General features: G+C 49.1%; 2 protein-coding genes across 2 annotated transcripts; both read left to right on the top strand.

Annotated features, from left to right (window-relative positions):
* Window positions 1-19,125: 19,125 nt before the first annotated feature.
* On the top strand, window positions 19,126-21,442 carry LOC131517694 (pyruvate kinase PKM-like). Its single transcript, XM_058740181.1, has one exon. It carries the CDS (start codon window positions 19,227-19,229, stop codon window positions 20,817-20,819), a length of 1,593 nt encoding a protein of 530 aa, XP_058596164.1. The 5' UTR covers window positions 19,126-19,226; the 3' UTR covers window positions 20,820-21,442.
* A 15,827-nt stretch (window positions 21,443-37,269) lies between these two features.
* On the top strand, window positions 37,270-46,519 carry LOC131517693 (alpha-1-antitrypsin-like). The gene is made up of 5 exons (XM_058740180.1): window positions 37,270-37,388; window positions 41,808-42,466; window positions 43,847-44,117; window positions 45,451-45,598; window positions 46,266-46,519. The coding sequence occupies exons 2-5, from the start codon at window positions 41,809-41,811 to the stop codon at window positions 46,500-46,502; spliced, it is 1,314 nt and encodes a 437-aa protein (XP_058596163.1). The 5' UTR covers window positions 37,270-37,388; window position 41,808; the 3' UTR covers window positions 46,503-46,519.
* The last annotated feature ends 25,259 nt before the right edge of the window (window positions 46,520-71,778 follow it).

Here is a 71,778-nt window from a genome sequence, read left to right as displayed (position 1 = left end):
GCGCTGATTGAATTGGGCTTTATGTTGGCACCATTCTTTCTGTTCTGATTTTAAAAGACACAGAAGTATTGTTCAAGTGAGTGACACCTTCAATGGCTCCAAAAAGATCAAGGGTACGCCACGGATGTCTGACTTAGCGTGATGAGATAAGACCGTCCGAACAATGGGGCTTTGAATTTGAAGTTCAGGTTTCAGGTGATCGGGACAAATAGGAAGCTAAATCGGGGTGCAGATTTTTCAGTGTCCACTAAGACACTTCCGCTCCCCCAGAGGGCTCTTCCTGAGGACTAACGTGCCCTGTAGCTAGATGAGTAAGACACTTAATGTCATCAATTGTACGGTTTAGCAAAGGAGAAGACAGACAGAGCTGCTCTGCCAACAATAGGCTTTTCAAGCCCCTCTACAAAAGCTGCCTTTATTAATGTTTAGTTCCATGAATCATACATGCCCATTATACACACTTCATAAAAGCCATAAAAGCAATATGAAAACTAAAATGTAGTCCCTCAAAAACCCACCACCCAGACTGAGTCCCATTAGCCTTTTATTATATGTTTTTCTTATGTAAATACATTCAGGCTGAAATAGATACACACACACACACACACACACACACACACACACACTGAAATGGACCCCTTCTAGATAGACACACTGCTCCTTAAACATTTTTTAGACATAATAATGTATTGTTTTAATAACTGTATAATCTTCCAAATTTTAGGTGTGCCATAAGTTTTTAGTTTGAAAATTCTCTTTTAATGGGCTTCTCCATTGTTTCCAAATTTTATTTTATTTTTTTATATTTTTTTTAACGTTTATTTATTTTTGAGACAGAGAGAGACAGAGCATGAATGGGGGAAGGTCAGAGAGAGAGGGAGACATAGAATCGGAAACAGGCTCCAGGCTCCGAGCCATCAGCCCAGAGCCCGACGCGGGGCTCGAACCCACGGACCGCGAGATCGTGACCTGAGCCGAAGTCGGACGCGTAACCGCCCGAGCCACCCAGGCACCCCAATTGTTTCCAAATTTTAAAAACACCAAGATGCATACCCTTTAACTCTAGAGGTAGAATTCAAGTTGCTCACTTAAAGGACATGCAGATTACAGGATGCCGAAGCATCTTCGTTCAGATTACCTTCCCCAAAAGTTGTTACCAGATCAACTGGAAAGCCACAGGCTGTTTGAGCCGTGATCTTTTGTAAATCGAACTCTCATGTACACATGGATCTGTTTCCTGAATCTCTTGGCTAGAATGAAGCGTCTGTGTTTTTGAGCCCTGGTACCTTACGTGCTAATACGGTGGTTTTACTTCATGGAGCAAAGTGTCCTGTGTTATTTTTCTAGGATTTCTTAAAAACAAAATGAGCCTTCTAGATGAATTTTAGAATCCTTTTGTCAGAACCCAGGAAGAGTTCTGCTGGAATGTGGATAGGAATTATATGGAATCCATAAATCAATCTCGAAGAAATGTATACCCTATAACATGTAGAGTCTTCCCATCTAAGAACAAGAAGCTCTTCTTACCCTTATCTTTATGCTGAGGTTTTCTTTATGCTGATTCTTTTTTTCCTAAAACTCCTGCACATTTCTTATTCTTATTATCCATGGGCATACTGTACGTTTTGTTGCTTTTGTGCATAAGACCTTTTCTTCCATCCGATGACCGCCTTTTATGCCATATACAGGAAAACTACAGGCTCACATCTCAACTGACCACCTCCATGAACATTTTGAACATGATGATTGCATCCAACAACTTTCCAGGCTTTCTCTTGGCTTTGCCATCACGATAAGGCACGGCGTCTGCATATAATGAGTATTCTGTTGCCTCGCCCAGGGTATTCTGCTCAGGGCCGGAGATGGAAGGAAGAATCTTGAAGTTTGGATTTGCAAACGGGCTGGGGGCAGAGTTGAGCAGCTGTCTCAGCAAAAGGTAACCTTGGCTGGAATGTTCTAATTGGATTTTTTACTGTCCTGGCCCAAAGCCTCCAAGTCTTCTAGATTCATCTGCACCTGTAGACATGTGTGATTTTTGTGCACGAAAGAGCTCCTGATTAACAGTTTCCTTTTCTCCCCCATCACATGAACTCTGGTAGCCTCTGAGCCCCCTTGCCCCTTGTCCTGAGAGAGCCACCCTCCCTTCCAGATGGAGGATGCCCAGCTGCGCTCCGCTGAGCTCCCCGGCCCCTCCTGCCCCTAGGGTGTGTCTCGGGACAGCTGACTGTTGTTTCCACCATGTGCTCTGTCAATGTGAAGCTTTGCTTTCTTTAAGCGGTCTGTGGGGTCTCGGACAGAGCGGGAAGAGATTCAAGACCAGGAGGCTTTCCCAAATTTTCTCTTGGGTCTTGTTCTACCTGAACGCAATGGTGAGATTTCAGGCGGCAGTAAGTATCTTGGAAGAATCACGCTCGGGGGGGTGGGTGTTGAGAGCTGGCATGACTGATGTTTTAAATACTGTCTCCCCACCTGCTTCTTTCTGTTGGTTCCCAATTCTATAGCCAGGGCCTCTTACTCACTTTGCTTTTCATTGTCCGTTCCTTCTACTCTCAACGAGAGGAGCTCCAGAGAATCCCTTACAAAAAGAATCATCATTTCCATTATCCTGGAGTGGAAAAAGGAAAAGAAAAGCAGCATGCAGATTGTGCAAATTGTCTAGAGAACAAAAACGCATGGCTTTTTTCTCCAGTTCTAAGAATTGGGCAAGTCGTTAAAAATAACTGAAAACCATCAAAATTTCTGAGAAGTACGCTGCTTCAACTCTTTCAGTTTCTGCCATGTGGATGGCAGTCCCGAACAATAGTTCTCTTTTGCTGCCGCGATTTACCGTCCTTTCTGTTCAACCCCGTAGAAGCCTTTATCACAGATCTACTGTATTTCCAGGCCTTCTCCACCTCTTTGAAGCTGACTGTCACACATTTATCGTAAGCTCAAAAACAAGGTTCTCTCTGCCCTTCCCACATTCCTCCACAAACTTTTTAGTCTAACCAAACTTCTACCCAAACTTCTATGTTGGCTCTAAAGAACAGCAGGTGACATAAAATAGTAGAAGAAAAAAAGTAACCACATAGGTATATATACTCATATATATGTGTGTGTATATGTATATGTATGGGTATGTGTATGTGTATATATATATAACCACACACACATATACACACATATATATAACCGCACATATATATATAACCACACACACATATACACACACATATACACATATATATAACCGCACATATATATAACCACACACACACATATACACACATAGATATAACTGCACATATACATATAACCACACACACATATACACACACACATATACACATATATATAACCGCACATATATATAACCACACACACACATATACACACATATATATAACTGCACATATATATATAACCACACACACATATACACACATATATATAACCGCACATATATATATAACCACACACACATATACACACACATATATACACATATATATAACTGCACATATATATAACCACACACACACATATACACACATATATATAACTGCACATATATATATAACCACACACACATATACACACATATATATAACCGCACATATATATATAACCACACACACATATACACACACATATATACACATATATATAACCGCACATATATATAACCACACACACACATATACACACATATATATAACTGCACATATATATATAACCACATACACATATACACACACATATACACACTATATATAACCGCACATATATATATAACCACACACATATATACACACACATATATAACCACACACACACACACACACACATATAAATGCACATGTGTATATACATACACACACACACACACACACACACACACACACAGTAAAAGCTTGGATTGCGAGTAACTTGTTCTGCAAGTGTTCCGCAAGACGATCAAACATTTCTAATAAACTTCAGCTTGATAAATGAGCGATGTCTTGCCATACAAGTAGGACATGACGCCGAATGTCACATGATCCCCACTGAGCCAAAGGTTCTCCGTCTCTCTCACCGCAGCATTGTGGGTGATCATCTCCCATGCTCGGTTGCTTGGTCTCAGGCCGCGGTGCTTGGCAGAAATCAGTGATCAGAAATCAGTTTTTCAGAACGCTGGAAGGTGCCCACAATAGGCACTAGTGTATTTTTTGTCACTTCAAAGCACCTGTGGACAGTCCTTTGCTTTTCCATCCAAGAGTGAGCTTAGGGATGCTTTGCTTCATTCTAGGTCAGGCTGCCTGCGGATAGAGACCCTTTCCTCTGCTGCCTTATTGCCAGTTACGTTAAATACAGTATATGACAAGAGTTTATTAGCACTGTCCTGTTGTCAACACCCATGCAAGCGTATACAACGGCCCCCACACAGAAGATTCCATTGATAGATAGCAGATTCCTATCTATCCAGATAGAAAGATTCCACTGATAGGTGGCAGTGATTCCGTTAGTGATCATGAAAGTCGTCCTACACAATAACCCTCCTCTCTCTCGTCTCCCTCACACCAGCCATGAAGGTTTTCCAAGGTAAGTGCAGGTTCATTTGTTTATTTTTCTTTTTATTTTATATTTTCTTTATTATTTATTATTATTATTTATTCTTTATATTTCTTTATTATTATATTTATTATTGATATTATTTATTATTTATATTACAGTATTCTATCATTTTCTATGAGTATTTTTGGGTTGTAGAAACGAATCATCTGAGTTTCCATTATTTCTTATGGGGAAATTCACTCTGATATACAAGAGCTTTGGATTGCAAGCATGTTTCCAGAACAAATTATGTTTGCAAAATATATAGGTGTGTGTGTTATATATACATATATAACCGTACACACTCATATATAACACTTAAATCCCAGCTCCTCTCTTTACTATGTAACTTTGCAAAATTACTTAAACTTTCCTTTTTGCTTTTTAATGTTCACTTATTTTTGAGAAAGAGAGAGAGAGCGTAAGCAGGGGAGGAGCAGACAGAGGGGGACAGAGGATCCGAAGCAGACTCTGTGCTGACAGCAGAAGACCCAACGTGGGGCTCGAACTCACAAACCCTGAGATCATGATCTGAGCTGAAGTTGGACACTTAACTGACTAAGCCACCCAGGCACCCCTGGAAAGTTAAACTTTCTAAAATGTTTTAATGTTTATTATTTTTGAGAAAGAGAGAGACAGACAGAGGGTTAGTGGCAGAGGGGCAGAGAGGGGCAACACAGAATCCAAAGCAGGCTCCAGGCTCTGAGCTGTCAGCACAGAGCCCGATGAGGGGCTCAAACCCATGAACCGTGAGATCATGACCTCAGCTGAAGTCAGATACTTAACCACCTGAGCCACCCAGGTGCCCCAGGTACTTAAACTTTCTGAGCCTCAGTTTTCCTCATGTGTAAAATGGGTATAATAATGTCTCTGTTTTATTAACGGTCCTAATAACGGAATCCTTTGAGCGCTAAGTGTGTCCGGCACTTTCCCAGGCACTTTGCATGCAGTATCTCACTTAATCCCCACAATAATTTCGGACATAGCTGCGATTAGCACCTCCCCTTTACAGGTAAAAGAACAGAAGCTCAAGACAGTTCCATAACTTACCACTGCAGCTCAGGGCTCTAGCAAACACACTCGGAGATTTGCGTGCAGGAAGCGTATTGGCCAACGCTCTCGGGAACAATCCCCGCAAAGAAGATGGGTACCAAAGACCATCCTGCAGACCGCGGAGAGAATCACATCGTAGAAGCAGAAAGCATCTGGGCTTACTCCAGGGCAGCTCACTGGCATCATGACAGGAGAAAGGCATTTTTCTCTGTGGATATTTGGAGGTTGTGTGGTATTTCACAAGCAGATTTGTCTGCGGAAGAACCGGTTGTAGACGAGGGATACGTTACATGACAGGAGCCCCGAGCACAAATTCATCTAATTCATCCGAGGTCTTCCCACAACAGTGTTCTTATAAAAGCAGCCCATTGTCTGTTCCTCAGGCAGTTGCTTGAGAAGATTATTTAGAGCGTTTAATTGATGTATTTTGATGCTTTTCACCTGAGATGGTAACTGATGATATGGTCGTCCCATCTTTACTACGTGTTCAATCTGGGCGGATAATACTAAAATAATTTCATAGCACTGAAAAAGACGGGAGAGAAAGTTAAGGGAATTGGAAAATAGGTCAGAAGAAAGTCTCCCGGGTACAGAACGGAGAGATAAAGCTAAAAATACAAACAGGGGTCAATGGATATAAACAGTGCCATCAGAAAGGCTAAGATACACATAACTGAAGTCAGAAAGACAGAAAAGACAAAATGGACAGAAGCACGTCTTAATAATGGCTAAGAATTGGGGCGCCTGGGTGGCTCAGTTGGTTAAGCAGCGGAATTTGGCTCAGGTCACGAACTCACGGTCTGTGAGTTCAAGCCCAGTGCTGACAGCTCGGAGCCCGGAGCCTGCTTCAGATTCTGTGTCTCCCTCTCTCTCTGCCCCTCCCCCACTAGCACTCTGTCTCTATCAAAAATAAACATTAAAAATTTTTTAAAAATAATAATAATGGCTAAGAATCTTTCAGAACTGATGCGAGACATCACTTGCAAAATTGAAGATACCTAATAAATCCCCAGGAGAATTAAATTCAAAACCAAGAAGAAGAAAAGAAATCCAAACGCAAGTGCAGCATCGTTTTCAATTGCAGGCAATAAACACAAAGATAACTTTTTCAAGCAGCCCAGGTGGTGTGGTCACATTATTTTCAAGAGGACACCGGCCTCGCGTGTTTCAAGGACCCCTGTGCACACCAGAAGGCAATGGGAACAGTTAGAGGATGTCATGAAAATAACTGCTGATGAAGAAAGGAGAATCCTCTCAACCAGTCACAATATCCTTCCAGGATGAAGGTGAAATCAAATGGCTTCCGAGGAGGAAAAGCAGAGAGAATTTGCCAACAGCAAACCCCACTAAGAGCAGGGATAAGCAAGGGGGAAGGTCAAATGCGGGAAGGACTGGAGAAGGCGAACCAGCAAATATGTGGGCTTACCTAAGTAAACGTGGCTGTGTGCAATAATAATAATAATATAACTGAATAATGCTTATATGGATTTGCAAATATACAATGACAACCACAGCCGGTATGTTAGGACAGAGGTCTGTGAAATTCAGGCGTTCTAAGTCCCTTGTATTATCCAGGAGGAGGGTCAAAGTACTACTTAGTGCTTTACCTCGGTAAATCAAGGAACATGCTCCAGTTTTAGGACGAGCGCTAATAAGTAGTCCAAGTGTTTGTCTTCCAATTTGGCAAGGAAAAATAACATAATAAAAATATCAACCCTGGGGAGCCTGGGTGGTTCCGTCGGTTGGACATCCGACTCTTTGATTTTGGCGCAGGTCGTGATCTCACAGTCGTGAGACTAAGCCTTGCATCAGGCTCCACATTGAGCGTGGAGACTCCTTAACATTCGCTCTCTCCCTCACCCTCTGCCCCTCCCCCACTCGCAGCACTCTTAATAAATAAATAAATAAATAAATAAATAATCCTAACCAGAGCAAGAAAGGAGAGTAAAAGGACTATTAAATAGAAAAATTATGGGAATGCAAGCTGGTGCGGCCATTCTGGAAAACAGTACGGAGTTTCCTCAAAAAACTAAAAATAGAACTACCCTACGACCCAGCGATTACACTACTAAGCATTTATCCACGGGATACAGGGGTGCTGTTTCGAAGGGACACAGGCACCCCCAAGTTTATAACAGCACTGTCGACAATAACCAAAGTATGGCAAGAGCCCAAACGTCCATCAACAGATGAATGGATAAAGAAGATGTGATTTATATATACAATGGAATACACTCAACGATGAAAAAGAATGAAATCTTGCCATTTGCAACAACGTGGATGGAACTGGAGGGTATTATGCTGAGTGAAATTAGTCAGTCAGAGAAAGACAAATATCATATGACTTCACTCATATGAGGACTTTAAGAGACAAAACCGATGAACACAAGGGAAGGGAAATAAAAATAATATAAAAACAGGGAGGGGGACACAACAGAAGAGACTCATAAGTATGGAGAACAGACTGAGGGTTTCTGGAGGGGTTGTGGGAGGGGGGATGGGCTAACTGGGGAAGGGGCACTAAGGAATCTACTCCTGAAATCATTGTTGCACTAGATGCTGACGGATTTGGATGTGAATTTAAAAAAATTAAAAAGAAAATTTAAAAAAAAGAAAAATTAGCACATGACAATGTAAATGTAAACCCTAAAATGGCAGGCATTCATTAAATATAAATAGAATATATCAGGCTGGGTTTTGGCACATCTAGGATCTGACACCTGAGTCCAGGAAGTGATAGAGAGAGTGAAATGAGAACGGTTTTGCCAGATCTTTTAAAGTCACGGCCAGGAGCCGGTTGGTTTCAGATTCACAGCTGTCACAGGCTGAGACATGCATGGAGAAAGAACCCACGGGCCCCAGAGACAGGTGCTAGGATCTGGCCAGGGCTTGGTCACAGGCGATGGCCAGGACCGTTGTTCCAAGACCCCCTGGTCCCAGCAGCCAGTGAGTGACACAAAACCCAGGGTGATGAGAGAGTAAGTGTTGGAGTTAGCCCAAGTGACCCCTGGAAACGACACACGAGGTACGTAAAAGAAAGAGAAAGACAGAAACCATAGTCCACAGGGCCAGCCAGAAAATTGGCGGCATGTAGAAGGAAATTGTCAGACTTGAAAAACAGCGAGCCTTTTAAACGGGAGGAGATGATGTGAACGCCATTTAACGGACATCAGATTGGAGTGATCACAAGACAAGGGTGATGCTGTCTCCATGAGCATGTGGAGCCTCACCTGGAAGGCTTAACGCTGGGTGATGGTGATGTTCACTGTGATTATAATGAAGAGGAGAAAGAGAACATAATTTGTATCCAAATAGCGCCACTCTCTCTCTCTCTCGGACATTTATTTTGGCAAACCCACCAGGTGCATAATAATAACAGTCAGCGCGTGAAAAGCTCGTTGTTATCCCTGGAACACTGTCAGCTTCTCTATCATTATCTGGCTTGATCTCACAGAGCCTATTCTCCCCTCAATTATAGAAGAGGAGACAGAGGCTCAGAGTGGGGAAGTGACATGCTCAAGGCCACTGGGGAAACCCATACTCAGACTTCGTCCCTTGGTGTCATTCTATTTCTTTTTTTTCACAGAAGCAGCTACATGTATCAGAAGACTCGATACTGCTCAGATGTCAGTGCTCCCAAATAGATCTAAGATTCAATGCATGGCAATAAAAATCCCACTGTGTGCTAATGGATACATTGAAAAGCTGCCTCTAAAATCCATGTGGAAAGGCATAGGACTTTGAATAGAGAAAACAACTTGGAAAGAAAAGAACCAAGTTGGAGGATTTATGCTACCTGATTTCAAGATTTATTATAAAGCTACAGTGTGAAGCTACAACATACAGCTATACTAACAATGTGGTAGGAGCCCAAATATAAATAAATAGATCAAAGGAACAGAACAGAAAGCGTAGAAATAAACCCACAAATGCATGCTCAATTGATTTTTGACAAAGTTGCATGGGCAATTCAATAGACCAAAGGATATTCTTTTTAACTAATGGTGCTAAGACGACCTGATACCAAGAACGAACGAAAAACAAAACAAAACCCTTCGATCCATATCTTACAGTTTATACAAAAACGAACTCAAAATCTATTGTAGCAGTAAATCTAAATCTTGAAACCACCAACTTCTAAAAGAAAACAAAGAAGAAAATTTTTGTAAGCTTGGATTGGACAAAATTTTCTTCGGCATGACCCCAAAAGCACAATCCATAAAAGAATAAATCAATTCGGGGGCGCCTAGGTGGCTCAGTCTGTTAAGGGTCCAACTTCGGCTCAGGTCATGATCTCATAGTTTGTGGGTTCGAGCCCTGCATCAGGCTCTGTGCTGACAGCTCAGGCTATCCAGGCTCCATGGCCTGGAGCCTGCTTCCAATTCTGTGTCTCCCTCTCTCTCTCCCCCTTGTCCGCTCACATTCTCTCTCTCTCTCTCTCTCAAAAGTGAACTTTAAAACAATTTAAAATAAAGAATAAATCAATTCAATCAAAGTTCATCAAAATTAAGAACTTTCTCTCTTTGAAAGTCACTGTTAATAGAATGAAAAGACAGGACAATGTGTGGAAGAAAATATTTGCAAATCACATATCTGTGAAAGGGCTTTCCTGAATATATAACAACGCTCAACACCGAATAATGAGAAAACCAAAAAAAAAAAAAAAAAATCCCAATTTAAAAAAAATAAGCGAAAAATATTTCAAGTCATGTCACCAAAGTAGATACACAGGTGCCAAGTGAAAGGAACCACAGCAAAAAAGAGTAGATTACATAAAATGCCATTTGTAAAAGTCCTAGAAGGTACAAAGTGATCCATAGTGACAAAGAGCCCATCAGTTGTCACCGGACATGTGGCAGGCGGGGCTGAGAGGGAATTTCACTGGAACACTTAAGGGAGAGTGTTATGTATATATCCATTACACTGATTATTGTTATGATTTCAGAGGTGTATACATACGTCAAAACTTACCAAATTTTATGCTTTAAAACGTACAGTTATTGTATGTCAATTATACTTCCATAAAGTTGTTTAAAAAGAAACAGAATATGACCAGAAGCCCCCAACCACCCCACTGTGCTCCATTTAAATCACTAATGCTCCCTCAAAGGTTACCAGGATCCTGACTCTAAGAGCATAGATCACATAGGCTAGTTTTGAGCTTTACATAAACAGAATAACACAATACGTAACCTTTTGTGTCCAGCTTCTTTTATTCACGGTTATGTGTCTGAGGTTCATCTACGTTGTTATAAATCTGATCAAGGTAATTGCTTGCTAAAACAAACCCACCAGCACTTCTCAGAGAAATACACCAAAATCCAAACTCTTCATGCCGTAATATTCACAATGTCCAGAATACAATCCAAAGTCACTCACAACACAGAGAGCCAATGACTCTAAAACAGTGAACCTAATAATGCTCAACAAGGAAAATGATAATTTACCTACAATGAATGAAAAACAGGAAGTTTCTGGAAAAAGAGAATGCAAAAAATAACCACATGGAAATTTTAATATTGAAAAAAATATTGCTAAAATAAAAATAGGGACACCTGGGTGGCTCAGTTGGTGAAGCATCTGACTTGATTTCAGCTCAGGTCATGATCTCACAGTTCATGAGATCGAGCCCCACATCGCGCTCTGCGCTGACAGTGTGGAGCCTGCTTGGGATTCTCTCTCTCTGCCCCTTCCCTGCTTACGCACTCATGCTCTCTCTCTTTCTCTCAAAATAAATAAATAAACATTAAAAAGATAATAGGAGGGGCACCTGGGTGGCTCAGTCGGTTAAGCGTCCGACTTCGGCTCAGGTCACGATCTCACAGTTCGTGAGTTCAAGCCCCACATCGGGCTCTGTGCTGACAGCTCAGAGCCTGGAGCCTGCTTCACATTCTGTGTCTCCCTCTCTCTCTCTGCCCCTTCCCTGCTCATGCTGTGTCTCTCTCTGTCTCAAAAATAAATAAACATTAAAAAAAATAAAAAATAAAATAATAAAAAGATAATAAGAGCGCCTGGTGGCTCAGTCGGTTAAGCATCCAACTGCGGCTCAGGTCATGATCTCACAGTCCATGAGTTCGAGCCCTGCGTCGGGCTCTGTGCTGACAGCTCAGAGCCTGGAGCCTGCTTTGGATTCTGCATCTCCTTCTCTATCTGCCCCTCCCCCACTCACGCTCTGTTTCTATCTCTCTCAAAAATAAATAAACATTAAAAAAACTGTAATAAAAAATAAAAATTAATTAGTTAATTAAAATTAAATTAAATTAAATTAAATTAAATTAAATTAAATTAAAATTCAAGAAATGACCCTGTAGCAGAATGGAAATGATAGAGGAACAAGCCAGTGAACTTGAACATATATCAATAGAAAGTATCCAATCTGATGGCGAGAAAGAAAAGAATAGGTGGAAAAATGATCGGAATTCAGGTTTTCGTAAGAGCAAAAGATTTAAGAGATCAGCAGTCGAAGTACCAAAGGTAGGGAAGAGTGGGAGAGAGTGAGAGAAAGAGAACGCAAACACGAGCAGAGCAAAAAATATGTCACGGTCAAAACTTGGTCAAAGACGTGAATGTATCGATTCAGGAAGTTCAGTAAACTTTAAATGGGATAAGTAAGAATAAAAAAGAAGTCCTTGTAGACACATGACAGTCCCACTGCTGAAAATCAAAACTCAGAGACAGCCTTGAAAATGGCCTGAGACAACATGATACACCACAGTTCCCACAGACATCTCATCGGAAGCACGAAGGCCAGAAGACTGTGGAATGGTATCTTTAAACTGCTGTCGGAAAATTTTCCACCCAGAATTGGAGTCAAAGAAAATACCCTTCAAGAGTACAGAGGTCTTCACAGGGGGAAAAGGGAGGCATGGATGTAGTGACATTCGGAAGAATAAGGGTGGGGAGATGAGATCCATCCTGTCCCATCTATGCAAATCTGTCATGGAGATAGCAGGTGACCCTGACTGCTAAGACCAAGCACACAGGATGAGGACAGCCTCAGAGGGCACGGAGAGCTTGAACGAGCTGCTTCAGAGCACAGGAAAGGAAGGTCAGCTGGAAGGACTGAATGGCAGCTCGGAGGCTGGGGACTGAATGTTTGTCCTGTGAATATACAGCAGTTTTACCAGCATTTTAATGGAGGACAGGGTTTCACAGTCAATTTCTTTTTTGGGAAAAACTGCAAACCCGGCAGTTTGGGAAGACGGTCCCTATTCCTCTCTATCCCATTAATTGTCTGCGGAAGTAACCAAGGATTCTCTGGAAAAAGAAAGGGAACTGGAGACGGGGCATGGATTGCACGCTGACAAAAAAATCAGTGTGCTTGGTTTATGGCCCACAGTGTGTACCAAGTCCTAAACCATCTTTGAGATAACCAGAGCCTCAGCCTCAATAGCAATTGATTAAAAACATTGTTTTCATGTCAAAACAAACATGACTTATTATAGAGCAAAAGGTAAAATTTGCCAAATTTTCTTTTTTTTTATTTATTTTTTTTAACGTTTATTTATTTTTGAGACAGAGAGAGACAGAGCATGAACGGGGGAGGGTCAGAGAGAGGGAGACACAGAATCCGAAACAGGCTCCAGGCTCCGAGCTGTCAGCACAGAACCCGATGCGGGGCTCGAACTCACGGACCGCGAGATCGTGACCTGAACCGAAGTCGGCCGCTCAACCGACTGAGCCACCCAGGCGCCCCAAAATTTGCCAAATTTTCAAAGGAACTCATGCTTTTGGAGCCGCCCCCCCCCCAATCCCAGATCCCAGGGAAATATACCCACTTTCCCCTGCGGCTTGGGGGGATTTGATGACAAAGCATCCATGGTTAATCTGCTGGATGAGGCGGGTGTCAGGTCAACATTTCTGTTCCTCTTTTTTAGATCTAGAGCAATCCATAGCAACCTGATGCCATTAATACTTGGTGGACCCTCATTGATGTGTTCTTCCCAAAGACCTCACTACCTCAAAGCAGTAAGCGATAGACACCAAATCTGACCAGCTAGGCAGGTGGCACGATTTCCGGCCATTCTTAGCGAGGTATTAAAGACCTTTTAAACATTTATTTAAAACTTGCTACCCAAGGGAAGTCATCACCAAAGCCAAGATGATCAATATGGTGGAGACACATTAGCTCACAGACTCTTGAGTGTCTCCTCTGGACCCTTGGCTGACCATTGGGCTGCAACACCCCCCTTGGACTCACTCCACACACTGTAATCCTGTGTGACCAACTGTCTTGTACACCCCCTTCCAGTTTCTGGCACAGATTCTATTCTTTTCTCCAGAACGTTTCAATCTTCTGCTCCCAGTTATAAATCTATCCTCCCATACAACCTAGATGAGAAGAAACGGGCAGGGAACGCGTAAGCGAGCGCACTCTTAACAGAACGGGCAGAACAGATGGCCTCCAAAGGGAAGGGCTTATAATCTTACAGAGCTGCTCCGAAGGAGACCACAGTTTCCAACGACACACAAAACGAAGCCGACAGCTGCCGTGGGACGGGGTGTGGCGTGGGCTCAATACCCAACCTCCCTTTCAGCCAAACCACTAACTGAGAGACCATACGGAGGGGACCTGGGTGCCCTCCTTGAGAAAGTGGGATGATTTCCTGACTGCTTCTAGCTGCTTCACAGTGAAGCCATGAACAAACACTACCAGAAACGGGCGTTTCGGGGTTCTCTTTATAACAAAGGGACACAGCGAGAAAAGAACGGCTGGATTGGTACATAATAGTTTTTTTTTTTTTTAATTTTTTTTTTCAACGTTTTTTATTGATTTTTGGGACAGAGAGAGACAGAGCATGAACGGGGGAGGGGCAGAGAGAGAGGGAGACACAGAATCGGAAACAGGCTCCAGGCTCCGAGCCATCAGCCCAGAGCCTGACGCGGGGCTCGAACTCACGGACCGCGAGATCGTGACCTGGCTGAAGTCGGACGCTTAACCGACTGCGCCACCCAGGCGCCCCGGTACATAATAGTTTAAATTCGGCCGACGGTGTCTTCTTTGCTCCCCGATATGCATCTTTCTCTGCCTTGCGTCCAGCTTATGAGCAGGTCGGTAAGAGTCCAAATAGACTCTTTGGAAATCTTTTAGCCTCGGCTGGGTCTTGAGCCCAGAAGGTATGAATGACGCCCAGTGTGCAGAAGCGGGGGGATGAAGCCCAACAAGGAAGCTAGGCTGGTGTGAATCTCCTTCGGCGGTGTCCACACCGCCCGGGGAAGCTGTGTCTCCAATAACAGAGAAGCAATAGGGCGACACCCATCTCTGTCCAGCGGGCGGGGGTCACGCTGTGCAGAATGGAGGACATTTGGGGTGAGAGCAAGCCTGCTGTGCCTGTGCGCAGGCCTGACCTTCCTGGTGCGCGACCAGCTCCTACAGCTGCCATCTGTGACCCAGGAGGGTCTTGCGAGAGGCCGGGGTGCCACTGAACATTCTTTCAGCTCAGAGGCTTGCCACCCCGCAGCAGGAAAAGGATCCACGGCCAGGTGGAGGGAGTGGGACGTTTGAGGTGCCCCACAAACTCTACCAACAATTATTCTAGTCTCCCTACTCTCCCACATCCTAGCCCCTCGGCCACGAGGGAGATGCCCCAGGGAGAGGGTCGTCTCACTACTGGGGATCAGATGAGGTGGTTGATGCGAGCCTGCTTCAGATCTATGAAGGGCTGGGTTTATAAACCGTGAAGGGCTGCCTGAGACGGTTGCCAAAAAGCAGACGTTCTGAAATCAAATGTCTACGGAGCTCTGGAAAGAAATGCAAAAGAATAAAAAAGTCCGATGGGGTGCAATCGTCCAAAAGGGCCAGGGAGGCCGTACCTGGCAGTGGCAAGGAACACGGGACCCCAGCTCATCCACATCACAGCTGGGTGACTTCGCGCACTCTCCCTCATCACGCAGTGCCTCAGCTTCCCCTTCTGTAAAAACAGATGACCCTAGTAATCACCTAAAGACTTCTAATGAGGTGAAATGCATTAATGCATGTAAATCTCTTAGGAGAGAACTCGGCACCTAGTAAGTGCTCAGTAAATGTTTGCCATAGTTATAGTTATTATCATTATTAATTTGGCTCAGACGATCGTTGTCAGATAGGATACACTCGTGTTGCCCGTTCTTCTCATTTTCTTTTTCTTTTTTTTTAACGTTTTTTATTTCTTTTTGAGATGGGGGGAGGGGCAGAGAGCCAGGGGAACAGAGGATCTGAAGCGGGCTCCGCACGGACAGCAGAGAGCCCAAGGCGGGGCTCGAACTCACGAACCATGAGATCACGACCCGAGCTAAAGTCAAACACTTGACCGACTGAGCTACCCGGGCGCCCCTCTTCTAATTTCCTTTCTTTTTTTTTTTTTTTAATTTTTTTTCAACGTTTTTTATTATTTTTTTTTATTTTTGGGACAGAGAGAGACAGAGCATGAACGGGGGAGGGGCAGAGAGAGAGGGAGACACAGAATCGGAAACAGGCTCCAGGCTCCGAGCCATCGGCCCAGAGCCCGACGCGGGGCTCGAACTCACGGACCGCGAGATCGTGACCTGGCTGAAGTCGGACGCTTAACCGACTGCGCCACCCAGGCGCCCCTCCTCTTCTAATTTTCTAAACAAAAATGAAAAATCTCGCGTGTTGTAAATATCGATGATTAGTTTCTTTAAAGAAACCTGTGGAAGTTGGAATAAAGTCCGGGATTTAGTTAATAGCGATACAATAATTCTGGTTGTTCAGTTTGACAAAGATACCAGGCTCATGTGAGAATTTAACCATAGGAGAAGGGGGTGGGGAATATAGGAATTCAGCCTCTGTAGCTTTTTCGGTAAGTCTAAAACTATTCAAAAATTAAAAGGTTATTTAAAAATCTGCATGGAGTGAATTTATGGGCCAGGCTTTGCTTTAGGACCGGCTGGGAGCGAGCTTTGGCATAAAGCTTTTTGCTGGGTACACAGATGGGACTAAGAGATACAACAGGAGTGAGGCACCTGCTTCCACGCAGCTGGTGACTAAGGGGAAACACAAGCATTCGCTGGTGAAAAGGCAACTGATAAAATAAATATCCATTGCCAGGTGCTGGTCAGCTTGTTTATGTGAATCAACCCTGCCGTTAAGGACAGCTAGGAAGCCTGGTTTTTTTTTTGTTTTGTTTTTTAATTTTTTTTTTTTCAACGTTTTTTTTAATTTATTTTTGGGACAGAGAGAGACAGAGCATGAACGGGGGAGGGGCAGAGAGAGAGGGAGACACAGAATCGGAAACAGGCTCCAGGCTCCGAGCCATCAGCCCAGAGCCTGACGCGGGGCTTGAACTCACGGACCGCGAGATCGTGACCTGGCTGAAGTCGGACGCTTAACCGACTGCGCCACCCAGGCGCCCCGGAAGCCTGGTTTTAAACGACATTCTTAAAAGTATCAAATAGGTGATAATTCTTAAAAGTATCAAATAGATGATAAATTAATTGCCAGGACAAAAGGGTAAGAAACCAAAAACCCAGAGGAATCAGCAAACCCAAAAGCTTCTTTGACTCTGAAGATGTGAGCCAACCTCCCAAGATTCAAACCTTGCTTTTGACGGCTGTCCCCAGCTCCCGGCGGGGGGGGGATTAAGAAGATTTGGTCTGCGAAGACACCTACTGCTCAAAACCTTCCTCCTGTCTTGTCACTAAGGCCTGACATCCCACCACCAGGGAAGTGGGACCCAGCTCTTCGGATTTTGCAGCCTTTCCTACTGTAGGCACCGTGGTCAGATCTTCTCCAGCCAACAGCCCGTGACATGAGAAGGCAAAGAATCTCGAAGGTGTGGAGGGGGCCCAGGGGTGAGGGATGACCCTGGAAAAGAAGAGCTTCCTGGTAAAGGACAGAATTCAGGAAACGGCGACCAGGGGTGGGTGTGGGCACTTTTTTTTTTTTTTTTTTGTCTTATTAGAATCCAGGTACCGTGGTCCTTACCCAGCCGGTTTCCTGCGATGTTTACCTTCTGCTTCCCTCATCCTTCCAGCAGGGGACGCTGTTCCATGCAAACAGACTTGGACGTAACCACTAAAGCCGCACCCAGTTCTACCTTGACGTCCGGTGTGGGGAAGCATCCCGCTTACGGTTATCCACAGAACTAGGGTCAGAGCTAAACCGGGACCCTTGCCTTGTGACTCCAGGCCCGGTCCCTCACCTGCCCGGCCTGTGCAAAAGTCACGTCGATGTTGGACGATGACTCTGGACTATCGGAAACATAATCGCGCAGGTCCACAACACTGATGACATTATGCACATTGGATCCGAGGAGCAGGAAACGGCAGGTATGGCAGCCCCCTTAGGAGGACGTATGCAGAGCAGAGGTATTCACAGGCCTGCCGCCCCTCTGGTGTTTCTGAGGATTCGGTGGTCTGGAAGCGAGCGGGGTTATTATTTTGATTTGCAGCAAACCAAACATGGGTATAAACATCCCCGATGTTTGATGTAAGATGAGACCGTAAGCCTCATGTGTCCGTTCAAGGACAGATGAATTCAGCTTTTACCTTTTTAGGTAAGACATTATTATATCTGAAGGTGAGATATTTCAACTTTCCTGCGTGCTGGCTTATTAATTTATTTTTTTCCCCTCCAAAATCTCAAGTATATCGGACTTGAGGTTAGGTGGCTTCTGGAAAAGTCACAGAGGATCTATTTAGCAACTCTCCAGCTGAGGCCGGTTGCCATACACCTGAACCAGCAGCAAATGTTTAGGAATCACTAATGTCGGCAGGGTGAGTGGCCAAAGTTAAGAGGGCTGGCTTAAATGCCGTGTTGTTGATTCCTGATTTGCACTGCAGTCTGTTGACCTTACCTCTCCCTCCCTGACAACTGCTTTTCCCTATTTCTGTGAACAATGCCAGTGGGTATTCACCGGCTCGCCCCCTACACGGTTCTTACGTGCGCGTCGTAGGACGTTAATCATGAGCCAAGTTGATTAACCCCGTAAGATGTATAGTTGATATTTCCCTATCAGTTTGCTCAATTATTTTACAAGTAACAGTTCAGGGGCTACAAACCAACATCTCCAACTGGCCATCTGCTTAGAAGCTGGCCCTCCAGCAGTGCTAGCCTTTGACCAAATCCGTCTTCAGGTACCAGCCACCCAGTTGCAGTCTGAACCATGGGGGCAAAGTATCTCCATTCTTAGACGCGCACAGAAAACACATCACGCCCGGAACTGAGTTGCCCTCATCAAAAAATAACCACGACAGGTTTCTCAACACCCATCAGCAAAATCTATGTCTCAAACACAAGCGTGGCCCAAGGAGTGTTGCAGTGATCAGATCCCTGGGTGAGCACGTCTCTCCCCAAGATTGGTTCCCTGGTTAGCTGAGCAGGCCCCTTGCCTTATGAGAGGCTTCCAGTTACTGAGGGAACCACAGTCAGGAGATGCCAGAGGGATTGAAATTGCTCACATTTTCAGCCATGTCATCTGTAACTAGCACGCAGGAAAGTTGAAATATCTCACCTTCAGATATAAGAACGTTGAGTCTTATCTAAAAAGGTAAAAGCTGGGCACATCAGCGTCGCGTCGCGAGCGTCCAGGCCTTTCTGCAGCCGCACTGCAGCTCGAGCGGGACCGCGCCGGAGTTCCCCTGGACCCAGGACCTCAGAAGCCATGTCAAAGCCCCATAGTGATGTCGGCACTGCCTTCATTCAGACCCAGCAGCTGCACGCAGCCATGGCTGACACGTTCTTGGAGCACATGTGCCGCCTGGACATTGACTCGCCACCCATCACGGCCCGTAACACGGGCATCATCTGTCCCATCGGTCCGGCTTCCCGATCTGTGGAGATATTGAAAGAGATGATTAAATCTGGAATGAATGTGGCTCGTCTGAACTTCTCTCATGGAACTCATGAGTACCGTGCTGAGACCATCAAGACTGTGCGTGCAGCCACGGAAAGCTTTGCTTCTGACCCCATTCGTTACCGGCCGGTTGCTGTGGCCCTGGACACCAAAGGACCTGAGATCCGAACTGGGCTCATCAAGGGCAGCGGCACTGCAGAGGTAGAGCTGAAGAAAGGAGCCACTGTCAAGATCACCTTGGACGATGCCTACATGGAAAAATGTGATGAGAACGTCCTGCGGCTGGACTACAAGAACATTTGCAAGGTGGTGGAAGTGGGCAGCAAGGTCTACATGGACGATGGGCTTATCTCTCTGTTGGTGAAAGAGAAGGGTGCTGACTTCCTGGCGACAGAGGTGGAGAATGGTGGCTCCCTGGGGAGCAAGAAGGGCGTGAACCTTCCTGGGGCCGCTGTGGACTTGCCTGCTGTGTCAGAAAAGGACATCCAGGATCTGAAATTTGGGGTAGAGCAGGATGTAGATATGGTGTTTGCATCTTTCATCCGCAAGGCATCTGATGTCCATGAAGTTAGAAAGGTCCTGGGAGAAACAGGAAAGAACATCAAGATAATCAGCAAAATCGAGACTCATGAGGGAGTTCGGAGGTTTGATGAAATCCTGGAAGCCAGCGATGGGATCGTGGTGGCTCGTGGTGGTCTAGGCGTTGAGATTCCCGCAGAGAAGGTCTTCTTTGCTCGGAAGATGATGATTGGGAGGTGCAGCCGAGCTGGGAAACCTGTCATCTGTGCGACGCAGATGCTGGCACGCATGATCAAGAAGCCCCGTCCCACCAGGGCTGAGGGCAGTGATGTGGCCAGTGCAGTCTTGGATGGAGCCGACTGCATCATGCTTTCTGGAGAGACCGCCAAAGGGGACTACCCCCTGGAGGCTGTTCGCATGCAGCACCTGATTGCCCGTGAGGCAGAGGCTGCCATTTACCACTTGCAATTATCTGAGGAACGCCGCTGCCTGGCGCCCATTACCAGCGACCCCACCGAAGCCACCGCCGTGGGCGCCGTGGAGGCCTCGTTCAAGTGCTGCAGTGGGGCCATAATCCTCACCGAGTCTGGCAGTTCTGCTCACCAGGTGGCCAGACACCGCCCCCGCGCCCCCATCATTGCTGTGACTCGGAATCACCAGACTGCCCGCCAGGCCCACCTGTACCGCGGCATCTTCCCCGTGGTGTGTAAGGACCCCGTGCAGGAGGCCTGGGCTGAGGATGTGGACCTTCGGGTGAACTTGGCCATGAATGTCGGCAAGGCCCGAGGCTTCTTCAAGAAGGGAGATGTGGTCATTGTGCTGACCGGGTGGCGCCCTGGCTCCGGCTTCACCAATACCGTGCGTGTCGTGCCCGTGCCGTGACAGGCCCCAAGAGCCCCTTCTCCAGCCCCGTCCCATCCCCTTCCCCCAACCCATCCATTAGGCCAGCAATGCTTGTAGTGCTCACTTGGGGGTTGTAACGTGGCACTGGTGGGCTGGGATGCTAGGGAAGAAGATTAACGCCTCTGAAACATGACTTTTTTTTAAGACCCTGTTCGGGTGAGGTAACCCAGAGCTGGGTTGCACATCATGTGACCCCACCCAAGCCAGAGATGAAGGGAGTTTGCAGGACTGGAAGCCCCAGAGCTTAACAGAGGGCAACCGCTCCTGCATCTCCTTTTTGTGTATTCCATCCAGTTCCTATAGAAAATGGATACCCAGACAACTCCCACCCCTGGCCTGGCATCGAGAGACCGCCAGCAAGGGTTGTGGCATAGGGCAGTGGTTCCAGTTTAAGGAGGCTGGCCCAGGCCCTTCCTTGCTCCCCCATCCCCCTCAGGCTCCCCTTGTCGTGCACTGTGCACTTGTGTTCCTACACTCCACTCAGCTGTTTGCAGGCAAACACGCCCCCCACCCTCCATTTTCCCCACTACTGCAGCCACCTCCCAGCCTATTGCTATAGAGCCTACCTGTGTCAATAAACAACGGCTGAAGTAAAAAATAAAAAAAAATTAAAAAATTAAAAAAATGTTTTTAAAAATAAAAAGGTAAAAGCTGACTTCATACGTCCACGAACGGACCGATGAGGCTTACAATCTCACTTTACATCAAACATACGGGATTCTCGTACCCACTTTTGGTTTGCTGCAACCCAAAGTAATAACCCCACTCACTTCCGGGCGAAGAAGGGATTTACTATTTTAATGTGGCCCTTTCTATAACAGGAATTCTCTGGTCACAAGAAGAACCAGGCTGTAGCATGAAGTGGCATCAGCAAAGTATCTGTGTCTTACTGTAGGAGTCAGGACAGATTAAGTTACGCTTCAGCAACAAACAACCTCTACAACTGTAGTGGCTTACGGACCACATTTCTCTCGGTGTAAGGAACTCCACAGAGCGTCTGTCCTTCACGAAGTGATCCAGCCATCCAGGCTGCCGTGGCTTCCCATCTCAGCGTGAGGCCCCCACGTTGACCACTGTGAGGAGAAAACAGACTCCAGAATCACTCAGAGGCTTTGCCCTCCCCCAGTCCAGAAGGGATGCTCAGCATTTCTTCTACATTTCTTGGGCCAGAACACGGACCCACTGAACTTCAAGTTGACTGAAAAGTGTTGCCTCCCAGAAGAAAAGGAGACCAGACCTCTAGTAGGGTCTCCACGCCCAACTTAGTCCTCCCTCTTCTGGAAACTTCCATTCAGTCATCTGTGGACTGCCGTTGGGATTCTGGAGCACCCCAAGGAAAAGGCGCTGGTCCTCTGTGAATAATCAATTAGCTTCTTTGTTAGGGTCGGTTTATAGTCTGTGCAGGACATAAGACTCACTGAAATGGCCTAGTCTTTCTTAAAATGTACTTTTCCAGCTTTACTGATGTGTAATTGGCGAACAAAAATGGCGTGTGTTTAAGGTATACCACAGGACGCTGGGATGGACCCATACATTGTGAAATGATCACCACAGCCGTCACCTCACAGAGTTACAGTTATCTTTTTGTTGGGGGGTCGGAGGACGGTGAGCACGTTTGAGATCTGCTCTCTCAGCAAATTCCAAGTGCCCAATACAGTGTCATTAATTCTAGTCACCATGTGGTGCACCGCAGCCCCGAACTTACTCATCTTATAACTGGAAGTGTGTACTCTGTGACATCTCCCCATTTCCTGCACCCCCCAGACCCTCGTAACTACAGTCCTACTCTCCAGATCTAGGAGTTCGCCTTTTTAGGATTCTACGCATAAGTGACATCGTACGGTATTTGTCTTTCCCCGTCTGGATTATTTCACTTAACGTAATGCGACTGCTAATGTTCTTGACATGAAACCCAGAGGTAGGGAATTTGGGAGAAAAATAAGTCACTTCTCTTCTTCTTCCATCATACCCTTCCCCACTGTCCCTACTGGGAAGCAGGCCCGTTTTCCCTGGTTACAAAGGCAGAGTGGCTGTGAATTCCACGGCCCTCAGAATGTCAGGTGCCAACCCCACGTGCGTGTTCGTGCGGATATATGTGCGAACTCACACGCTGAGTATGTGAAACCTTCCTGAATGTCTCACATCCCATGAAAGGGTGGGATAACCCACAGAGATAAGGGTGAGCGAATATTTCAAATTGTCACGTACGCACCACAGATATAACAAAACCCATCAGTACACTTCAAAAGGGTAAAATAATTTTTGAAAAGTTTATGCCAATCACAGGGTCAAGGCGGTGCTCCTGGCATCCGAGGGGGAAAGCCATCCGGAAAGATATGCTGAGACGCTTTCTGCACATTTCTAGACAAATGATCAAGAATATAAACTGGCTTCCTTCAGGGGCTCTTACTAACCCCAATTTTAAGCGAAAGAAGAAAGAAATTGGGGCAAGACATAGAAAATCTTAAGTTGTAGATGGAAGGCATTTTATTCAGCACCTTCCTCAGATCAAGACCACCTAATCCCGGGGCTCCGGGAAGCCCAATCTGGTAGAGTCTTAGGGGCTCACAGACAGGTAGTTCCTTCCCAATGCGATGTTTTTTTAATACCTTGTGCTTGAAGTTGCAGGGGGAAAATACAAAAAGCCTTTTTTTGGTGATTCATTTCCATGTTCAGACATGCAGAGGCTTACACTTCAGTCTGGAATCATGACTTAGAAAATCATGCCTGGACACTGGTTTCCAAACTGCCCTGAGCTCAGGAGAATTGAAAATGCTCAAGAATCAGGGTACCTGGGTGGCTCAGTCAATTAAGTGTCCGGCTCTTGACTTCGGCTCAGGTCATGATGTCATGGTCCGTGAGACGGAGCCTGGCACTGGGTTCCGCACTGATAGGGCGGAGCCTGCTTGGGACTCTCTCTCTCCCTCTCTCTCTGCCCCCCCCCCCCCACTTAGGCATGCATAGGCATGTGCACTCTCTCTCTCTCTCTCAAAATAAATACGCCTTTTAAAAAAGCCATTACACAAAAGGGAAATCCTCAAGGATCACCAAACCTGTATGTTTATTGCAGCATTATTTACAATAGCCGAGACACGGAAGCAACCTAAGTGTCCATCACTAGACGGTTGGGTAAGAAAGATGTGCTATATATACGCGCTGGAATGTGATGCAGCCACAAAAAGGAGGAGATCTTGCCATTGGTGAAAACATGGATGGACCTAGAAGGTATTAGGCTAAGCGACCTAAGTCAGACTGAGAAAGATGAATTCCCTATGATTCCACTTATAAGTGCCATCTGGAAAGATGAAGGCACACACACAAAGCAGAAACAGACCTATAAACACAGAGAACAAATTGATGGTTGCCGGAGGGAAGGTGACGGAGGGATAGGCAAAATGGGTGAAGGGGAGTGGGAGGCACAGGCTTCCGGTTCTGGAACGAAGAAGTCCCGGGAAGGAAAGGCACAGCGCGAAGTATGTAGTCAATGGCATCCTAGTAGCAATGTGGTGGCCAGTCTCGTGGTGAACACACCATATAATGTACAAACTTGTCCAATCACCAGGTTGTACACCTGAAACTAATGTAACATTATGTGTCAACTATACTCAGAGGAAGAATAACCTGGGGCGCCTGGGCGGCTCAGTAGGTTGAGCCTCCTACTTCAGCTCAGGTCATGATCTCACAGTTTGTGAGCTCAAGCCCCGCTCTGGGCTCCTCTCTCTCTCTCTCTCTCTCTCCCTCTCTTCCTGCATCTTGTGGGATTCTCTCTCTCTCTGCCCCTTGCGCACTCGCACTCTCTCTCAAAAATAAAAATTAATTAACTAATTAAAAATTTTTAAAAAAGAAAAGGATAAACTACAATTCAAAAAAGGAATTACCAAACTATTTGGTAGAAAATAAGTCATCATTTCAGAAGGGTTTAGGCATGAAATGTATGAAATTTAGAGATTTTAAATGCGCTCATCAAATATCTATTCAGTGGCTGTTATATATGTGTGTGTGCCAAGCACTGTGCCAGAAGCTGGGTGTGGCTGGGACAGTAAGCACTCACGAGTACCTACCTGCTTCCCTTAACCTCCCAGCTTCCCTTGCAGTTAGGTGAGGGTCATGTCCAGGATGGGGGCCAATGGACAGGGAGCAAGGTGAAGTGTGTGGCTTCCAGGCCAATGCTGTTAAGAACCAGTGTGTCCTCTCCAATTCTTTCTTTCCCTGCCCCCTTGGAAGCCACGTGTTCCAGAAGCTGTAGCTATGAGATGGAGAAAGACCCCCCAATCCTCTTGTAATACGCCCCTGGGATTTGGAGGTGGTCACAACAGCTAGTGATTTTGGCTGGAGACTCGGCATAGAACAGTCAGACGTGGCTGGGGCCTCATCAAAATAAAAGGCTTCTGCATAGCAAAGGAAATAATCAGCAAAACTAAAAGGCAACCGACAGAATGGGAGGAGATATTTGCAAATGACATCTCAGATAAAGGGTTAGTATCCAAAATCTATAAAGAACTTCTCAAACTCAACACCCAAAAAACAAATAATTCAGTGAAGAAATGGGCGAAAGACATGAATAGACACTTCTCCAAAGAAGACATCCACATGGCCAACTGACACTTGAAAAAATGCGCAACATCACTCATCATCGGGGAAATACAAATCAAAACCACCACGAGATACCACCTCACCCCTGTCAGAATGGCTAACATTAACAACTCGGGCAACAACAGATGTTGGCGAGGATGCGGAGAAAGAGGATCTCTTTTGCATTGTTGGTGGGAATGCAAGCTGGTGCAGCCGCTCTGGAAAACAGCATGGAGGTTCCTCAAAAAACTAAAAATAGAACTACCCAACGACCCAGCAATTGCACTACGAGGCATTTATCCACGGGATACAGGTGTGCTGTTTCGAAGGGACACGCGCACCCCCATGTTTATAGCAGCACTATCAACAATAGCCAAAGTATGGAAAGAGCCCACATGTCCACCGATGGATGAATGGATAAAGAAGAAGTGATATATATATAATGGAGTATTACTCGGCAATCAAAAAGAAGGAAATCTTGCCATTTGCAACTACGTGGATGGAACTGGGGGGTATTATGCTAAGTGAAATTAGAGAAAGACAAAAACCATATGACTTCACTCATATGAGGACTTTAAGAGACAAAACAGATGAACATAAGGGAAGGGAAACAAAAATAATATAAAAACAGGGAGGGGGACAAAACAGAAGAGACTCATAAAAATGGAGAACAAACCAAGGGTTACGGGAGGGGTTGTGGGAGGGGGGATGGGCTAGATGGGGAAGGGGAATTAAGGAATCTACTCCTGAAATCATCGTCTCACTATATGCTAACTAATTTGGATATAACTTTTAAGAAATAAAAAATAAAATTAAAAAAAAAAGAACAATCAGACATGGTTCTTGCTCTCAGGGGGGCTACACTCTGGCAAGAAAGATGTTCTAAGTGTTTGCAACTGTCTTTAGAGTTCAGACCTCAGATTTCACCCAAATTATAAAACTCAGTTTTAAGGGGGAAACATGGTACTGAAAACAAATTATTCCTGACTTCATTGCACTCAGACAGTCATGCAAGGAGTATTTTTTGAGCTCCTACTGTATACCAGTTACTGTTCCAGGACCTGGGGATACAGCAATGGGCAAAATAATGTTCATGCCCACATAGTCTAGTGGGAGAGACAGATATAAACAAATTAGCAAGTGGACGAATAGTACAATTAACAAATAGTAATATACAATGTAACTATAGATATATAACATCATGTCGGGTAGTGATAAGTGTCATGAGGAAGAAAGCAGATCGAGGACATTGTGTCACAGTGTAGGAGGGCAGATCCATGAGATTTCCCCGGGGGGCGGGGGGGGGGGGGAGAGAATGTTCCAGGCAAAGGGGCCAACACAGGTGAGTACCAGAGCTGTCCTGATAGGCTGGGCTCTGTGCCCAAACTCTGAGAAATGGCTAGATCCTCCAACAACAAGGGAAGCTTGTGGTCAGGCTGAGGTGGGTCCTGACAAGCTCACATTTCTGGAAAATAATTTAGGCTCTCAAATCTGTTACCATTGATTTGACCAATCTTACACCCCGGCTTTAGCTTAGTAAAGTCACCTTTTGTATCTTTCATGTTAAAGTCAATGTGGATTTCCAGGGAATTTCCTATACTCTGTGATGCCTTGGACATCTACAGCCTTGCACGACTTTCCCTGCCTAATCCAGGGGTGCCCGGATGGATCCAATGGGTTTATTGGCATACAGGAGAAAATAGTGTAAAATTTACTAATATTTTTCTCTACTTTTTAAAATGTCTATTTTTATTTGTTTTATCGAGGCCAATAATGCATCAGGACAGTTGCACATGTGTATAACTTATAAATAACTATAAGTTGGAAGTACTATTTTTTTAATTTTCCTAACAGGATGCATCAGCCCATTAGGGTAATTAAAGCCTTTATTACCCATGTCATTGTGAGTTATGGCTGCCCTCGATTCAAGAGAACAGCTCCAACCTGCCCTAGTTGACCGGATGGCCGACACACAATTAAGAATTTTGAGAAAAGATCTGAACGAGGGTTTTGGTGGGTGATGGCTTTGCATCTGGAAAATGTTCTTTAGATGCCAAAATAGTGGATTTTCCAGGGTCTCTCCTGGTTAATGAGGCTAACAGGAAAATCTTGAAAGCCAGCCATGGAGATGCCTATCCCCGGGGGGCCTCCAATCTCCAGTTAGAGGGTGCTCGCATAGTATAAACTGAACGAGGACACGTATGTGACAAACACAGACCTCAAAACATGTCCAGGCACCAGAGTCAAAGCCAAAATAGGACATGGCGGTAAGGTACATCACGTTCTCGTTGTCGTATCCAGGGGAGAAGGAGCACTGCTGGTTTTCCAGGGCAAACCTAGACAAGTCACTTAAATTCTCAGAGTTTCGGTTGCTCATCTGCAGACGAGATGATAGCAGGCAGTGACTATTGCACAGGCTTGCTGTGGGATCGCCAGGGGCCATATCCATGAGGACTGTGACCTAACACATGGCACAGGAGGAAAGCTGCCACCCTCTGCCTTGAGAAGCTTCTGTGTGCTCGGACCTACACAGCCATCTCATCCAGACCTCCCCAAAGCGCGGTAAGGTAGATACGATCTCTATTTTATTGCTGGGCTCGCAGAGACATTAAGTCATCTTCACAAGGTCCCACAGCTAGTAAACAACTGACTAAGATCTGAGCCCCGTGCTGTCTGACTTCACCGCGGAAGCTTTTCCACTCTGTCAGGCTGACATCTGGAGGCAAGGGCATTGGGAGGAAAGCCAAAGAGGGAAAAGAGAAATTCTGGGGAAGTCACATGAAAAAAAAAAAAAAAAAAGACTCTGCCAGAAACTGTCACGTATATAAAGATAGCATCTTTCTGTGTGGCTGTTAAATCAAAAGGCATTTTTAACTGTTTCATGAATGCAAACCATTCTCGCGAAAACATAAATACAGAAGAATATACAGAAGGAAGCAAAAGTCACGCCAGCTGGGAAGTGTGTGATCCCAAATAATCATTGGTTTCCCTCCTTCCAGAACCTTCTATGCATATACTTTCGTTTCTACATATGTAATCTCTTACTCTATCCAGTACACTCTGAATGACTTTGTTCTCTTACTTCTTTGTGATCAAAACAAACCAAAGACCAAGACAGAAGAGGGAAAGACGAAGACAGGAGGAATCTCTTTTTACTGAGTGTTCACTATTTGCCTATCTTTTCCAATTATTCACTTATTTGACCCTAACAACCACCCTGAGACCCTGGAGTCCCAATCTCCATTTACAGATAAGATCAGCGAAGCCTCGAGGGGTTGAGGAACTTGTTTGCGGTGAGTGGAGGCTGGCTCCAACTGTCCCCAAATCCCATGGGCCTTTCCTACCAAAGTCCACACTGTCCCAGACTCTGTCAGGGCCGTCCTCTTTTCCAAGGGTCTGCATACTAGAAAGGGGAGCCCCAGCGTCTCCTGGGATGGTGGTAATGTGTGTGTGTGCGTGTGTGTGCAAAAACATTTGCTTTCAACCCCCTGCATGAGCCTAGGCTCCAGCCACGACAGGAGGGCACTGGTCCCTTAATCCCATCTCCCCACCTTCCAGCACCTGAGCCAAGTGGCTTAGCAGACCCTTCCCCACCTGCTTCCCCCTTTAGCCCAGTGAAGGCCACAGGTGGAGGGAAGAGGGCAGAGCAAGGCTGAAAATACATGTCCTCATTGTTTGCTCTGCACAGACCTTCTTCACAGAAGGCAGTGTTGACCTAGCTTTGTTTATCTTAATTGCCCAACGCTCTGCAAAGTGGAAAGTTGAATACAGGGCCCTGAGAACCCGGGTAAGTGGGATGGCAATCATTGACTTCTCACTGCGTTTCTGGAGCCGGTTTGTAGAGAATGAATTTAAAATTTTGCATGTCTTGCCTATTGTTCGATGTGAGCACCGTTAAATTTTTCTAGACTTAGTTTGCTACACCCTAAGATTACGGAAATACTTACTAACCAGCATTTTCTCGCTTCTGTAATCTTGCTTGCTTAACACATTCTTCCCCTTCCCCCTTCCCCCTTTCTCTCCCGCCACAAGTAACGGACAAAGACTTCCCGCCAAAGGACAGACAAAGGACGCCCAATCAGAGAACAACAAATGTCTTTACTTTAAAATCAACCAATCAGGCCCCTCATAACCTGAAACCTCCCCGATGCTAATTGTCTCTGTCTATAAAAACGCTGTACCAACCCTGATCGGGGCCTCTTAGCGTCACTGGCAACGAGTGCGCGGAGGTCCAGGTTCGAACCTACAATAAACGACCCTTGCCGCTTGGCTTTGACTTACGACTCTGGTGGTCTCTTGTGGGGGGGTTTCGCAACCTCGGGCATTACAGGTTTGTTTTTGGTTCCCAGCCGTCTCATTGAATTATTTCATTTCTCTTTGCCTGCCATTAAAACAAGCATTGCATTGCCAGGAGCGGGAAAGGAAAGGGAAATAATATTTACGGAGCCTGGGCTTCCATGGCCCATGTCTCCCGTAACCTTCCCTGGAACTGGGGGAGGTCCAGATTATCATCCCCAGTCCACACAGTGGGCGAAGTGACTGGCCTCAGGTTCTCAGCGCTGGAGGCAGATCTGGGATCTGAGCCCCGGCCCCACTGCAGGCCTGGAAACCCTCATGGACATCGGGAGGGAGAAGGGAGACAGGAGGGAGCCGTTCCTTATAGAGTCGAGCATGCACTACCCTATAACTAGCTTGTCCGCCCAAGAGAAATGAAAACAGGTATCTGAGTGCTCACTGACGCTTTATTCATAATTGTCAAAGCTGGAGACACCCAGACATCTGTCAACAAAACCTAATTGTGGTACACCCATACAGTGGAACTCTACTCAGCCAGAGACATGATGAATTTCAAAAACATGATGTGGAACGAAAGAAGCCAGACGCGAAAAAAGGACACAGTGTGTCCTCCCAGTCTCTCCGCATCCTAGAAGCCAAATGGACCCGTAGAAACAGAAGTCGGAGGAGAAGTGACATTCGGTGGGAGACCAGAAGACTGATGGAGGGAGCTTCCCGGGCTGATGATGGATCTGTTCTCTTATCTCCGTCAGAGCGGCAGTTACCCAGATATACACAAATGGAAACACACGTTGAGCTGTCCGCTGAGGGTTTATGGTTTTACTGCATGTAAATAACACCTCAGCAAAAGCAAACACATACAATGTAAGACAGAGAGGCAGCGACCACGCAGGTCAGGCGGTAGCAGTGGAGAGGGGGAGGGAAGGGAGGGTTCAGGAGAGGTTTCGTGGAATCATCCTATTTATCCTCTCTGAGCCTCGCCTGCAAAGTGGATATAATGAAACGATCTTTGCAGAGCTGTCGGGAAGAGCACGGTTTGTGCACACGGTACCGGGCACCCGGCAGCCAGGGAAAGAATGAGCTGCTTTTACTGGGATTAAACTGTGAGCAGCTGGGGATGGGGGTGTGGCAGGGTCAGCTCCCGGGCAGTGGGACCGAGGAGAGAGGCCCCTGCACCTGCCAGGCCGAGTCACAGGGGAGAGGCAGAGCAGACGTGATACAATCCCCGTCCCTCGGTGGCTCAGTCCCCGAGCTGTCGTCTTCCCATGAGCCCTTCCCCTTTTCTCGTGGGGCAGACAGGGGTGGCAGATGGGGGCCGCCGCTTTTGGCGGGGGGCAGGACAGCCTCGCTCCAGGTCCTGGCTGTGAGCCCACGGCCCCTCTCCTGGGGCTGGGCCAGGGGCCCAGGGGAGGCTTCCCCACAGGATGATTTCCAGCTCAATAGACGAGCAAGTAGGTTTTCAATGTAGGAAGCCGCATGCCCCCCACGCACATCTATAGCATTTTATGGGCTTTCACCCTCTCACCCTGGCAAGACCCCTCGGCCATCTGATGAAAGACATACTCAGTTTCTGCTTCTTCCTTCTCTCCACCTCGGTTCCCCAAGCAGACTTCGAGCTCCTGTTGTGGCTCAGCACAGAGCCAGAGTCGGAAAACAGGCGGTCCTGCCCTCAGGTGACTGCAGTCCGGCGTCAGGGCTGAGCTCTGGGTTCTGTGCCCTTGCCCCGCAGGCACACGGCCTGATTCCATCTATCCCCCTTCGCCACTCGCCAGCTCTGTGACCTAGGGCTAGCTGGCTTTTCTATGAGCCTCAGTTTCCTCATCTATAAAATGGGGGTAACAAAAGCACCCACGTCCTAGGCCTATGGGTGGGTGAGCTAGTTCTGGGGGCAGCACACGCTCAGCTCTAAGGAACGGCTCCCTCCTGTCGTGAGGATGAGAGAATTCATCTCCCTGAAATGCTTTAGAATGGCTCCTGGCATGCACGAGGTGCTTATTAATTGTCAGCTCTCACCATAAATACTCCAAAGCTTGCTGTGGAAGCAGCAAGGAGGGAGACGTCCCCGGGCACGGCCACGTTGTGGGGGTGGGAGGTCAGGAAGGCTCCTCGGTGACTTCATCCGGGTCCCGGACGTGATGACTCAGGGTGTCCCTCCCGGGACAGAGCGGCCTGTCCCAAAGCCTGTCCCAAGGCGGCCTGTCCCAAAGAGGCACTGCTGAGAGGGACCAGGGGAGGCGGTGTGGTCTGTGGTCACGGGCACGGATCAGCAAACTTGTTCTGGAAAAACCAGGTAGTACAGAAGCCTAATTTTAGGCACGGCAGGCCCCTCGGTTTCTGTCACAACCATTCTATTCTGTCACCGCAGCATGACAGCAGCCGGGAACGGTAAATGAACGGTGTGACTGTGTTCCCATGAAGCATTCTATGTGGACGCTGATTTTCGTGTTACAAACCCCTTCCCCACACCACCTTGACCTCTGCTTCTGTTGCCACACCCCCCTCCCTGGCTGTGACCCGGCTGTCCCTCTTTTATGAGGACCCCATATGATGATCAGGGACAGAGAAAGAAAGGGAAGGATGGGGGAGGGAGAAGGAGGCAGACTGGCCACACTGTCAGCATCAGGGTAACGCTCTGTGCCTCAGTTTCCTCATCTGTACTAAGGGGATATATGCCACCCACCGTCCAGGATTAAAACAGAGCCCAGCAGGGGCACTTGGGTGGCTCAGTCGGGTAAGCATCCCACCCTTGGTTTCTGCTCAAGTCGTGATCTCACGGTTCGTGAGCTTGAGCCCCGAATCGAGCTCTGCTCTCCCCTCTATTTCTCTCTCTGCCCCTCCCCCCACTCTTGCTCAAAATGAATAAAGTTTAAATATAGACAAGTAAAGAAAACAGAGCCCAGCAGACAGTAAGGGCTTGAGAAGTATCAGCCACACCACACGTGATGACAAGCCCACTGGAGTCAGTCTGGGTCTCTGTCCCAAAATGAGAGCAGCGAAAGACTCCTTAAAACCAAGCAAACAGAAACTCTTAATGTCAACAGGAATGAAGACAACAAGGTAAATCGTACCATTTCCACCCAAGGTCAGAGCTGGGTGAGTTCAAAGATCCCTAATTGCCCTCTTTATCTGAGCCACCCACGCAGGGCTCGAATTTCTGGAAAACAAGTCCCAAAGTCCTTCAGGGTCTCCCTTGGCCCCCGTGCAGGAGGGGGTCCTGCACGTCCGGTGCTGGCCGGGGTCCCTAGGAAGACCTTTGCCACACCTGCTCCCTTCCTCCCCCAGAGAGGGCTGCTGGCACCGTGTCTAGGGACAAGAGAAGAGAATGGGCCTGGATCACCGCGTCGTTGCTGGAATACAAGTGCATGCTTTCCGAAGGTCGGCTAACATCGCTAAGAGGAGAAAAGAGGAGCCCGTTGGCCAACGTGTGGCAATTGACCATCCTAAAGGAAATAGCGCCGTAGTTGAACGGGATAAGTTGAGCCTCCCAAAAGCTGAGAGGCCATGATGGCCATAATGGCCCATAAATTCAAGAGAGTAAAGTTAAAGTGCAGGAAGGGTTAGTTATACCAAAAACGCTAGCTCTCTTAACTTCAACACGTAGGGGTTAAAGCTACAGATGCGTGCTCTATGCCTTCTACCGACTCTGTTAATAGAACACACTTACAACGCATGCGTTGGCCTCCTTTTTCTCTGAGTAAGGACGAGCCGAGAAGGCTCTGGATAAGCCAGACATTTCCAGAAAAAGCAAGAACCGAACCACACACAGGAAGCAGGCCCAGAGGTGCCATCCAGGAGGGAAGAAGGCCCAGTAGGGGGTTGCAAGTTGGATGATTTGCAAGGTGCCAACCGGCCGCAAATTCACGGCGCAAACTGAACTCGTGTCCTGGGAGAGAAAGCCAGGAGCATCCGACCAACCCTACTAAAGTGAACGGGCTGGGAGAAGGCAGACACACACGGGTGTCCGTGACATTCAAGAGCAGGCCTGGTGTAAAACACCCCACGAGCATCAGTTCCCTTGAGCCTCTCTGAGAAAAAGACCCATTATCCCCATTTCGCATTGATTCCTCACAATCCTGGGACAAGTGATACCTCTTCGGGGCACCTGGGTGGTTCAGTCGGTTAAGCAACTGACTTCGGCTCGGGTCACGATCTCAGGGCTCGAGGGTTCAAGCCCCGCGTCGGGCTCTGTGCTGACAGCTCAGAGCCTGGAGCCTGCTTCCGATTCTGTGTCTCCCTCTCCCTCTCTTCCTCCCTTGCTCGTTCTCTGTCTCTCTCTGTCTCTCAAAAATAAATAAGCGTTAAAAAAATTCAAAAAGCAACGAGGGATACCTCTTATCGCGTGTATTACGGATGAGGGAACCGAGGCAAGCGGTGAAGCTTTCGCAAAGGACAGCCGGTGGTGTAGTTCAGGCTTGAACCCAGGCGTTTAGCTCCTGAGCCCGTGCCCTAACCACCACCCCACGCTGCCCCCTGAGGAAGAGAGCCGGTGCCGGGGGACCAGAGAGCACGTGAGAGCTCCAGCGTTGCAAGGGGCCGTCGGCACAGTCCAGGGAGCTCTCCCAATGGCCCCGAAATGCCCCTGAAGTACACCCCACTCTCCTGACCCGCCTGGTCACCCTCCCCCTCATGCCCTTTCCACTGCAGACACAACAGCTCAGCGCTCAGGCTTCTCCCACCTCTAGGCAGGGCCTGGGGACGGGGAGGGGGACCCCAGAAGCTTCGTATTTAAACCAGCCCACGGGCTCTTCCGAGGATGCGTTCAATCCCAGCGCATCAGCTCAGAGGCTGCAATCAACAATTCCAGCAGTAACCAAGCGGACCAGACCTGCCCCACCATGGTTTTTGGTTCATGGAATGCTGTCCTCGAGAAAGGTCACTGGGTGCCCCCTCCCAACCAGGATTCTATCCCAGCTCAGTTTCCCCAGATCATCCCACCCCTTCTTCCTGGATCAGGAGCCCTCTGCCACCAACCTGCCCGCCCACGCTGAGGCTGCAGAAAATCCTAAGACAGTGGGGATGGGGGAGTAGGAGGGCGGGGAGGTAAGGAAGAGTTGAGCGTGGAGTCCTGATTCGAACGGGACAGGGTCCCTGAGCCCCTCACGTGGCCCAGCCCCTGCTGGGACGTCTGGCATCCCTTCTGCACCCAGCCAGAGTCCGGGACATATACCTCTGCCATACACGCAGACCCTTCTCAGCTTCTGTGGGGGTCTCATTGGGCATCTGTCAGGTGGCTCAGTGCTCCCCTCCACGGCTGGCCCTGGAAACCCCCCGAGATGCTGGTGCCAGGCCGTGGGCTAGGAGGGGGACTGACACCTGTTGTCTCCTTTAACCCTCTGAGCCCAGGGCCACCCTCCCTCTGACAGAGGCTTATGGACACAGCCAGAAGAGCAGGTGACAAGCAGGACTGCCTGGGCCAGGAAGGGCTGACTGGCACCCGCCCGGCTACCCACAGCTTTGTGCTGGGCGGCTTCCTGTCCCAGTTCCCCGCCCCTCCCAGACCTGCTGCCTCGGACACCCAGAGTCTCCTTCCTCCAAGGCTGGTAGAGACCGTGCACTCCTTTGGGCGCACACAGAGTCTCAGAGGAGGCAGAGGAGGCCAGACTGTCACAGGAGGTGTGGAGGCCAGCACAGCACAAGGATCACAGGTAGAGGGGGCATGGGGCGGTCCCTCCCACCAGCCCCGAGGCCACTGGGCCGGGGAAGCCAAGCTTGGTAAGAGCATGGACGGGGGGGGGGGGGGGGGGCACTTGGTGTTGTCCATCCACTCTCTGCAAGAGGTGGGGGGCGGGCAGCTGGGGTTGGAAGGAGGCCATTGTACAGATGGAGAAACTGAGGCACGGGGAGAGGAGGAGATGCTCGGGAGGTATGGAGGTCAAGCCTCGCCTCAATCACAGCCCAGCTCTCTGAGCCATGGGGGGGGGGGGGGGTGTAGAGCCCCAGGGGGGAGGTGCCCAGCCAGCCAGCTGAGGGGAAGGAGCCCGAAGCCATATCATGGAAGTAGGGGGGCAGGATGGGAGTGGGGCTTCTTCCCCTCTCTGAGCTTGTTCTGCTCTGTATGGGGGCTGGCAGGTGCTCCCCTCACAGGGTCACTGAGAGCACTGGATGGGAGAGCCTGGGGGGGATAGTCCTGGAATGCCTCCCCCCGCCACAATGACACCAAGGAAAGCCACTGGCACGAGGTAGGGCCCCCATCACAAGGGCTTACTGAGCACACCCGATGTTGGGCTCTGAGCTAACCTTGAACTACTGCGTTGAATCCTCACAGCGGCCCATCGAGGCGGGTACTGTTGCGATCTTCATTTCACAGGTGGGGAAACTGAGGCACGGGGAGGTTAAACAGCTGCTCTGAGATCTCACAGTCAATGAATGGGGGAGCTGGGTTCCCGGGCCTGAACCCGTGTCCCAGAGGAAACTACAGGTCGTCCGCCTGGCAGAGTCCCACACTTGCGACCAGGGGAACGAGAGGAGGGACAGAAACGCACTCACCCACTCATCTGCCCCTTCGACAAATGCCCGTAGAGCGCCTATCCTGTGCCAGGGACCGTCAGGGTGCACAGAGAGCGGGTGAGGTCTGCCTTAGGTTTCTAAAGGGATCACGGTCAAGTGAGGCCCTGCCAAGCCTCTGCCCTGTCCCACCGTCTCCGCCCCCAGCGGCGCTCCAGGGGGCTGTAATAGCCCCAGAACAGGGCCACATGCCCAGGAAAATCCAAGCAGCTTGTGAACCACATTCCTCTGCCGGGAGCCACACCCAGTGGAAACAGTAACAGGCTGAGGCTGGCCAAGAACTAAGCCTCCTCCTGCCCGGAGAAGCCTGGAGAGCAGGGCTGAGCAGAGGGCTGTGCGGGCCAAACAGAAGAGCCTTCTGTTCACCTGGCACTTTATAGAAGTGGTCGCGTACGTCCCCCGACACCCCCGCTCGGAAGCCGGACTTCCAAACCCCTACGATGCAGACAAAAGCCCCTCCTGGTTCAGAGAGGTGAAGCAGCTTGCCTGAGGCAGCACAGCCCTTCTTTATCAATTTGCCATCTGCCCCCTGGCCTGTGCCTGTGGCCGCCCGTGCCAGCCTAGAGCGGCTGTGTCAGCATTGGTCAGGGCCCGTTCACCCCTCAGGAAAATCGAGAGGTTTTTCGCATCTGGGGCTAGCTGGCTGACTATGGACAAGCAACCTCTCCGCTCCGGACCTCAGTTTCCCTGTCCGCCAAATGTGCTTTTAACTTCCCCGCCTGCGCCCAAGGCAGCAGCGCGTCTCCAGCAGGAGGCATCTCAAGGTGGCTCCTTGCCACCAGTGGGGCAGCCACTGAGAACTCCCCAGGGGGAGGGTAAGCCACCAAAGTGATGCTGTCCCAAAGAGTGCCTGAGTCATGCCCCCGCCCCCACCCCCACCCCCGTGGATGCAGGACGCTGTGGTTTATGAGCTGGGCACAATGACTCCCTTTCGTGTAGGGAACAGAGGGCTGCGTGCCGTCCAGACAGAGCACACAGGGGCTGTGCGAGTGGGCAGCTCAGAACTGGCCTATGGACTTAGTCCCTATTTGCTCCTCTGATAACTGGGGTGACCTTAGTTAATATTCACCAGCAGCCTCCCCCGTCGTCCCTCTGGGTCCACTGCTTAAATACGAGCCACAACTAGGCTCTGTCTCCTCAGCTTCGGTCACCAGCCCCGGCCTGGGACAGTAAACCGTAAGTATGCCTTCCACTGGGGGAGCCTCCGGAGAGGCCTCGGGGCCCCTGCACTGCCAGGCAGGCCGCGGGAATGCGGAGAGGGTGGCACAGGCCGGGGCCGGACCCCCTGTCGTCACAGCAAGAGCAGCCCTGGAGCTCCTTTTCTGCTCCCAAGCCTGCCCAGGGCCTCCCAAGGTCCTACTGGAGAAAACACTGGCCCTCTGTGAGTGGTGTGTACGTGGGACCCCGGGAGGGAGGTGGGCAGAGCTCTTGTGTCCTTCCCATGGGCTGCCTCCTGCAGGGCTCACCGCCTTCCCTATGCCTGGGGGCGTATCTTCTCCCCGCTTCTAAGGATGAGAAAGATAAGGCCCAGAGAGGGACAGTGGGGAGCCCGGACTCATATAGGGACCTCGGGGGAGGCAGGTGGGACCGGAGCCCAGAGTTCCAGCCGTGCACTCCATCCTCCATGGATATGCCCAGATCAGAACCACGCTGGGCTTCCCTGTCCGTGGGCTTCTGGGCGCCCTCGTTCGTGGCGCAAGATCCAAAACCCTGGGAGGGCACCGTCCTTGGGGCTCGGAGCTGTGCTCCTGACCCCTTGCTGTAGCCAGGCGGCTGCTGATCTCCTTACATGCGGTCAGGACTTTAGACCTCACAGCAGCCTTTTGCGGTGGTTACTGAGGTTATTTCCATTTTACAGATAAGGAAGTCAGGAACAGAGAAGTTTAGAACTTGCCCCAAATCACACACTCTCCAGGATTCAAACTGAGGCTGCCTAACTCCAGAGCTCACGTTCCCAAACCTCCTCCCCCTGCCAACATAATCGTCTCGGGTCTTGGGTGCCAGCTGGGGAATGGGAAGCCTGGGCTGGCCTCGAGGCCTCTTTGATGCTGGGTGACCCTGGACCACTGCTCAACCTCTCTGTCCCCTTGGACAAACCGTAGACAGCTTTTGCCCTCTTTCCCCTCACCCCACCCCTCCAGCCTTGATCTCCAGAGCACGGGAAGGATAAAATGTCTCTGTCATCGGTTTTTGGAGACAGAGGCTACAAAAATGGCCAAGGCCACCAGACTCCCACGTGGTGCTCCAAAAGGTCCATAACAATATCAGTAACGGCTGAGGCTCCCTGGCAGCTGACAGTGTGTGAAGCGTTTCTTGGCACTTTGCACATATTTAATTTGCACCGTCGCTCCATGAGGAAATGCACGTGGTCATCTCCCGGAAACGGAGATTCAGAGAGGTTAAGTAACTTGCCCAAGGTCACACAGCTGATATCGAACAGAACACAAGCCTTCTGGCCTCATAGCCTCTGAGCTTAGCCACAAGCGATGCTTCCCCCCTTCCCTGAGCCAGACCACTCCACCGATTTCCTGTTTCAAGGTGTCTGGCTTCAGCTTTGTACACAGAGAAGGACTGACGGCCAAGTTCCGGAATCAAAATGCTTAGTTAAGATGAAATCCCAGATTCATAAGCAACCAGGTCTATGGCTTTCAGTAAGTTACTTAACCTCTGTGACCCCAGTTTCTCCATTTCTAAAACGGGGCTGATAGTAATTCCCACTTTGTAGGGTAAGCTTTGTCGGGGACATTAGATGACACAGAGACAGTGAAACACCTGGTATTTACTGGACCCGATGACAGTGACGGTGACGCTGAGGCACAGGTTTGGGCACAGAATTGAATTTAAAATTCTCCGAAACTCAGAGGCCGTTCATCGCTGAGCACGGACCCTCTTCTCTGGTCCTGGGCAATATGGCAACCGGCCAGGAAGAGACCTGCCAGTTTTTCCACTTGAACCCTACCTGTGCGTAGGTACGAGGGCGTCCACACCTGGCAGGTGCCCACCCACCCGTCACCTTGTCTGCACCTCACATCTGCCACGCACAGGCATCTTCCCTCCGCTTTACAGACAGGAAGCCGGGGGTCAACGGAGTGAAGTCACCTGCCCAAGGCTATCGCCCACAGGTGGTTGAGCTGAATCACACCTGGGCTTATTCAGGGCCAGGTTTTAGCAGGTGGTTGATGCCCCAGTGGCTTGCCTGGACCCCACTGGGTCACCCGGGATCATTCATTTTATGCTTGTGGGTGGAAATGGTATTTGACTAGGCAAAGAGATGGCTCACTTCACGGGCCCCCTCCCTGGCAGACTGCTCCCACCTGCCCTGGATGCCGGAAATGTCGCCATGACGTCCTCATTCTTGAGGTTTAAAGCTCGGTCTCTACACGTCCGAGTGCCCCCCCGTCCAGGACACCATCTTCCCCAGCATCAGGCTCTGGGGGCGCCGGGTGCCGCCTTTGACCGAAGGGCGTGGAGAAAGCAGAAGGCTGGGGGCCCTGAGTTGGAAGGAGCAACTGAGAGGCAAAGGGAAGCCAAGAGGAGGCTCAAGCCCCACGTCAGCGTCCCCCGGGGCCGGTTCTGACGCCCACAGAGTCTGAGACCCGAGGACACGGCTGTCTCAATCTGCCGTTCAAGTGGTAGGGAAACCAAGGCTCATTCCAGCTCTGCCACTGATTCGCTGTGTGGCCTTGGCAAGGCCCTGACCCTCTCTGAGCCTCAGACTTTTTACCAGAGTAGGCGATGTTACACGCACCGAGACGGCTGTGCCCACGACGGCGGCGGCCCCTCCGCAGCCAAGCCCCCCAGCCAGCAGCCTCCCTCCTCCGAGGGAGCCTCTCCCACCCCCCACCTCCCCTCGCCCCACCCCTCACTCCATTTCGCATCAGCAAACCCAGACCACTGCTAACCGAGAATCCAACGTCAGTGCAGGGGAAACTCATTCAGATCTCCCCCCACCTGGATTTCTACAGCTGCGTGTGGTCGGTCATATTTGGATTATTTAGAGCCACGAAGGCCAGGAAAGGGGTGGTGGGTCTTGTGCTGGGTCTTGCTGTTTTGTCCCAAAGACACCCGTAAAGGTCGGGGAGGCTACACGAGACCCAACGTTTCTTATTCCCAGCTTTTTCCCCTCTGGGTTTCAAATTCCAACTTTAAGGATTCCTCTGCCTTTTTGTGCTTGATGGTTTTCATTACATGAGAAGCAGCTACCTGATGTGGCCGTGAGCACGTCCTCCTCTGCTCGGGCCTCAGTTTCCCCACCCGTGAAGACAGAAGGTTGTGCTGAGGGGGTGCAGGCTGGCGGCCCGTGGCGGGGCCACATCTGGGGCAGGGGGAGCTCAGAGGGGCAGGGCGGGCTCTGGGTCGCTGTGAGTGATGTGGACTGTGACCAGCGCCAGGCAGAGCCTGCTCTAGCTGGTTCAGCCATGAGCCTTACTGCTTCCTCTTGTGTCCCCAGAGCCAGAGGACCCATGTCCGTCCCCGGCCTGCCCTCTGAAGGCCTCTGGTTGTAAGCCCCTGCCAGCCGCCAGAACCCGTCAGGGTTCAGTCTGGTGTCCGACTTACTTCACCGGCTTCTCCCAACAAGCTCACTCTCTATAGGAGGCAACAGGAAAACCAGAGAGACTGAGTGGCTTGTCCTGGTCACCCAGCTGGTAGTGACAAAGCCCACCTTAGAACTCAGGTCCGTCAGAAAAAGAAATGCTTTTTCAACGCCTACCCCCCTGCCCCACGTACGCGCACAAACCCCTAATCTGGGGAAATCAGTATGTCGACCGTCCACGTCACCGCCGACCCCAGCTTTGGGACGGAGGTGTGGCGAGGATGTGTGGGTAAGCTGGCTGCAGGGACTGGACGCCCTTCACGTGGCCGAGGCCCCAGACCCCTGTGGGGCTGGCTGTCCTTCAGCTCCGGCAAAAGTGCTAGGGGCTGAAGCTCACCCTGCGTGCTGAGTGGGGTCGGCCCCCCGGCCCCTTGTGACCTGGCTGTGTGTCACTGGGCGAGATCTCGCCCCCTCTGGGCAGCAGCCTCGTGTCCGGTAAATAAAAAGAGTTCATGAAAGTGTTCCCGTTCCCATCCAGTCGTACCTGAGCCTGATCCGGCCCATTTCCCGGGTAAGTGTGCACAAATCTCCCGTGCTCATTGTTGCCTTAGTTTCCCCTTTTGTGGAGCAGGGACTGTGGCACACAGGCCACTGAGGGTGTTAGTGCCACTGCCAAGACCCAGCCTGCCCGGGTCTGTGATTCCGGGCCTGCTACTTTCCTGCCCTGTGGCCTCGGGCAGGTGACTTAAACCTCTCTGGGCCTTTGGTCTCCTCATCTGTAAATGGACGATTGTCATATGCCCTGGGTCACAGGCCATTACAAGAGGGCCAGAGAGGGGACGGCAAGGGGCTTACAAGGGGGCCTGGCAGGTGGGGAGCCCTGTAGAGCCTCTGCTGCTGTTCCGTCCTCCACGATGAGGGCGAAGGGAAGTCCTCAGCACTGGGCCGGCACACGGTAGGGGTTCGGTAAGCTCTGGATGCTTCCCGGGATGTCAGTCAGTGGCGGGGGGGACTCAGCGTGCGGCCTGACATGGGCGTGGTGCCCCCTCTCTGTCTCGCAGGATGATGTCATCCTCCATCACGTGGGGCCTCCTCCTGCTGGCGGGTCTGTGCTGCCTGGTCCCCTGCTCCCTGGCTGAGGGTCTCCAGGGAGACGCTGTCCAGGAGACGGTTGCATCCCAACACGACCATGAGCACCACGAGGCACCAGCCTGCCACAAGATCACCCCGAACCTGGCTGACTTCGCCTTCAGCATGTACCGCCAGGTGGCCCATGAGTCCAACCGCACCAACATCTTCTTCTCCCCCGTGAGCATCGCCGCGGCCTTTGCGATGCTGTCTCTGGGGAGCAAGGGTGACACTCGCACCCAGATCCTGGAGGGCCTCGGTTTCAACCTCACCGAGAGAGCAGAGGGTGAAGTCCACGAAGGCTTCCAGCAGCTTCTCCACACCCTCAACCGACCAGACAGCCAGCTGCAGCTGACCACCGGCAGTGGCCTGTTCATCAACGAGAGCGTGAAGCTTCTGAACAAGTTTCTGGAGGACGTCAAGAACCTGTACCACTCAGAAGCCTTCTCTGTCAACTTCGGAGACAACCAAGAGGCCAAGAAACGGATCAACGATTACGTAGAGCAGGGAACCCAAGGAAAAATTGTGGATTTGGTCCAAGATCTTGACAAAGACACAGTTTTTGCTCTGGTGAATTACATTTTCTTTAAAGGTAAGGTTGTAACAGCCACCTGAGCTGACTCTCACGAGAACGTCCAAAAATAGTCTCAAACACACAGTTCTTAAACTTGCCGTGGCAGGGCAGGGTGACTAAATCAGTGCACCTCTGCATATGTCATTCAACTAAGGTCAGGGGACGATGGGTGGGACAGTCAGATCGTCCTCTTCTCTGCAGGACTTTTCAGAGCCTTTAACGTCTTAGTGTACGTTGTCAATCCCCAGCAGGGAGGGAGGTGAAACAGGCAGGCTTAGCAGAGCGTATGAAGGGAAGGGGCGTTCTGGGAACACACTTCTGACAACTCCAGTGCGGTGGAGGGAGGGACAGCTCTGGAGACAGAAACACCAGGGTGCAAACCTTTCCTCTATCGCTTGTTAGCTATTTGACTCTAAGCTATTTGACTCTAACCTCTTTGAGGCTCTGGTTTCTTCTCTGTAACGGACACATAATCATGCCCTTGTTGGCGGGTTTCTGTGAGGACTGAACAAGTTACAAAGAACATGGGGCTGCCTGCTCGCGCAGCAGGTGCCCAGCTGAACTTGAACCTCAGCCTGGCCTCCTCCCTGAGGGATGGCAACGTGGAGGGGGGGCGGTGGAGGGTGCCTGCGGGCCCCAGAGGGCACTCCAAGGCAGTGGAAATGGCCTGGGGCAGGGAGGTAAGAGCAAGGCCAGGGATGCCTCCTCCCCGCTGCGGGCTCCTCGCTCTGGAGGCAAGAGTGTGATGGAGAGCACGGGGCCAGAGCGGGCAGATGTTAGGTCCCAGCTCTGCTGTGTGACTTCTGGTGGGTCTGGCCCTTCTCCGGCCTCAGTCTCCATCCCTGTGCAATGGGGAAGTTGGGCACAGGGGTTCCCGGGGCGCCCTCCCTCTGGGCCTGGCCCGGACAGTGCTGCTGTCTCGGTGCAGTGGAGGGGAGCTACCCAGGCATCGCCATTCTGCCCAGTGGTCCAGGGAAAGGCTTGGGGTGGGGGCGAGAGCGATTTCCTGAATGATAAGAGCCGCCCGTTAACAAGGGGCAGGGAGACTCCCACAGGGACGTGCCGAGTATGACTGATGTCAGGAATTTTCATTTAGCATCCCCCAAGCCACCCTCAAATACATGAGCAAGAAATACAAGTGAAAATGCTCGCTTTACATATCCAGACTGGCAGGCCTTTGCCTCGATATCAGAGACCTTCTGGACCCTCCTCCGGGCTTGCATTCTTCTCTCCAACGTCCTTTCGGTGGACTGTTCATGGCAGCCCCATTTTACAGGTGGTGACACTGAGGCTCGGAGAGAGGTTGTCTCACCAAGGAGACTCGGGGCTTTTTTATCCCCCCCTATTGTCCAAACCTTCCCCCACCGCCGGCTGAAGCCCACCTTCCTTTCCCTCCAGGCAAATGGGAGAAGCCCTTCGAGCCCGAGCATACCGCAGAGGAGGACTTCCACGTGGACGAGGACACCACGGTCAGGGTGCCCATGATGAGCCGCCTGGGCATGTTCGACGTCCACTACTGCGACACGCTCTCCAGCTGGATGCTGCTCATGGACTACGTGGGCAACGCCACAGCCTTCTTCATCGTGCCCGACCAGGGCAAAATGCAGCATCTGGAGGAAATGCTGAACAGGGACATCCTGGCCAAGGCCCTGGAAGAGAGACGTTCCAGGTGATTCCCAAACCAGAGAACAACCCGGGAGCCGCCACGTCCGGCCGGGCCCCAGGGAGGGAGGGCGGCCCCACGCACCGTGCGCCCCACAGCAGGGCAGGACCTGGTGTCCCAGACCCAGGCTGGCATCGTTCAAACCGCACCGGCCGGGCTCCGTGACAGGACGGTGCCCGCGGTGAGGAGGCCAGAGACCTGTCCTTGGGGACTCGCTCCCCCACCGGGGACACCGTCCCTTCCCGGTGCCAGCACACGCCCTGGGAGGACCACGAAGGGAGAGGTGGGCTTCTGGCGAGGGGGGCAGCGGATGTGGAGTCAGAGCATACAACGCCCGGGGCCGGACGGGGACAGCCTGCCTGGGGTCGGCCGGGAAGGCAGAGGCCCCCGGGGAGGGACCCTCGGGCGCACCTTGGAGCAAGGTTTGGGCTCCTCTGTCACTAGACCGGTGTGGACTGATTAGGTCCCCGTAGTGAGGTAACGCATGAGCGTGCACCCCAAATTAGTGCATGAAACGCCCAAGCCCTCGTGACCTAGTTTATCCTCCACACGATGACAAGATACACGCACGTATAAATGTAGCAATGGGAACGTATATAAATAATCAAGTCAAGTACAATTCATACATGAAACTGACACCCAGAAGAATACATAATAAGCAAAGCCGTGCTTAAGTGAATATAAAGACACGAAAGAGCATAAGGGTACAATTAAAATAGTAGGTTTTAATACCTCCTCAGCCCACCCCCACCCCCCACTCCTGGGCTGCCTGCGCCAGAGGCTGAAAGAAGAATCAGGCGGTGCAGAATCCGGATCGGGTCGAGCGGAGCCTCAGGGCCAGTCAGCTCGCTCTGGCAGACCCTGCTCGGGGCCACACGCCGGCCCCACGGAAAAGCAGAGCGGGGCATTCGGCCCGTGGGCTCACGCATGACTCGCCGAGCAGATGTCCCTCCACACCCACCCCACGTTCCCCTGGGATTCGGGCTCCGGGGAGGTCCCGGTCTGGGGGACACCTGACCCTGCAGGGCAGTGCGCTAAGCGCTCCCCAGGGGACTTCCTGGAGGGCTGCTCGGAGGAGGCAGGAGGCGGCATCTGACACTTTGCAGGATAAGCCATCCCTGTGATTCTACATCCTCTGACCCCGGTGGGGGGGGGGGGGGTGAAGGAGCTAGAAATGGAATAATGGAATAACCCGTGCACACCTCCAGCCCTCCCGTGGGGGCAGGGCGAGGGCCACTGACAGGGAGAAACAACCAGAAAGCGCTCCCCAGGGGAGCGCTCAGTGAGCTCACAGCGCTCAATGCTGTGAAACGCCTTTGTTTCTGAACCGTCGTCACAGGTCTGCCAATTTACATTTGCCCAAACTGTCCATTTCTGGAACCTACGATCTGCAAACCATCCTGAGAAAAATGGGCATCACCAAGGTCTTCAGCAACGAGGCGGACCTCTCAGGGATCACTGAGCAAGGTCCCCTGAAGCTGTCCAAGGTGAGTGTGTCCCTGGTGGCCATTGGCCACTGGTGCGTGTGGGGGACAAAGGGACACAAACACCTCTGCAGACTGAGGTCCCTGACGAGCGCCCTGGATCCACTGAGACTGGAATGTGGGCAGGTGACAATGGAGGAGGTGGCCTCACGTGCTTCTGGCACTTTAGGGACCTCCTCCGCACTTGTGGCACTGACCCTCTGGGTCATTTTTGGCCAGGGCCTTCCCTTCTTTGGGCCTCGATGGACCCATAGTTACAAAGACAGGCTGGGGCTCAGGGATGTCAGAGGACTTTTGCCCCTGCGTCTGTGACACTGGGAGCCATTGGCCAATCACTGAGTCGAGCTGAATGAGTGATTTTGCCTGAAGATACCATTTATTCAGAAAATTAAAGGTGACTAAAGCCACAACCGCAGCTCGAAGGCTGGCTGGGAACTGAGTGCCTGGTGTGGACCAGATGCAACGAAGGTGCCCGTCAGAGTCCTGGGCCCCAGGGCGCTTGACATCAGGGAGGGAGGCCATGGATGGGGAAGGACAGGCCAGGTGGAGAAAGGCCCACGTAAGCCCCTCCCTGGGCAACACCCCCCTCCTTGGGCCTCGCTCCCAGGGCTGGGTTGGGGACGGCAGCCCATCCCCACTCAGGACAGGCCGCCGTGCTCTCGCCCTGTAGGCGCTGCATAAGGCCGTGCTGACCATCGACGAGAAAGGGACAGAAGCCGCTGGGGCCACATTTATGGAAGCCATCCCCATGTCGATGCCCCCAACTATCCAGTTCAACAGGCCCTTTGTGATCATCCTCTACTACAGAAACACCAAGAACATCCTCTTCGTGGGAAAGGTGGTGAACCCCACCCACACAAAACCTGGCTTTCTGGATTCAGCCCCCTCCCCAGACGACAGACATTAAAGAATGATCCGGCCCAAGCTTGTGTGTGACCTCCTTCATCCTTCACCTGAGTCTCCCCTTCCATCCCCCCGGCAGTGTGTGGAATGTGGGTCACAGCAACCTTCGGTGTCCACTGTTTACTCTCTATCAGGCCTTCCCACTGTCTGGGAGCGGTGCTGGGCCGGGGCGAAATGTTTGCCCCGGTCACTCTGGAAAAGCTCTAGGCTTTCAGTCTTATCTGGGGGTCCCCGAGGGGACATCGCAAGGGCTCAGATTCCAGCCCCCAGCCCCCAGCTCCCACTGGGCTCCCCCTGCCCCGCTGGTGCTCGCAGCGCCCCCCACGACAGCCCCTCCCCCTGCTGCCCCTCAACCTCGAGGCTGCCTCCCTGTTGCTTCCAGAACCTTCCACTCACACAGGGGCACTGAGCTGCCGCATCTCCAGCTGCAGAGAGAGAATACTTGGTTCCTTTCCCTCATCCCGCCTTCCCACCTGAGGCTTGGGCTCCTACCAGTCAGAGCTCTTTCCTGCAAAAATCTACGGCCGATCTCTCCTGGCAACTTTTTCAGTGGGGCCGGACTGGGAACACACGCTTCTGCCCTCGTTCTTCCTTCTCTGCTCCTGGAGAACACATTACCCCTAGAAGCAGGTGGGATTTCTACCTGCTCTGCTCCCCACATGGGCCTCTGGGTCTCGGTCCGTGTCACCTGCTCAGACTAGTCCCGGGCTGCCAGCAACAACCCCCCCCCCCGCCCCCCGCAAGACACTTAACCTGTGTCCTCCTCTACCTAATCATGTGGCCAAGTTGTGAACGGCTCTGGAAAGTCATCACAGTGGTTCCTTGGTCATGGCAAAGGAAGTAGGTCATCAAGCCCACGAACCTTACCTGCCCTCCCTCGGCTAAGCTGCGACAGGGGACACTTTCCATCTTGCCTTATGCCTGCCCCACAGCCCTCCATGCAGTGTTCTGAGGGAAACCACAACTCCTATACCACAGCTGTGGCCTTGCCGGGAGCAGCCCTTTTCACTAAGGGCCATGTGGCTCTTTTTCGCCTTGCTGAGCCTCACTGGAGGGCTACAGCAGTCGGAAAGTCCTGCCAGACCCCCAGCCTGAGGGAGCCAGCGCCCTGGGCTCGCGGGAACGTGCTCGCCCTGTGGCCGGTCTGCCCCACCCCGTACAAATCTAGTGATGCCCCCCTGAGCCACTCGCTGGGGCGCACGTGTATCTAAACAACTACGTTGTCATAGGAGATGCACCTCTTTTAGGTCAAAATGGCCACGTAGGTGCAATTCCACGTGGCTCAATATAATCACGATCCTCCTGCCTCCCAGATAAGTTCTGATACCGTTCTGATTTTTCTCAGCCTGGAGACCTCCAACCTCCCCAGATTCCATTCACGATACAACCATTGTCCAACACCCGGGGCGATGCCAGAGTGAGATTAAGTTCAAACTCTGCAGCGTCCCAGCTGTGTGACGTCAGAGAAGTCACCGAACCTCTCTGGGTCTCAGCAGCCTCACCATGGTCGTGACACCTATTTCTGAGTTGGTGTGCACTTCGGACCAGGTACTCAAAAAAGGCTTTGAAAGGAGAGCTGAGGGGGCTGATTTCGACTCAGGTCATGATCCCAGGGTCGTGGGATTGAGCCCCATTTCGGGCTCCGCACTGCCCCTCTCCTCTGCTCACGTACTCTCTCTCTCTCAAATGAATAAATAAATAAGTACATACATACAGGAGAGCCGATCCGGGTGCCGATGTAAGGGACTACATTTGTGACATTCATGAGCTCTTTCTTTTTTTTTTTTTTTTTAATTTTATTTTCATTTTTTTTTAGCATTTATTTATTCTTGAGACAGAGAGAGACAGAGCATGAACAGGGGAGGGGCAGAGAGAGAGGGAGACACAGAATCGGAAACAGGCTCCAGGCTCTGAGCTGTCAGCACCGAGCCCGACGCGGGGCTCAAACCCACGGACCGTGAGATCATGACCTGAGCCGAAGTCGGACGCTTAAGCGACCGAGCCACCCAGGGGCCCCACATGAGCTCTTTTTATAAGCCCGGCACCCCTTGAGGGGCCAGTCAAGCATTTTCCTATATAATCCTCGTGGCAGCCGCTGGTGGAGCTGCTCTGCTCCCATACGCCCATTCTCCAGAGGAGGAAACTGAGGCTCAGAGACGCTGGCTGTCTTGCTCAGGGTCACGGAGCTAGTCAGTGGCAGAGCCGGCTTCAGGAACTCTACTTGTTCTTGCAAACCTCGGCACCTCACCCACACTCCCTCCCCCAGACACCCACAAGCTGAACTGCTGCCTGAGGCGTGGGAAATGCTGGGGCCTGCAGCCACGCGCCTGAGACGCCTGCGTGAGAAAACACCGTCCAGCCCAGAGGAAGAGCAGCGGATCGGTTGGAGCTCTCCCAGCCCTCTTGACAACCGACGGCAAGCCACCTGCGTGCCACTGCGTGCCCCCCCCTCCGCCCCCCAGTATTGAGGAGGTCAGGGGACAGATGCAAAGGCCCGTTGGAACTCTGGAGTCCAGGAAAAGAGCAGGAAGGGAGGGAGCTAAGGGCACTCACCTATGACACACCATCCTCCCACTTCTCAGAATGGCCTGTCGTCACATTAGTCTGGGCTCTGGTGGCCCAAACCCGATTCGAAGTAGCTGCGGGTCCCCAGGCGGGGGATTCATTGGCCCGTGAGAACCACGGGCCCACTCGCGGGTGGGAGAAACATCAAGGCAACCTCGTCCTTAAGGACGGGAGCGTGGCACCAATCGTGCGGCTCAGACATACGCGGCCGCTTGGCCTGTTCTTTAAAACGTATTCACTGTCGGGGCACCTGGGTGGCTCAGCCGGTTAAGCGTCGACTCTCGATTTCTGCTCAGGTCGTGATCTCACGCTTGTCAGACGGAGCTCCGGGAGGAGCCCTGAGTCGGGCTCTGCGATGAGCGAGTAGCCTGCTCAGGATTCTCTCTCTCTCTCTCTCTCTCCCTCTGCCCCTCCTCTGCTCCTGTGCACTCATGCTCTCTCTCTCTCTCTCTCTCTCTCTCTCAAAATAACAGACATTTAAAAAAAAATCTTTTATGTTTATTTATTTTTGAGAGACAGAGAGAGACACCACAAGCAGGAGGGGCAGAGAGAGGGAGACACTGAACTCAAAGCAGGCTCCAGGCTCTGAGCTGTCAGCACAGAGCCCGACGCGGGGCTCAAACCCACGAACAGCGAGATCATGACCTGAAGTCGGACTCTTAACCGATTGAGCCACCCAGGCCCCCTGATAATAGACGTTTTTTAAAATATTTATTTATTTTTGAGAGAGAAAGCAGAGGAGGGGCAGAGAGAGAGGGAGAGAGAGAGAATCCCAAGCAGGCTCCCAATGTCAACACACAGCCTGACACAGGGCTTGAGCCCATGAACTGTGGGATCATGACCTGAGCCAAATTCAAGGGTGGGACACTTAACTAACTGAGCCACCCAGGCACCCCAAAATAATAAGCATTTTTAAAATAATAAAATAAAATAAAATAAATGTATTTGCTCTCTAGTCTGACCTTTGGAACCAGTCCCTGAAGGGCGCAGGCTAAGAATCATTATCCTTAACTTATAGATGAGGAAATGGAGGTCCAGCAGGTTAGAAGACCTAGATATCAGGTGCCTGTCAGGGTGGCTAAAATGAGCAAATCAGGAGACTACAGATGCTGGCGAGGAAGTGGAGACACGAGAACCTTCTCGCACTGTTGCTGGGAATGCAAACTGGTGCAGCCACTCTGGAAAACAGTGTGGAGGTTCCTCGAAAAATTAAAAATAGACCTACCCTATGACCCAGCAATAGCACTGCTAGGAATTTGCCCAAAGGGTAAAGGAGTGCTGATTCATAGGGGTACTTGTACCCCAATGTTTATAACAGTGCTTTCAGTAATAGCCAAATCGTGGAAAGAGCCCAAATGTCCACCAACTGACGAATGGATAAAGAAGATGCGGTTTATATATACCATGGAATACTACTTGGCAAGGAGAAAGAATGAAATCCTGCCGTTTGCAGCAACGTGGATGGAACTGGAGGGTATTACGCTGAGCGAAATAAGTCAGGCAGAGAAAAACAGACATCATCTGTTTTCACTCGTATGTGGAACTTGAGAAACTTAACAGAAGGCCATGGGGGAGGGGGAGGAGAAAACATAGTTTCAAACAGAGAGGGAGGCAAACCCAAAAGAGACTCTTAAATACAGAGAACAAACTGAGGGTTGACAGGGGGGCGGGGGAGAGGTGAAAATGGGCGATGGGCATCGAGGAAGGCACTTGTTGCGATGGGCACTAGGTTGTTGTATGAATCACTGGAATCTACCCCCGAAACCAAGAGCACACTGTATACATTATATGTTAGCTAACTTGATGGTAAATCATATTTAAAATTTTGTTTTAAATATTCACTAGTTAAAATAAAAGAAAACAATAAAATAATAAAAAGTAAATAAGGGGGGGTGGAAAGAAAGTAACTAATACTAAAAAAAAAGAAAAAGAAAAAGAAATCAGGTGCCTCACTCAGAAATCAGGTGCAGCACAGGCCTAGAAATCAGGTGCCGCCCTCAGGCCCCGGCGGGAGTGAGGAATTTGTATAAGTAAACAGTGATGTCTTTGGTGGACCATCATCACCAGTCTCGAAGTACGTCCTGAGTCCTAGAGCTCTGAGGTGACTTTCGGCATTAAAATGCTAGGATAAAAATGTCCAAGGCAGGGTGAAAAGCACACAGAATTCTGGAGCCTTCTAACTAGCATGGAGCCACGAACGGGGCTTTCGATGGCACCTCCATCTGAGTGGGCCTCAGTGCCCGTCCCTGCAAAATGGGGACAGTGAGACCTAACTCGCTCAAAGTTTCTCCTATGGCTGACGGCCGTCTTCGGCCGTGGCGCCGGCTCTTGCCCGATATCAGACATCCGACTGCCGATTCTGAAAATAGCGGTCTGTGGGGGCTGGCTTCCCCTGTCTCTTCATCTGCTGGCAGGAAAGTAAGAGGGACGAATTACAGATATTTGCACATTTTGTTACGGAGGACCTTGGCTTGGGAGTCAGGTGGCCCGGGATCTTGCCGCAGCTCTCCTATGAACGAATGTGCTCCCTGGGAGCTGGGGAAGTCACCGCCTCTCTGTGAGCCTCACTTTTCTCATCAGTAAAATGGGAGCACTAAGGCCCCTTGGGTCTTGATACTCTGCAAGACGCTAACTACCTCCGGGCAGCCCCATCTTGTTCTTTCCCATGATTCCCCGGGGCCTGGGCGCTTGATAGGTGCCTGTTTATCTTCTTTCTGTGCCTAGACAAATGGACTTTGGGGTTCCAAGGACATGATTCAGCTCCCAAGGTGAAGATTCCAAGGGCTGGGACCTTGGCAGTAGTAATAAGCCCGGTGACGTCAGGTGGCTGAAGTTTCTGGAGGTCAACCACGTATCAGGCACAGCCCTAGGCTCTACGAGAGTTGTAATCCCCTTTTTCCTCTCGACAGCTCTGTGAGTAGAGTATCAAGGCAAAATGAACTCTTGGTCTCATGTGACCGGGGGGCCCCCATCATCCACCCTTCAGACGGCCTCGTGCCTGCCGTTCGCTGGACGAGGCCACTTCAAAGAACAGCAAGGCCCTTTGATGGTATCGGGCACTCACCGGCTGCGCTCCGGAGGCTCTCGGCCTTATTTCCTGCAGCGGGGGTGGCTGTGGGCCCCTAAGACTGAGTGTCCCAGCCCCCGAGGCTGCCCTGTGAGTAGACGAGGCCCCTCAGGTGCGCCTCCAGCCTATCTAGCCTCTCTGGGGAATCGGCGCCTCCTCCTGCGCTGACACTGGTTAGAGGCTGGGCCGCTGGGCCAGGATTGTTATCTCCCCTCGGCAGAAGGGAAAACTGAGGCACAGACAGGTTCAGCTCCGACTTGCCAGGGTCAGGATTTGCAGGCGGGCACAGCCAGCGGGGAGGCTGGAATCACGCACGCCCTTCAAACGCTCTCAGCGTCTCCTAGGCCCGCTTTGATGATGCGTCATGGTGCATCATGCATGGGCGGGTGGGGGTGCTCAGGGGTTACTTTCCCCTCTCCCCCACTTCCCAGGCTTGGAAAGGACCCTGTAGCCCTGATGGTCTTCACCTGTGTCTCTCCCACCTACAGGTGGCAGGGACAAGTCCCCTTGGAGGGCCCCCTTCCGTGTTCTCTAACACACTTCTTTAACGTGCTTCAGGCTCCTTCTCTTACCTGGTTCCTTCTAAAGCCCAGCCAGAGCCAGAGTCCTTGGCCTTGCCCTGCAGACTCCATGCCACCCATTTAATTATCTTCCTGGAGAAAGCGCATGCCTTTTCAGCTTTTCCCTATGGTAGCCTGCCCAACCAGATTTCCAAAGGATGGCCCATGGTCCCCCCACCCCTGCTCCCTGGCCCCCGCCCTCCTGCACAGTGGACCCCGGCCTTGGTCTTGTCCTTGGACCTCCTCCTCTGAAAGATTGAGGTGTATTCATTAACTCCTCAGATAACCCTGCTATCTTGTCCATCACCTCGTCCCCTTTCTTATCTGGGTTCATGGCCCCGTCTCCCACTCGTTGGCCCCTCGCTGGTTGTAAAAACTTTCGTTCGCAAAACCTACCACACTCACCCCTCTAAGAATTATCTCTCGGGTTCCTCTGGCCATGCGTTTCTTTTGTTTTGTTTTGTTTTTTCCATTTCGTACTTGTTATTTCATTTATTAACATATTGCAATGATTTCCTATATATTTCACTACTTTTTTAACGTATGGCTTAAAAAACTTATATCTTAGTCCATCACTTATGGTATCGTAATCCGTTTCACTAGTTTTATATATCCGGTCATTCGGATGTTTCCAGGGTTCACCTATTATAAATAATGCCATGATAAACATGTGGATGCTGAGATTTTGTGCATCTAGTTGATATTTGATTATTTTCTTAGGATAGATTTTTTTTAAGTGTCTTCATTATCGATTTCCGAACTTTTCGTTAATCCTTTGATCTTTTCTTTTAATAGAATGTATTGTCAAGTTAGCTAACATACAGTATACACAATGTGCTCTTGGTTTTGGGGATAGATTCCTGTGATTCAACCCAATGTTTAGAGCAGCGTTATCAACAACAGTCGAATTGTAGAAAGAGCCCAAATGTCCATCAACTGATGAATGGATAAAGAAGATGTGGTTTATATATACCATGCAATTAATACTACTTGGCGATGAGAAGGAATGAAATCTTGCCATTTGCAACAACGTGGATGGAACTGGAGAGTATTATGCTAAGTGAAATAAGTCAGGCAGAAAAAGACAGATACCATATGTTTTCACTCATATGTGGATCCTGAGAAACTTAGCAGAAGACTATGGGGGAGGGGAAGGGAAAAAAAAAAACTTACAGAGAGGGAGGAAGGCAAACCGTAAAAGACTCTTAAATACAGAGAACAAACTGAGGGTTGATAGGGGGGTGGGGGAGAGGGGACAGTGCTGTATGTAAGCGATGGCCATGAGTTTTGATGGCTAGCCTGGCTTCGCTTGCTTCTCCAACAATCTCATTTCAAAGACTGGGCTCAGAGAGATTAAAAGCATTTGTGCTGGGTCCATTGTTAGTGAGTGATCGAGGCAGGTTAGAACCAGGTCTGCCCGAAGCTAAAAAGTATGATTTTCACTACCTCCTTTCCCCATCACCCCTCTGTCACTGGAGGGACCAGCGTCTCCGAGACCCCTGCCATCCAGGCATAGGGCTGGGACTCAGGCGGTGTCTGGGGGGCGGGGGGCAGGGCCAGGGGAGTTGACTGCAGGAATCAAAGACAATTTGGGGGCTGGGACCTGGGACTCACCATGGGCCCAGCTCAAGAAAGGCTTCTTGGGGTGCCTGGGTGACTTTGTCGGTTAGGTGCACAACTCTTGATTTTGGTTCAAGTCGTGACCTCACGGTTTGTGGGATGGAGCCCCGTGTAGGGCTCTGCACTCACAATGCAGAGCCTACTTGAGAGTCTCTCTCTCTCTCTCTCTCTCTCTCTCTCTCTCCCTGTCCCTCACCTGTTTATGTTCTATCTCTCAATATAAATAAACTTGAAAGAAAGAAAGAGAGAGAGAGAGAGAGAGGAAGAAAGAAAGAAGGAAAGAAAGAAAGGAGGAAAGAAAGAAAGGAGGAAGGGAGGAAGGGGGAGGGAAATAAGGGGGACTGAAGGAAGGAAAGAAAGAGAGAGAGAAAAGCTTCTAGGGGCTGCCGCCGTGTGTGACTGTATGTTGGGCACAGCCCCCACACTCAGAGGAGCTTGTCATTAAGCTCCCAATGGCAGAAGGACCCCAGGAGCATCTGGGTTCCCAAAGTGACAGGTGAGGAGATCTGCTGTGGTCTCCTGAAGGCCCGACATGACATGTCAGAGCAGAATCCTGGTACCCTCAGACAGGGCCCCTACCCAAGAAGCGTGAACACCCCAAACCAAGTGGATCCAGTGAATACTTTGGCCCCAGTGAGCAAGTTGGGACTCCCTTGACCCGAACCTGCTCTGAAATGAGAAGTCTGTCCAACTAGGGAAAAGGAGGCCTCCTAAGTGGGCCACGTGCTCTGAAGCCCTCCTCCCCCTTGCACAAGGGCACTTTGACCCCAGGGGGCGCCGGGCAACGTCTGGAGAATTTTTGATCGTCACACCTGGGAGTTGGGAGGTTGCTATGGGCAGCAAATTTTGTCTAGGATGCATCTAAACGTCCTACAATGCACGGGACAGCCCCCCACAGCATAGAGTTTTCCAGCCCAGAAGGTCCATGGTACCGAGCTTGAGACCCCTGACGCCCTGTGGGCTCAGCCCTCAGATGCAGCCAAGTTCCCGCTTCAGGGAGAAAGTTACCAGGTGAGCACCCCCGTGTGCGGAGCACCAGCCCAGGGGCATGGAGACCTGTCTGGTGCCAGCTCTGCCTGACCAGCTGTGTGGCCTTGAACATGTTCCTGAACTGCTCTCCCAGCCTCAAGCCGCTGAAATAAGTCAACGTCTGTGAGTGCCTTGAGGGGTGAGGGCCCTCAGTGCTTTTGCGAGCCGTATCCGCCAGGCCCGGAATGTTGGAGGGTCGGCTAATAACCAACTCCAGGCTCAGAGGGCCTGTTCCATGACGGCTGTAGCAGCTACGAGAAAAGGGACGTTGAAGTATGGAGTCAGGGAGAGTCTGGACCACGGTCGGAGGCGGGGGTGGTTCTGGCTGTGTGTCATTGGGCAAGATCTTACCCTCTCTGGGCAGCAGCCTCATGTCAATGGGGACCAGTGGGGGACTATTCCAGATCTAGGCATCCCTGCACTTGATCTGACCTGCTCCCACACCCGTACATTATGTTTCCTGTGCCTCAGTTTCCTCTGATATAAAATAGGGGCCATGGCACTTGCACACAGGCCACTGCGGGTGTTAGTGCCACTGCCAAGACCCAGCCTGCCCGGGTCTGTGATTCCGGGCCTGCTACTTCCCTGCCCTGTGGCCTCGGGCAGGTGACTTAAACCTCTCTGGGCCTTTGGTCTCCTCATCTGTAAATGGACGATTGTCATATGCCCTGGGTCACAGGCCATTACAAGAGGGCCAGAGAGGGGACGGCAAGGGGCTTACAAGGGGGCCTGGCAGGTGGGGAGCCCTGTAGAGCCTCTGCTGCTGTTCCGTCCTCCACGATGAGGGCGAAGGGAAGTCCTCGGCACTGGGCCGGCACACGGTAGGGGTTCGGTAAGCTCTGGATGCTTCCCGGGATGTCAGTCAGTGGCGGGGGGGACTCAGCGTGCGGCCTGACGTGGGCGTGGTGCCCCCTCTCTGTCTCGCAGGATGATGTCATCCTCCATCACGTGGGGCCTCCTCCTGTCGGCAGGTCTGTGCTGTCAGGTTCCCGGCTCCCTACACACGCTTCCAAGCCCCATCTGCAGGCACCCTCCCCCAGCATAGCCCCCAAACTGGCCAAGTGTGCCTTCGGCTCGCACCATGAACTGGCTCATCACTCCAACAACAACATCATCTGCTCCCCCATGAGCGTCACAATAGCCTTTTCGATGCTCTCCCTGGGGACCAACGGTGACACTCGCACCCAGATCCTGCAGGGCCTAGATTTTAGCTTCAAGGAGACACCTGAGGCCAATATCTACAAAGGCTTACAGCGTCTCAACACTGTTCATCGACAAGAATTGGAAGCAAGTACATACATTTTCAGAGGATGTCAGGAAGCTGGACCCCTCAGAAGCCTTCTCCGTCCACTTCAGAGACAATAAAGAGGCCAAGAAATGGATCAACCAGTATATAGAAAAGGAAACCCAAAGGAAAACTGTGGATTTCATCAAAGATCTTGACAAAGACACGGCTCTTGTTCTGGTGAATTACATTTTCTTTCATGGTAGGTTTTACCCCCAGCTTGCGTTGGTTCAAAAGGAAACATGCAAAAATGTTCTTAAACGTTTAGTTAGTAAACTTTCCTTGACGGTCAGGGATGGGATAGGGCAGGTGCAGCTAAGCATGTGTTATTCAATTTCCCAAACACAACAGGTGACATACTTTCCACCATCAACTAAGGTCAGGGGATGACGGGCGGGACAGTCAAATCATCAGTCATGAACAGTCATGGACTGGCCAGGTGATGGGAGAGGCTGAGGCCTGAGTATATTAGGCACAGAGAAGGGGCCAGCCCCTGGGGAGAAAAGGATTAAGGAGTTGTGTTCTCAAGATGGTTGGGTAAGTAACATGGCCAGCTGATGGAGCCCATAATTACCAGATAAAGAACTTTCACTTACTAGTCTCCATCCACACCCACACATGCACACCATTCACACATGGAAACACACACACACACACACACACACACACACACACACACTTCTAATGAGCACCTACACTGAATGAAACTCCCAGCGTGAAGCACCTTTGTGGCCCCGGGACATCATATTGGATAGCTCTGATTTTCCCTTTTAGAAAACCAAGGTTTCAAGGATACCAGTCATCTCTTTGAGGTGACACAGTTAGCTAGTGGGGAAAATGGGATGGAACCCAGATCCTTGTGATGGAAATTCGTATCTTTTCCACTACACCATGATAAATCCGTTGTGAGTCCTGTGGTCCTTTAGTAAAAACGCCCAAATAGTAGACACCCAGCCAGCAATACTGCTTATTTGCCATTGTTTTTGTTTTTATTTCAAGGAAGTGCTAGAAAGACCCGGGTCCTTGATGGGCCTTCGGAAACATCCCTCCCTGGAACCCCCAAGACAGCTCTCATCCCATCCCATAGGGCCCTGTTCCCAACTCTGGGTGGGGGAAGGTGTAGCCCGTCTCTGCCTCAAATAGCCACCTGTGTCTCTCCCCTCCATGCCATAAGGCCTAAAGCTGTGCTGAGCATCGATGAGAATGTGACAGACTATTCTGGAGCCACACCTTCGGAAGGGAGCACCTGGTCTAAGCATCTGTCTGTCAAGTTTAACAGGTCCTTCTTAGTCGTCATCAGGGATGAGAGTACCAACATTCCCCTCTTTGTGGGAACGATGGTGAACCCCGTGCGAAAATAACTGCCTGAGTTCAACCCCGCTCTTTCAGGCCGGGCCCCCTCCCTAGACGACATTAAAGAATGGTGGACCTAGCCCAAGAATGAGTGTGATGAGCCCATTCCTAATCTTCTTGTCTCGGGGTCTCCCTTTCCATGTGTAGAATCCAGGTCACTGCAAGTGTTCACGTATCCACTTAATTCATACGCACTGGGCACGCACACTGTCCAGGCCCTGTGCTAGGCAAGATGAAATGTTGGCTGAAACCCACAATTTATTATTTTGTCTTATTTTATTTTTATTTGAGAGAGAGAGAGCATGAACAGGGAAGAGGGGCAGAGGGAGAGAGAGAGAGAGAGAGAGAGAGAGAGAGAGAGAGAATCCGAAGTAGACTCCAGACTCAGCATGGAGCCCAACATGGGGCTCAATCTCATGATCGTGGGATCATGACCTGAGCCGAAATCAAGAGTCGGACGCTTAACCGACTCAGCCACCCAGGAGCCCTTGAAACCCACAGTTTAATAACAGAGATGGAAAGCCAGAAATGACAGGAGATGGGCTTCTCTAGGAGTGGGACAGGACACCTAATTAATAGCCTAGGTTTCAGTAGAAGAGTGACAAAGAGAGAAAGAGGCAAGGCCAAGCCAGGCAGATCACTCAACAGGGAGGAAGCTAAGGGGTCTGCGCTCATGTGGGGATCAAAATTAGTCAGAGTGTTAAAGGCTCACACCCACCTTAAACACTGGTGTTTGGACTTCTGGTCAGATCACACAATTAAACATAAAACTCATCAATTGTCCTGGGGGCACCTGGGTGGCTCAGTCAGTTAAACGTCCGGCTGTCGCTCAGGTCATGGTCTCACAGTTTGTGGGTTCGAACCCCCACATCGGGCTCTGTGCTGACAGCTCAGAGCCCGGAGCCTGCTTCGGATTCTGTGTCTCCCTCTCTCTCTGCCCCTCCCCTGGTTGTGCTCTGTCTCTCTCTCTGCCTCAAAAATAAATAAACATTTAAAAAAATTTTTAAAAGAAGCAATGTCCTTGAAGACAGCATTGGTTAATGCATCTCATATTTATGCAGCCAACCTCAGTGCCCCTAAATACGTGAAGCAAACATTAACCGAGTTGAAGGGAGAGGTAGCAACACAGTAACTGGAGAATCAATGCTCCACTTTGAATAACTGACAGGAAACCACACAGAAGATCAATAAGGAAAAGAAGGACTTGAACCACACTATAGACCAGCTGGGCTAACACACATACACAGAACACTCCACCAACAGCAGCAGAATACATTTTTTTCTCCAGGGCACGGGGAGCATTCTCCAGAACAGACCATGTGTTAGGCCACAAAACAAGCTGTAACAAATTTTTAAAGATTGGAATCATGCAAAGTACCTTTACTAACCACAACAGAAGAAAACTAGAAATCAGTAGCAGAAGAAAAACTGGAAAATCCAAAAATGTATGGAAATTAACAATTCTTACACAACCAATGGGTTAAAGGAGATGTCACAAGAGAAATTAGAAAATATCTTAACACAAGTGAAAATAAAAACACAGCAGGCCAAGACTTACGAGACGCAGAGAAAGCAGTCCTAAGAGGGAAGTTTGTAGCTGTAAGCATTTACGTTACAAAGAAGAAAAATCTCAGATCAGCAACCAACTTCGTATTTTAAGGAACTAGAAAAGGAAAAAAAGGAACAAACTAACCCAAAGCCAGCACAGGAATAAAATGATAAAGATCGGAGGAGAGATAAACAAAATAGAGAATTTCAAAAAATAAAACGAGAGTGAAAATCAACAAAACCAAGAGTTGGTTCTTTGAAAAGATTAACAACATTGACAAATTTTTAGCTAGACTAGCTAAGAGAAAAAGAGAAGGATCAAATAATTAAAATCAGAAATGAAAGAGGGGACATTCTTTTACACAAATAAAAAGGATCATAATAAGGAAATACTATGAAAAACTTGAATGCCCACAAATTGCATAATCTCGATACAGTAGATCAATTCCTAGAAACACACAACCTACCAAGAATGAATCATGAAGAAATAGAAGATTGACACATGGTACTAGCTACATCTGATGTATAACTAGTAAAGTGATTGAATCAATAGTTAACTCCCAACAAAAAAGCCCCCAGGACCACATGGCTTCACTGGTGAATTCTATCAGACATTGAAAGATGAATTCACACAAAGTGGACCACTTTCTTACACCATACACAAAAATAAAATGGATTAAAGACCTAATGCGAGACCCGAAACCATAAAACTCCTAAAAGAAAACATACGCAGTAGTTTCTTCGACATCATCTTTAGCAACATAGTTCTCCTCAGGCAAGAAAAACAAAAGCAAAAATAAACTATTGGGACCACACCAAAACAAAAAGCTTTTGCACAGCAAAGGAAACCATTGACAAGACAAAAAGGCAGCCTACTTAGTGGGAGAAGATATTTGCAAATGATGTATCCAATAAGGGGTTCATATCCACAATGTATAAAGAACTTACACAACTCAACACCAAAAAAAAAAAAACAAAAAACAAAAAACAATGTATTAAATTTTAAAATGGGCAGTGGACCTGAGCAGACATGTTTCCGAAAAAGACATCTGGATGGCCAACAGACACATGAAACCATGCTCAACATCACTCATCAGGAAAATGCACATCAAAGCCACGATGAAATACCACCTCACACCTGTCAGAATGGCTAATGTCAGAAAGACAAGTAATAACAAAGGTTGATGAGGATGCAGAGAAAAGGGAACCCTCATGCACCGTTGGTGAGAATGTAAATTGGTGCAGCCAACTGTGGCAAGACAGTATGGAGATTCCTCAGAAAATTAAAAATAGAAATATCATATGATCCAGTAATTCTACTATTGGATATTTACCCAAAGAAAATGAAAACCCTGATTGGAGAAGATATATACACTCCTATGTTTAGTGCAGCATTATTTACAATCGCCGAAATATGGAAGCAACCCAAATGTGTCCATCAATAGCTGAATAGATAAAGAAGATGTGGTGTTTATGTATATGTATATATATACATGTATATGTGTATATATATGTATGTATATATAATATATATGTATGTATATATATTATGTTATATAATGTATATATATGTATGTACATATATATTATGTTATATAATGTGTATATATATAATGTGTGTGTGTGTATGTGTGTGTGTGTGTGTGTATATATATATATATATATATATAATGGAATATTACTCAGCCATAAAAAGAATGGGATTGTACCATTTGCAACAACATAGACGAACCTGGAGGGTATTGTGCTCAGTGAAATAAGTCTTCCAGAGAAACACTGAGAGATATAATTTCACTTATATGTGGAACCCAAACACAAAACACACAAACAAACAAAAGCAAACAGAGCCTTAAACACAGAAAACAAACTGGTTGTTGCCGGAGGGGGAGGGGAGAAGGGGATGATGAAAAAGATCAAGGAGATTTAAAGGCACAAAGTTCCGGTTATAAAATAGATAAGTCAAGGAGATGAAAAGTACAACATAGGGAATATTGTCAGTAATATTGTAATAATTGATGAGGGAGCATAAGGCAAGCGGACAGGCCACAAACACCCCTGGGGCACTCCTGGCTGCGCAAGAACAAAGGAAAGGGGAAAAACAAATGAGTAACTGATAGAGATCACAAGTCCTGCTGGACCTGAGTCACCTTCCATTTACAAATATCTTAGTAAATTACAAGAAAAAGGCAGTCTTCTCGATAGCCTAATCTCCAGAAACCTATAGACTCAGCTTCCTGGAGCCCCAACATCACCCCTCCATAGCGGTGTGGGGAACAAAGGCAAGAAAGAAATGGCAGGTAAAATTACATTTCCTCCTAACCCGTAACCCATTGACAAATACTTGAGGCAAATACAGAGTGTAACATTTCTCCAGGAACCCCCTACTGTCTTAATGCTAATGCTTTGCTACAGGGGAAAACAACCTTAGCTTGACAATAGCTAGGCCTCCAGGATCTTGTGAGTCTTCTTTAGCATTTGAAAATCTCCTTGAAAACTTCTCTTTAACTTACCTCCCCCAACTCCCAAGTATAAGACCAGCCTCTCCTCAGGGTCCCCAGCAGCTCTTCTGCCCACAGGTCCTGTTTCTGTGCTTTAATAAAATCACCTTTTTCCACCAAAGATGTCTTCAGGAATTCTTTCTTAACCCACAAACGTATGGCCAACTCATCTTTGACAAAGCAGGAAGGAATATCCAATAGAAAAAGGCAGTCTCTTCAGCAAGCGGTGCTGGGAAAACTGGACAGTGACGTGCAGAAGAATGAGCCTGGACCACTTTCTTACCCCAGACACAAAAATAAACTCAAGATGGATGAAAGACCTCAATGTAAGACAGGAAGCCATCAAAATCCTCGAGGAGAAAGCAGGCGAAAACCTCTCGATCTTGCCCACAGCAACTTCTTACTCAACACGTCTCCGGAGGCAAGGGAAACAAAAGCCAAAATGAACTACTGGGACCTCATCAAAATAAAAAGCTTCTGCACAGCGAAGGAAATAATCAGCAAAACTAAAAGGCAACCGACAGAATGGGAGAAGAAATTTGCAAACGACATATCAGATAAAGGGTTAGTATCCAAAATCTACAAAGAACTTCTCAAACTCAACACCCAAAAAACAAATAATTCAGTGAAGAAATGGGCAAAAGACATGAATAGACACTTCTCCAAGGAAGACATCCAGATGGCCAACCGACACATGAAGCAATGCTCAACATCACTCATCATCAGGGAAATATCAAAACCACAATGAGATACCACCTTACGCCTGTCAGAATGGCTAATGATAACAACTCAGGCAACAACAGATGTTGGTGAGGATGCGTAGAGAGAGGATCTCTTTTGCATTGTTGGTGGGAATGCAAGCTGGTGCAGCCGCTCTGGAAAACAGTATGGAGGTTCTTCAAAAAATTAAAAATAGAACTACCCTACGACCCAGCAATTGCATACTAGGCATTTATCCAAGGGATACAGGTGTGCTGTTTCGAAGGGACACACGTACCCCCATGTTTATAGCAGCACTATCAACAATAGCCAAAGTATGGAAAGAGCCCAATGTCCCTCAATGGATGAGTAGATAAAGAAGATGTGGTATATCTATACAATGGAGTATTACTCGGCAATCAAAAAGAATGAAATCTTGCCATTTGCAACAACGTGGATGGAACTGGAGGGTATTATGCTAAGTGAAATTAGTCAGAGAAAGACAAAAATCCTATGACTTCACTCATATGAAGACTTTAAGATACAAAACACATGAACATAAGGGAAGGGAAGCAACAATAACAAAGAAACAAGGAGGGGGACAAAACAAAAGAGACTCTTAAATATGGAGAACAAACTGAGGGTTGCTGGAGGGGTTGTGGGAGGGGGGATGGGCTAAATGGGTAAGAGGCACTAAGGAATCTAGTCCTGAAATCATTGTTGCACTAGATGCTAACTAACTTGGATGTAAATAAATTAAATTTTAAAAAAAAGAAAGAATTATTTCTTGGCCATCAGCTCCAGACCCCACGAATGCCCCATCACCACAAAGATTTCATCAATAATGTTGTATAATGACACATGGTGACTACATTTCTCATGATGAACATTGATTAATGGATAGAATTGTCAAGGGACAGATCATCTAGGCAGAAAATCAATAAAGAAACAATGGCTCTGAATGATACTATGGGCCAGATGGACTTGACAGATACACTCAGAACTTTTCATCCCAAAGCAGCAGAATACACACTCTTCTTAAGAGCACACAGAACATTATCCAAAATAGATCACATACTGGTCACAAAACAACCCTCAATAAATATAAAAGGATTGAGATCATACCATGCATATTTTCAGATCACAGCGCTACGAAACTTGAAATCAACCGCAACGAAGAATTTGGGAAGCCTCCAAATGCATGGAGGTTAAAGAACATCCTGCTAAAGAATGGATAGAATTATCACCGTATTAGAAAAAAAAAAAAAAAAGAATTCACAGATGCCTTCCTCAAACTCTTCCAAAAAAATCGAAGAGGAGGGACCACTTCCTAACTCGTTTTACGAGGCCAGCATTACTCCAATACCAAAGCCAGAACAAAGACGCTACAAGAAAAGAAAAGCACAGACCAACATCTCTGATGAATATGGATGACACACCCAACCGAATACTAGCAAGGGGAATTCAGCAGTACAGTAGGAGGATCATACGCCCCGACCAAGCGGGAGTTAGTCCTGGAATGCAAACATGGGTCACATATGGAAATCAATCAATACAATACATCGCATCCACGGAATGAAGAGAAAAAAACCAAAACACGTGGCTGTCTCAGTTGATGCAGAGGAAACATTTGACAACATTTTTCACACCCTTTCATGATAAAAACACTCCAAGAAAAGAGGAATAGGAAGAAACTCCCTCAACAGCATCAAGGCCACGTATGGAAAGCCCACAGCTAACATCATCCTCAATGGGGAAAGACTGAAAGTTTTCTTCCAAGATCAGGAACAAGCCCAGGACGCCTGCTTTGGCCTCTTCTACTTCACGAAGTTGAGGCAGTGAAATTAGCCAGTCGCGCAAGAGCAAATACCGTGAGACTGCAATTCTGTGAGGTACTTAGAGTATGGAAGTCACAGAGACAGAAAGCAGGGTGCCGGGGGTGAGGGGCAGAGGAGACGAGAAGGCAGCGTTTGCCAGGGACAGGGTTTCAGTTTTGCAAGACGGAAAGGGCTCTGGGCTGGCAGGTGGTAATGGTTGCCCAACTGTGGGAATGTCTTGGTACTACCCAGATGTATACTTACACGTGGTAAGATCGTGAATGTTGTATGTTTTACCACAATGAAAGACAACATAATACAAATTAGCTTTAAATGTACTAGTAACGAGAACTGTATGACCAATGGTCTCCAAAGAAGCCAGTGAAATTCCTGACATTTTAAGCTATTACTCCTAATCCTATGGCTTTCATGATAATTTTACATCAAGGTGTTTTAAAAAAAAAAAAAAATACGTATGCAAACGCCATGCCATAAATGCCATAAACAAAGCCTAAGGACAAGCTGGGAAATCTTGTAGCTGATATGACAGAGAATCATTTTAATTTTAAAGAACTCTCTCAAATCTATAAGGAGACAGTAAGTAACCGAGGAGAGTAATGGGCAAAGGACTTAAACAGGCAGAGTACAGAAAAATAAATACAGGGGCGCTGGGTAAGCGCCCGACTCTTGGTTTCAGCTCAGGTCATGATCTCCCGGTTCGTGAGTTCGAGCCCCGCGTCAGGGTCTGTGCCGAGGGTACGGATCCTGCTCGGGATTCTCTCTCTCCCTCCCTCTGCCCCTTCCCTGCTCGCTCTCTGTCTCAAAATAGATTTTAAAAAATTAAGTAAATAAATACAAACGTCCAATGGGAATATAAGAGATTTCTCAACCCCATTCCTAATTTTAAAAACACAAACCAGAGTCCCATATGCCACCTGTCAGATTGGCATAAATATGCCAGGTTGACGATACTCACTGCTGTTTACACGTGAAGAAACAGATGTTCTCAATAATGGGGGGGGGGGGAGGATGGAAGTGGGTGCAATCTTGCGGAAAGATAGTTTTGTGACATCTGTTAAAGTTAAAAGTAGAAAAAAAATACCCTAGTTTTGATTCAGGAATTTCACCACTAGGAATTTACCCCATGGAAATATTTACAAATAACAAACGTAAGGAAAAAAGTTCTTTCTAATTGCAGCATTGAAGAGAAAAAAAAAAAAAAAAACCTAAATGTCCTTCAACAGGGAATCGATTACATAGAATTAGGGACATCTCTCTAATAGAATGTCATGCAGGCTTTTGAATGTCATACATAGGCTAACTTTATATAGGCTGATAGGGCAAGATCTCTAAACAAAATATGGTAGGCTCAGTCTGTTAAGCGGCCAACTCCGGCTCAGGTCACGATCTCGCGGTCCGTGAGTTCGAGCCCCGCGTCGGGCTCTGTGCTGACAGCTCAGAGCCTGGAGCCCGTTTCAGGTTCTGTGTCTCCCTCTCTCTCTGCCCCTCCCCCGTTCATGCTCTGTCTCTCTCTGTCTCAAAAATAAATAAACGTTAAAAAAAAATTTTTTTTTAATATGGTAAAAAGCAAAAGACAGAACAATGTACAAAGTGTGATTTCTCGTGTGGACACACGCATTCACTTATTTAGTAAGCATCTACTATGCACAGCTGTGAACAAAACAGACAAGATCCCTGCACACAGGAGCTCCATGGGGGATAAGCAACAGTCCTGGTAAGTCAATACTGTGCGTAGAATAGGGGTAAGTGATGAGTCTTACAGCAAAAAATAATGCAGGGACAGGAGATGGGAAGTGTTGGGGTATGAGAGACATGCTCAGACAGAGTGGTGAGGGAAGGCCTCACTGAGAAACCCAAGGCAGATGAGAAAGTAAGCTATCTGGAAGAAGAGTAGCCAAGGCATAGGGAATGTGGTGATGCAAAGGCCCTGGGGCAGGAGTGTCTGGCATGGTCAAGGGAAGCAAGAAGGCAGGGTGCCTAGAGAAGGGGAGAGTATGAAAGACAGAGAAGCAGAAGAGGCCAGAGATGCCGAGACATTTCCCATGTTAGTTTGTGTTATGGGAGGAAAAGGGACCTTGGTGAAATGGCTTTGGAAAACTCTAGACCGAGTGTGATTTCTTAGTCTCTCCCAAGTATTACCATCCAAGTGGGAAAGAGAAGATGTGGCGTTTCTCAAGTTTTATTTGGCCCTGAAGCCCCTGTTTTTCTTTTTACAAATCACCTCTAGGCTTCCATGGAATGCACTTTGCTGAATGTTGCCGTGGGTGAGGAGGCTGTTAAGCGAGGAGGATTGGTTGGCGAGGCAAGATGAGGTGTAAGGAGGTCTGAGAGCGTACTCCCCTGTCACAGACACGTGTGGGCTAACACGCCCTTCTGCTGAAAGACAGTGATTTGAATACCTGCTCCTGCCCCCGGACACTCCGTGGCCCCCACTGAAGGCATACTGATGGGGCAGAGTCGCGCTGGACATTCTTGGTTCAGAGTGACAGCATCATCAGCTGCTGCCCAGAGACCCAGCCCACAACCTCCTCTCTGGGCATCAACCGAAGGGCGGCTGAGGGGCAAGAGGCAGAGTGGACAAACAGGATTGTCAGCCGGGGGAGGAGGTGGCCAGGCTCAGCATTGCACAAGCCCACATCACCTTGGGCCCGTTAATATTAACTCAGTCTCCAGCCTGGGGGGATGCCAGCTATCTCCAAAGTCACTGCCCTGACAAATATTGTTTTGCTCTTCTTGTTGGCTAGACCTTCAATGATTCTCTCCTGGCCTTAGAGGGTGATCCTGCTGAGTCCCCCACAAACATGCAGCTCTAATCCCCTATAGTTGCGTGTTGGCGAACATTCCCCCCACGGGACCAAGTGGTACCTGGTAAAGGACTAAATGTGAGCAGAAACCCAGTAGAAGCAACACGCGTGGTCAACCAAAGGGCTTCAGGATAATTGTCATCTTGAGGCATTTCAATAATTGTGCCACGAAAGCCACTTCTAGGAACACATTTCTTCCTGGTGGGCACCCCCTGACTTTGGTGTCTGGACACTTTTTCGACTCCTAGTTATTGTTCATATAAACTGAATTCATACAGAAGTAGACTCGGTGAACGAATCGTTCTCTCGCTCAACCGTCTTATACTAAGTAAATCATCCATTGGTCCAGCTGTCTGTGCTAAATGCCAACCACATGCCAGCCCAGGACTATACATTGTGCTGTGTGTAAGTTCTGTGTAAATTCGGTGAATAACTTCATTACAAACTTCCTTGAAAAAGGAGCAAGGGCTCTGTAGACGTTCTATCGCCCTGCTGCTTCTTTGGAGGATTGTCTTCGGGGTCAAAAAGGACAGGGGTACAGGTTGTGCACTGCCCAACGGTGCCTGACAGAGGGAGCGTGGGGCGTGAAATCCAGGCCACGCTACACTTGCCAAGTGGTGCGCCCTGGCATGAGGTGGCTTCCATCTGGTATAGCAGGTGTTCTTTTTAATTTACATAAAGATGTTATTACTTCAGCGGGTAAGTGATAAAATGAGTGTAGTAAAATGTTAACGATTGAATCTCGGTGGTAGATTTAACGTGTCCACTGTGAAAGTCTTTCTACTTGACTCTGCATTTTGAAACTGACCGAATAACATGTTGAGGCAGGGAAAAGTGGAATGACATTCCTTGTCACGTTATGCAGGGGCCAGAGAGACGCTGTTATGGGTTGAATTGTGTCCCCTGTCAAAAATGCCTGTGTTGAAGGTCTAACTCTCAGTACCCCCAGAATGTGACTTCATTTGGAGACAGAGTCTTCATAGAGGTCATCAACTTAAAAGGAGGGCATTAGAGGGGCGCCTGGGTGGCTCAGCCGGTTAAGCGTCCGACTTCGGCTCAGGTCATGATCTCACGGTCCGTGGGTTCGAGCCCCGCGTCGGGCTCTGTGCTGACCGCTCAGAGCCTGGAGCCCATTTCAGATTCTGTGTCTCCCTCTCTCTCTGCCCCTCCCCTGTTCATGCTCTGTCTCTCTCTGTCTCAAAAATAAATAAATGTTAAAAAAAATAAAATAAAATAAAATAAATTTTAAAAAAAGGAGGGCATTAGAGTGGACCCTAATCCAATATGGTGGGTATCTTTATAAAAAAGGGAAATTTGGTCCCGGAGACGTGAGCATAGGGGGAAACAATACGAAGCTACAGCAAGAAGTGAGCGAGAAGATGGTCAGTCTACAAGCCAAAGAGAATAGCCTGGAACAGAGCCTTCCCTCATAGCCCTCAGAAGGAACCAACATTGCCAACAGCGTGACTTCAGACCTCTGGCCTCCAGAAATGGAAGACAATACATTTCAGCCACTTAAGGAAGCCAATCTGTGGTACTTAGTTTTGACAGCCCTAGCCGACTAATGCAGGTGCCTTTTCTAGTCTGCACTGAGGGAGGCACCCTGAAGGCTAGCAGAGACCGATCTCCATCTTGAACTCCTCGAGTAGATACAAATGTGGGGTTTGGGTTGCTGGGAACTGACCATGAGCTAATGTTTGCCTTCAAAGGAGGTGATGATGAAGGGAAGTCACTGCCCACTGGCATCTAAAGAACAGTAATGCCCAATAATGGGGCTATAAGCAAAGAGTTTTGCCACTATTGACTTTTGACATCCAACACTATTCCACAAATAAAGACGCAAGACAGGGCTGTTTAAAAACCAACCAAACAAACAAACCACAGGAACCCAAGCAACCAGCCATGGCAACCAGGCAAGAGTTGTTGGAGCCTGGGTCTGTTCCTGGCACTAACCACTCACAAACTTACATCATCTTGGATAAGCCACTCAAATTCAATTTTCTCATTCACAAAGACACAGGTTGCAGCAAAGATTAAATAAGGGATTACATGGAAAGCTTTAAGCACACAGTAAGTGCTTAAGAAATGGGGGCAAAACTTCAGAGATAAGATTGAGATAAGCCCCATGAGGGCTAACAAACAGGCTCAAAGGCTTGTTTGTACAATAAACAAATGGCTGCAGGCGAAGGTCGGCAAGACTGTGGATGTCAAAATCAATACTCGGCTGATATCAGCTGTTTTTCCATATTAGACACTGTGAGAACTGACTATGGTTTATTGTCAGTCCTGACAGAATGTCCACTGGCGTAGAAAGAATGCTTGCTCATGAGGCAAGAGAAGGGATTCTAATTCTCACTTTGCTCCCGACTATGTAACCCCTGGTAAGTTCCCGTTACCTCCCCCAACCTCTACTTCCTTGCCTATAAAATGAGGGCGTTGGCCTAGACTAAAAATGACAAACACATAGTCATGGGCAAGTCCTTCAGCCCTCACATCCACACAGACTTCACCAATCAACCGCGGCCCTATTTTCATCTTCATTCAGACAGAGCCTCCAGAATCCTTCTCAAGATAAGATTCTGGGAATCACTGTAAGAGACCCAAGATGGCAGCATGGATGGACACCATTTATCTTCCTGTCCCAGATGATCTCTAAAATGCCTTCTCCGGTTCCTCTGTTTTCTGAGCTTGATTCCCTTCTAAGCGAGAGATGACTTTGTTTTGCATCTTTCAAGACTTCCATGTGGAAATTATTTGGGACGCTTCACTGTCTGGGCTCTTACGTTTTGAGTTGTCCTTCTCCTTCAGCTCCCCTTCTCCCGGACCAAATGTCCAATGCTCCCCCAGATTTGGGGGACCCGAGATCCAGGGTCCTAGATTTTGGTAACTCCATTATTTTAAGTAACTGACTTCCTCTGCCCATGCCCAAGACAGACCTGGTGAATGGATTAAGGCACTCTCACAAGAAAGGTGGAGCCTCTAATGCCTTCTCAACTCAGTCTTTTTGGCAGCCCTTACCAATGGCTTCCCATTGATGTGTCAGGTAAAAACCACTGGCCACTTCATTGCAAGAAAATACGTCCAAAGATACTCTAGATACTCTAGAAGATACTTCAGAAGAAATTATTAAACCAAGATTAGCTCTGTGTGTGTGTGTGTGTGTGTGTGTGTGTGTGTTGATGGATACCAGACACCAGCTCCAAACCAATACCATATGAATAGCTTTCTTTTCCATCTCTAATTAAGCCTTCACACCACCTTTCCAATTCTCTTCTTACCACTGCAGCCACCTCAGAATGTGCCTGTGCTCAGGAAGCAATCTATTACAGTAGAAGGCAGATCAGGGTGTCACACACTTTTGCATGCCAAGCCTGCCTCGGTCTCAACGAGCAGCTGATTTTGAAGAGGTTACTCAACCTTTCCAGGGTTCACCTGCAAAAAAAAAAAAAAAAAAAAAAAAAAGACTAACACCTCCTCTTAGGGTCATTTTAGCACCTTGTCTACCACCTGGAACACGTTACACAAATAAATAAGATTGGCAGCCATCCCTGCATGGGTTGCTATCATTATTAGTACCTATACCTATATTGATCTGCTGGTCCTTGGGGTTCTGCTTGGGAAATAAAGTACTGCTCACACTCTGGAGAAGTGCAAAAGGGAGAAAAGGCACGTGAACAAATTGGAGGAATACAGTGTGACGACGGTGGAATCTGAGCCCATCTGGGGCACAGCTCACAGTTTGCTTAGTCCCCATCTCTTCTTCCTCCGGTGTGGTTGCCCAGATTCTGTCCATCCTTCAGGGTCCAGCTCAGGTATACCTTCTTCCAGGAGCGTCCGCTGAGTACTCAAGACTCTGTCTGGTGGAGGAAGCTGAATCTTAGTCAACTCTAGTTACATTCCGTCAGTTTAACGTGACTTTTGTCAACCCAGTGTTCTGTCAGTCACTTCAGGGTTTCCCCAGCCCAGGGTTGCATACACCCCAATACCCATCCCTGAGGTATCTGAGTATGGAGGCAACAGATATCCATGGTCTCAAGTGAGACAATCCTCTTGACGGCAGAAATAAGATCACTCTGAATCCCCCCTCAATGCCCACCCAGGGTTAAGCATAGGGCTTCAGAAGCAGATGGATGGATGCATGGATGGGTGCATCATAAATGAATGTAAATGGATGGGAAGATGGAAAAACACTTTGCCAACAGAATGTGGCATCTGTCCTTCCTCCTTAGCCTCTCTGACGATGTAGCAAAGCCACCTTCCGTGGCCAAGTCAGTTCGGCATCTCCTGTCCCTCTAGTGAGCACTGCACATTACGTACCCCAAAGATGTAGGTGCCATGGGCTAAGGGCTGGAACATTGGCCTAACGAGGGTACACCCTGACCTTCCTGTGCGTTTCTGCCTCCCTGACCACCAG

Source organism: Neofelis nebulosa, chromosome 7, assembly GCF_028018385.1.
Source record: "Neofelis nebulosa isolate mNeoNeb1 chromosome 7, mNeoNeb1.pri, whole genome shotgun sequence".
Lineage (NCBI taxonomy): Eukaryota > Metazoa > Chordata > Mammalia > Carnivora > Felidae > Neofelis > Neofelis nebulosa.
The sequence above is the reverse complement of the archived record's forward strand: the minus strand, read 5'-3'. Positions and strand labels throughout refer to the sequence as shown.

Excerpts from the sequence above, each read along its gene's own strand:
- LOC131517693 (XM_058740180.1), top strand. The coding sequence starts at position 41,809 with ATGATGTCATCCTCCATCACGTGGGGCCTCCTCCTGCTGGCGGGTCTG. Across the intron at positions 44,118-45,450 it reads CTGGAAGAGAGACGTTCCAG|GTCTGCCAATTTACATTTGC; the intron begins GTGATTCCCAAA and ends CCGTCGTCACAG. Across the intron at positions 45,599-46,265 it reads GTCCCCTGAAGCTGTCCAAG|GCGCTGCATAAGGCCGTGCT; the intron begins GTGAGTGTGTCC and ends CTCGCCCTGTAG.
- LOC131517694 (XM_058740181.1), top strand. The coding sequence starts at position 19,227 with ATGTCAAAGCCCCATAGTGATGTCGGCACTGCCTTCATTCAGACCCAG.